Below are 72,089 nucleotides of genomic sequence, written 5' to 3'. Positions count from 1 at the left end.
GTGATGGACGTTTGGTAGACGCCCACGCAGTCCTGGGGAGAGGTCTAATGAGTCAAAGTGAAAACACCTGGATGACTGTACCACACTGTGTCCAGCGTCTACATGTGGGCACAATGATCCAAATATAAAACACATTTAAATGGGATTAATTTATAGCGTGCAAAAGCCTACTGTGCCTCATTCTGCACCGGGCTATTTAGAGACCGCACGTGATGCTGAAGCAAAGTTTTATAAACCATGGCATCATTTAACCAGCACTGACTGTGTCCCACACATGGAAATTAAGACAAAACTATTTTTGTTTTGTTTAGTTTCGCAGCTAAAAAAAAAAAGAGGGCACACTAGCCTCTAAAAGGTAAGATAAACACAAGTGTGATCATTTCTTCTCCTATCTGTAGCTCTTTTTCACAGCTTTTCTCTATTGGTGGATGCAAGTGTTGATTAACTGAAAGCTGAATAGGAAGTTCTCTTTATAAAGTATAAATAGGCTGCAAGTAATGAAATTAACGATGGCTGATGATTCCATTAAGCTGCTCTCAGTGTCAGGATCCCGGTATTAGTTATGTGTTCCCACTATCACGGCCCAGGTGTGTTTCAGCAGATAAGGCTGGGCTACGTAACAGGGCAGCAATGCAGTGAAGAATGCAGAGCTGTGAACTCACTGAACCCCAAAATGTGCCGGCGGGTCTGAAAGCATGTTATGTTTTAAAAAATTGTCAAAATGATGAACCGTTTACTAGAGCTAGAAAAAAGAAAAAGAACTCCTGGATTTCTAACTTTTTTTATTTTCCTTGAACTGTTCATCTGTGATGTGATATTTCATTTGGAAAATTAACCGAATCTAAGCTTAAAATCAAAATATGTCATCACAATTACTGTAACCTATAAGCGTCACTAAAAAAAGAAAAAATATCCAAAAATAAATCATTTGCTCTAACCTGATTCTGTCAAAAACACAAAATTCTGCAGTCCTCAGTGTAACCAGGGAACCATCAGTGACTCAGCTATGACCAACAGTCACATGGCAAAAATTCAGAGATGTTGGCTGAACTGCAGACTGTGTTTACACGGAGCAGATAGGAGACAAATATGGAAACAAATTAAAAATGTACATTTATGAAATATCTCAAGTATGTAGAGACCTTTATCATCCAGCAATGGGACACCTGTGGCCACTTGGAAATATGATGTACATGTAAATTCTAAGCTTTTAAGAAATGCAACTTTATTTCTCATTTCAAGACATTTTTGAGTTCTCTCTCCTTCTAGTCATGTTTTCATAAAGACTTCATGTTGCTGTGACAAATGTGACAGGAGCTAAAAACAGCTAGAAACTGCTTGGGAGTCAGAGGATTAAATGGATTGAAAACAATATAAAGCTAAAGCAGGATGTAAGTAAGACAATTCCTGGGTATTTATTTCATGTTCGACAAGGCAGCAGTTCCTCCTTCTCTCTAGTCTTTGTGCAAAGCAAGTCTTGGACTATATCGTCTCTACAGAGGACAAAAAGTGTCCCGTCAGACTGTGGGTAACACAGCAAACGAGCCTAGTCCTCAAAATGGTGTATTTTCTTCCAAACTCCAGCACTGCAGGTTGAGAGAATCAGACTTTTACTGCAGATTTTTTTTTTCACTAGCTGAACCTGTCAAACAAAAAATGAATTTTTTCCGTCGGATAGAAGAAAGAAAAAAAATACAAAAATTCCCTGACAGACTTGTTTGGAGATCCACAACATGTTAACAACTGTACAGTGTGTTGTAAATCTACCACAGCACATGCCCTCCTTCGAGCAACATCAGGCTACTAAAACAGAGTTAAGTTTTTCACTTCTGTTTCTCTTTTGTGCGCTGCATTCTCGTGATAATCATGTTCATGTGAGGAATCCTATTTCCTATTTCTACTCTAGTCTGTTTTGAGTTAGTTCATTACTACAGTGAGCGCGCTGCGTTTGTGCGTATGTGAACATTTTTCAGAATCGAGAGCATCGTTTGACCTCGCCGTGCTGCGTGTGATATGTCAGCGTGGCCCCTGGCACGCATGTTGTATAGACTTACACACACAGAAAGCACATATCCACACAAAATCCCTGCTGCAGTCTTTTCAATACATCCAGCCTGATTCACGTTAACCCATAAAACATGTCTGACATATTAATCAGGTCTGCATGTGGGGGTAGCTCTACTATTGCTCTGCCGTTCGGGGGAGGGCTCTCATTGGGCCATCTTACGCATCCTAGCGGCCAATAAGAGAAGGCTGAATCGCTCCTCTCCTAGCAACAAGACTCCTTTTCTCTGAGCGGTGCAATCAGCAAACTGACACCCATAATTTTACAATATGAATAATTGCAACTTTACAGCTTTGCAGCCGAAGCAGGGAAACACAAGTTTGTCCTTTTCCACATCTTGGGAACATCTTTGTTTTCTATCCTCCTGTTTTCTCCCTCTCCCTCCTCTTCTCCATCTTGGCTGCAGCTCTGTCTCCGAGTGCATTCAGGCAGCTCCTGTCTTACCATCTTAAAGGAACAGCCCTGCATATTTAAGGGGTTTTTTTTCTCTCTCTCGGTTCAGGGGCATTGTGGGTAATGGTCTGTACTTGTTGACCTCACAGCGCTGAATGGCGGGGCCTCTCTCAGGAGGGAGAAGGAATACCTTGGCACAGAGCTATCATTTCCCCGAGACACTACCAACCTCTCAGCTATGAGCTTCTCTCTCTGTGCAGACGTTGCAGTCGCAGCTCTGCTTGTTTAACAGTTTCAACTAAAAAAAAAAAAAGAAGCTATAATAAAAGAGAAGGCTGAATATTTTGAGATACAGTATTTGTCTAAAATAGAAGCTAAACAAACAAGAGATGAAAGACAGTAATGAGGAAATGTCATGTTAGATGAAATGGAGGCTTGATTAAAGGTTTGCTGTGATCTTTAATGACTTGGCTGTGGCTCTTGCACAGCACCTGTTGCCAGGCTACAACACTGCACGTGTACATGGCTGTCCGACCCCTGACCCTCAGTGCATTCCTGTCCTTGCCCCTCTGGGAGTTGGGGAGAGCGGAGCACATGTTACTCGTCTGCACAGCAGCCTCAGACAGCCAGAAATACGTTGAATTTTTCAGCTATCGTATGGCTCGTAGCGAGCTCAGGTGCGGGTCACAGTTTGCTGTGCTAAGAGGCTGCATATATTCTTTTATGTCTTTGTGAGCTGCAGGCGAGCTAGCTATCGGCCTCAGCCTTTGGACACTAGTGTACTGAAATTAGACGAGGAAGCTGCAGGGTTGGATATCTGAAGAGAGATGCCCGCACTCAAGTACAAAGACTCCGTCTCATGGCTGTGTGAAATTTGACATGAGGCAATTGTAGGGACAGTCCCACACTTGCTAGACTTCTCAAATTTAGCAGAACAATATCTCATGGTTATTATAGGTCAATTGGGGTGGGATACAGAAAGCGTCTGGCAGGTTGAGAAGCAGATAATTAACTAGTCGTATGACCTCCCGTCCGTTTCGGCATCTTCCGTCGAGTCTCTGAATTGTCTAACAGCAGGAACAACATCCCCCACAAAGCTCATTTAGCCCAGTTTCAATGAAGACAGACAAGGAGAAAGCGCTCTCTCTTTGAAGTGTGTTCCCTCCGTCCTGCGTCTGCCCCACCTCCTGTCCGGCGGATCAAACCGTTACAGTAGGAGCAGCTCGAACACACAACCACTGTTCAACCTTAGGTGACCCTTGCTCTCATCAGACCCGCCCTCCTCTGGAGGAATGCTGCTGATGGGAGTTTTTAATATTCGCCGGCACTGTGTGCCCTCAAATTTGGCGGTGCGGCGTTAACACAAGCTGACACCGCAGATTAGCCACAGACATCAGGAATGCCGCGGCCTTTTTGTGCCACGTGGACTTTGGCCAAAAGAGCCTTTGGTTGCAATGGCCACAGAGACCTGTGAAAAAAAACAGTCCACGACAGAAAGACGGAGACTCCTCGGCGTGGTCGTCTTAATGCTAGCTAGCCCGCGAGCTACAGGTGGGTTTAAGCTGAGACACAAAAGATGAAAAATATCTAACGCACACTGCCGATGGTGAAGGCCAATGTGGGTTTTTGTGATTTCTTACTCAAAATAAAAGTCTTAAAACGTGGATGGGCTTTGTTTAACTGGAGAAATGCTTTGTGCTTACATGAGAACAATGAGAAGAAAACCACAGGTGAACATGAACCAGCAAGAACAGGATTAAGGGAGGATTGTTTTGGATGCCTTCTTTCTTATGCAGCAAATCCACTCAATGGGTGTTGCTATAAACTGTGTGTTTATCTTTACAGGAGGATCTCTATGGATCAAGACTGTTGACGTACCAGTACCTTACTGGCTATATGAGTAATTGCAACAAGCACTCAAACAACAAAAAACAAAAAAAAGAACAGATATGATGCCACACGGACACAAAAACAACAGACCTCATTGACAAAGACAACAGTTTTTAAAATGAAGTACACACTTGAAGTTTCAATTGCGATTCAATCCTTTAAGCCCCGTTGAAACTGAGCAGCTTTAGGTATTTATCGGCACAGACGCGCTCTGACAAACTTTCCTCAGCCCACACTGATCTGATTTGATGATAGTCTGAATAGCAAATGCATTCTTGAGCATGACAAGATGACCAGCTGATGTCTGGAGCACGGTATTTACATGCAGCACATTTCAAAGGTTACATGTGCGGCATGTTAAAATGTACTGACCTTACAGGGCGACCCCGTAGTTAAGTGGTTCAGGTGTATAATGACATGGGTGTTAACGCTCCGAGCAGCGAGTCAACAGCTCGAAACCCAGCATTGTCAGCCTCCTGTTCTTCTCCCGCATATTCTCTGTGTCTCACTACTATCTCTTTCAATAAAGGCACAAAGCAAATATATATGTGTGAAAAATGTACAATGCTCTCTCTGCTGTGCTTTTATTACAGCAGCTCGCAAATGGAAACAAATATGTTTGCTGAATGAAAAGACGCGCTGGGGAGCGACTGGATGTTTGCACTGTGGGACCTCCACCGACAGAATTCTTTAGTTTAATTCAATTTCGTTCATCGAAAACGCCCTGATTTTTTCATCTGCTGTGACACATGAGAAATAAAAGCACGAGTTTAAAAAAGGTAACAAATAGTCCAAATAAATGAGCCAGGTTTTTTAATCTGGCAGATATTTCATCCTCGGGTGAGTCTCAGTAAGGTGATTATCATTATTACTCTGTGAGATTCTGCTCAGTAACACTACAGTAAAAGCCGGTTTATAGAGAAAATGAATTTATTGAGGAGCAGTGAGTTGTTTCATTCTCTGAAACCCAAAACCCACCGGTGGATTTGCGAGACACGTTATCACAAGAATGAAACCATTTATCAGGGCCAGAAACTGTAAAAACAGAAAGAACGTTTAACTTCTCGTTTGGTCCTTTAAGTAATCACGTGTGACACGCAGCTCTGTCAGGAAAATGAACCAAAATCTCAGCTTAAAATTGTGACAGTTCATCAAAATCTATTAATTCTTTAACAAACGAACAAACAAAAAAAATCCCCCCAAAAATGACTCAGCTGTGACCAACTGTCACATGACTAAAATCCAGAGATTTTTCAGCTGAATTGCAGGAAGTGTTTACGCAGATCAGAGTGGACACAACAAGGGAGACTGAGAGGGACATAAAACATACTGGATCACTAAAATAAATGCAACACAGATCAAAAACAGTACATGGAGAAGCAAGCTGTCAGCAAATTGCTGGAACATACATTCAGCATGGTGAAACACCTTTGTAGAGTTGTGTGAAGCATTCCTAGTTTGTAGAGGTTGTAAAAACGTACGTAGACAAATATCTACAGCATGCAGAGCCACCGTTTTAACACCTGTGAGCACTTCTTTCAATCTTTTTACTCAAAATATCCACAGAAATTCAACTTTTTTCCCCTTTTTTTATGATTGATGTTTTATACAGCACAAAAAAACCCCACATTTTTGAGTTTTCTCCTCTTCTGGCCATGCTTGTCCTGTTCCCATACAAGTGTTGGACTTTATATTGCAGTGGAAAAATTAGCGCGCAGTGCAAAAACAGAGTACAAATGTGACAGGAGCAAATGACGCCCACTTTTTCAAACACAAATCATTTGAGTGGCAAATTTGCGGTTGTATTCAAGCAAACTGTTGCCGCACACCTTCTGCTTTCTGCTCATTTCTACATGTTTGCCTGCATTCTGCTGCTCTCTGTAATTACTGTACAGTAGGAAAAAGGATGACATTTCGAAATTGTTTTAACAAAATTCTAATTCAGTAAGTGGGAGGCCTCAGCTTCTGCTTCAGTTATTTTCAGATACAGTTTTAGTAGAAGAATGTTTGTCCAAGCTGTCATGTTTTTTTTTGTTTTTTTTTATAGTTTGAAACCCTGTTGGCCAACATGCAACGCTGGCCAAGCAGCGCAGGAGGAGCTTTCAGTCATTGATATTAAAATTAATAGCTAAATTAACACTAATGCACTCCCTCACAGACTGAGCATTTAACCAAGACAATAAACAACAATGATTGACAATTTGTTGAGGCTCTTTTACACAAATTATAGATCTAAATGTATTTTATAGCAGCATCATTAACTAAATAATTGTTTTCTTCTTTAGAAGAGGTGAAACTGAAGCAGACGTCCCAGCCTTGCTTTAATTTTCAGTGTTTCATAAGCAGTTTTCCTGTAAATTCCCACTGAATTTATGAGGAAATAGCCAATTTAAAGCCTGAAATGAACTTCATGTGGCCACTTGGACACTATCGGCCACCAATGAATTTACTGCTAAGTGAAAAGAATTTGTGGCCTCGACTGAGACAACACTGAGGAGCATCATTCAGCACCTTGCTACTGAAACTAAGTGACTCTGCCTATGTTTTCAATATAAACTGGTTAGAAATCAGTGAATAGGATAATTACACTGACACTAAATAGACAAACTTCCAAATAAAAATCAAATTAGAAAAAGAAGACGGAGGTGTCGGCCACACACCAAACTTTAAAACCACCAAGTGCAGGTCAGGAGAAGTGAGGGGGCTTTCTGTAGGCCATCAGACCCCACTTAAGAAATAAACAAGATGAGAAGATTAATACATTGAAAGAAAGGAAATAAGCACAGTTCTGTAGATGTGCCAGGTCTACCAATGACAGATGTTATCCCTGTCATCATTAAATGTCACGATGTGAAAGGAGAATCATCCAGACGACGGGTTTCAGGCACTTTACCAGCGAGAGACACAGGTTGATAAATTAACAACTAACATTTGACTGTTATGCAAATACATGGCATTTTAAAATATTAGAAACAGTGACCATAAGAGCAGAAACAGTCTTCTACTGACTGATTTGTGTATCAGTTTTAGTCCCTTTGGAATATCGGTTGTTGTACCTCAACTTCTGCAACGCAAGCTTATGTGTTATCAAACTGGTAATTGTGCCTTTTAATTAAACTAAACTTTTCCTGTTTTAGATCAGGTAGGGTTACCAAAATTACTTATATTTGCTAAATGTCAGAAAAATGAGAGAGAGAATGTTTTAGAGATTTTTTTTTTAATTACTTTCTTCAAAATCAGAAGTTTACATACACTAAGATTACGATGGCATCAAACTATTTAGGAAAGCCCAGATGATGATGTCATGGCTTTGGAAGCTTCTGATAGGTTAATTGACAACATTTGAGCTAATTGGAGACACATCTGTGGATGTGTTTTAAGGCACACCTCAAACACGCTGCTTCCTTTTGTGACAACATGGAAAATCTGAAGAAATCAGTCAAGATATCAGGAAGACAATTGTGGACCTTCACAAGTCTGGTTTATCCTTGAGTACAATTTCCAGAAGCCTGAAAGTTCCACATTCATCTGTTCAGACAATTATATGCAAGTATAAATACCATGGGAATGTCCAGCCATCATAGTGCTCAGGAAGGAGACGGGTTCTGTGTCCCAGAGATGAAGTGTTTTGGTTAAAATGTGCGTATCGACCCAAGAACAAAAGCAAAAGACCTTGTGAAGATGCTGCTGAAGCTGGTAAGACAGTGTCATTATCCACAGTGAAACCAGTCCTGTACCGACATGGACTGAAAGGATACTCAGAGAGGAAGAAGACATGACTCCAAAAGCAACATAAAAAAGCCAGATTACAGTTTGCAAATGCACACAGGGACAAAGACCTCTTTCTGTAGAGATAACCTGTGGTCTGATGAAACTCAAATTGAACTGTTTGGCCTTAATGACCATCGTTACATTTGGAGGAAAAAGGGGGACGCTTAAAGCCTGAGAACACCAAGCACGGGGGTGGCAGCATCATGTAGTGGGTGTTTTGCTGCAGGAGGGACTGGTGCACTTCACAAGATAGATGTCATCATGAGGAGAGAACATTATGTGGAAATATTGAAGCAACATCTCAAGACATCAGCCAGGAAGTTAAAGCTTGGGCACAAATGGGTCTTCCAAATGGACAATGACCTTCAGCATGCTGCCAAATTAGTTACAGAGTGGCTTCAGAACAATGTTGTGGAGTGGCCATCACAAAGCCCTGATCTCAATCCTGTAGAACAACAAACCTGACTCAGTTCCACCAGTTCTGTCAGGAGGAATGGGCCAGAAATCCAGCAAATTATTGTGAGAAGCTTGTGGAAGGAAACCCAAAACATCTGACCCAAGTCATACAGTTTAAAGGCAACGCTACCAAATACTAATAAATAAACAATAATAAATGTATGTAAACTTCTGACTTTGAAGAAAGTAATAAAAAATTCTCCAAAAACTTATCTCTCTCTCATTATTCTGGCATTTAGCAAATAGAAATAATTTTGGTAATCCTACCTGACCTAAAACAGCAAAAGTTTAGTCACATTTAATGTCAGATAGTGAGAAAAAAAATGGTTATATGTTATATATATTTTATGTTATTATGTTTTTATACAGTGCATGTAAACTTCTGGTTTCAACTGTGTCTGATCTCCTGTGTGTGGACAAAGTAATGAAGATATTTCTTTGTTTCGCTTGTGTCAGGGTAATGTGTTCAAACCACACAGTCTTGATGGAAAGTTCTTCATGATACACATATACTTAAAAAAAAAATGATATAAACAAGAACTAAAAAAAAAAGTTGGACTTTGTCACTGCAAATGAGGCTGTCAGGATGAAAACAAGCTAACATTTATTTCCATATAAGTGCGATGAATGTGGAAAAAAAGGTAAAATATTTCAATTCTGATTTTTAAACCTGTCACAATGAATCACCACAATTGATGATACTGATGCTTAAAATTAGTGAACATCAATATGTCAAACTGACACATGGTTTTTAATGTTTCTAAAATGCTTTAACTCATTATAAAAAATAATAATAATAGTTTCCCTTCATTATCATTATGAAATTACTGCATCATGACGCCATTTAAGGTGATTGGTCGACTGCACTCAGTGACACATTTTAACCATTAGAACCTGATGGAGGCACTTTGTGTCCAAAATCGTATCCTTTCTTCTGAACTGAATTGCTCTGGAAATATATTTTTTTGCAGCGAGGTGTAGCACATATAAAATAAAAACAAATGACAATGGAAGTTGCTTGTCTGTGTGATGAAGTGTCAGCGAGAAAAAAATCTTTTTGAATTTACACCAAACATTTGCCTGCAAGAAGAATACTGTATGTGAACACTGCAGCAAATCATGTCCATTAAGTATGAAGCATAGGTCATATAGTATCCCACCATCACAGCTTTCTCAATCTTCTGATATTGCCTGATTCCAGATAATCTCCCCAACGTAATTATCAAAACATTTCTCTACTGTCTGATACATGTAGAAAACTAGCACAGTTTCATAATGCAAAATATGTTTTCCTTGATATAAAGGCTAATAATCAAAACAAAAATCTGGAAGCAATATCATATCTAAAGATCTGAATGTTTTGAAAAAGGTCCGGCATGTATGGATGCAGAACTTGAAAGTAAAGGCAGTAAAGTTATCCTGGAAATAAAACCAAGAGCTGCAGCAGTCCAATCCAAGACTCTGACAATATGGGATTACTTCATATTATCACAAAATAAATCACTGTGCAAACGACTGATGGTACATCACAGCAGCACGAGTTCAATGTGTGAACACCTGAAGAGACGGAGAAACCACATGGGTGCTATCCTGGAAGATGCATCGACAGAAAAAGACAAACCCACTGCAGCATTTTAGTATCTTTCGTCCTAGTAGCTGCTAAATAAACTCATAAAGCTCAAAACGGAAAAACAATGAAATGAATTCATCGGAATGGGCAATTAGATTTTTTGAGGAAAATTATTTGTTTAGATTAACTGATGGAAGAATTGCCTTTGGTGGCAGAGAGACACAAAGAGACAAATCAGAGTAAAAACCCAACAAAGGACAATTGGAAAATTAATAAACAGCTATTAATTATTTTTGCACAAGTGCATAATTTTGACAAGATATATTAATTCCATCTCCGGCTGAAAACTGTGTTTAACTGGAGGCTGTTATTACTTTACACACAGGTGCAGCACAGATTGTAGGTTATCAATGTTATGTACCTGTAGTCATATCATTATTTGTCACATGCGCTGTATTTTTAGATCAACAGCGTTTATCTCGGCCTCGTCTAATCCATAAAATACATGTACGAGCACAGGAGCGCATAATGTCTGATGGAGGTGTGTGCACCAGTAGTTACAACCCATCACTTTATCACCAAGCCGCTCTTTGACACCACAAACACGACATAAATGCGTCCGGGATCATCCCCGACCTCCACATACAAGGGTGTGAAAATGACAGACTGGATCAATACTTTGTTTAGCCTGAGAGCAGCTGCTGACGGGGAGCCGAGATCACAAGAGCTCAGTTTCAACGACCACACTAGCAGCTGCACCGAGACGCTCAATGCAGGGAAGGGACCTGAGTTTGGGCGGATGCCTCGTGCGGCGAAAAAGCTCCATCTGCTCCCTCGAGTCTTGGATCGTTCCTCAGCATCAGACTAATTTTTGAAAAGTTGCCCGGGTGTTTGTTATCGAAGCGCGCGGCCACGGATCACCTCAGAGCTCAAACTGTCCGGACTGCTCGAGGTGCCAGTCACAAGTGAATAAACACAGTCGCGTGGCGGGAGGAACTGAAATCCTCCTCAAATCACTTGTGGGATTGTTTTAATGCATCAAATCACATGTAACAGCAACAGGCGAGAAGAAAAGATGGAGGCAAACTGCAGGGCTGACTGTGAGGATTGGTGGACGGGGGGGGGGAAGAGTTTGCCTCCGAGTCTTTATGCTTCAAAAAAAAAAAAGATCACATGCAAGGCCCTGGTCTCATTTCTATGGCAACCTGAATGCTATTATCGTACCTTGCCATTCATTATGAAAGGGGCTGGGAAACAGGAGGAAAAGTAATGAATGGGCGTAAAGAAAAAAAAAAAAAAAACTCCACTGTGCAGCGTAGCACTGGAAAGTTCACTGACACTTACTGCATTAAGAGTTTATTAATGCAAAGGATATAGTGTTGTCTGACCGTGACTGAGTGGGTGTCAGGAAAACATGACGCCAGAAACTTAAACATGAGTCAAGAGATAATGAAACAGATCAAACATGACAATAATGTGATGCTAAACATGCACATCAGGACGGCAGCGGTGGTGATAGGTGTTAATAACGTGTGCACTACTTGGCTGCATCATGTGTGTTGGACAGTTATTGGATTTAAAGGGTGTAGAGTTTGATAATTCTTCTGTTTGGCTAAAGTCAGCTGTCTTCTGAATTAGTGACCAAAAAAAAAAACATCTGATAGTTTTCGTTTAAACAACATATTTACAAGAATTTTAAATGAAGCTTTAAGTCATTTAGCATAACAAAACAATTACCCATACTTAAAATGAGATGCATTATGGGTGGAACCAAAAACCTGTCTTTCTAAACTGTATTCCTTTTAGCCTACAATCTTCTTCCTTCATACTCATTTGTTAGAGACATCAGTAGTGTCCAGCACCAAATTAAGTCTGACACAAATGCACCGTACAGACAGGAGAAGCAGTCAAGACCCAAGGAGCAAACGTCGCTTTTTTTCCGAAGCGTTGGCGCATGTTGATGCAGGTTGACATGAGGAAATGAGACAATGGTGGATCCTGACCCACAGCTGCTGAGGAAAGACTGTGTGAAATAGCTCCACAGCACGTGAGTAATGGGACTTTGGTCTGAGTTTTTTTGTTTGTTTTTTTTTTGTTCCTAAGAGTATAATCGCTTTAAAAAATGTTTAAAGGGTCATAAATCATTGTAAATGCAATATAGTCAAGTGGTACTCAAGTAGAAGCACTGTCACATTACTGAAATATTACTCAACTACTAGTAAAACTACTGGTTTTAGAAATACTTGAGTAAAAGTGCAAAGTTTTCTTCTCAAAAATGGCTCACAGTGTTGGTTACACACTGACTGTTGATGGTTAATGCATCAGCAGCAGCAATCGAAATGGGAGATCGAGGTATGAAATTTGTTTTCTCAACAAATATACAGATGAAGTAGGAATTTTGTCTGTTGTAATAAAACTATAAAATGTGTTTTTTAACCTGCAGACAACAGTATAAACTTCCCCCAGTGCACTAAAAGCTAACTGGCAGGCAGCAGGCCTAAAACTCCTGGACACACCAGCATATCTTGCACACTTGACTTTCTTAACCTTTGGTTCAGTTTCATCAGGAGCTGATTTTCAATGCTAACAGTCTTTGATCAGTCAGTGTTCACCTCTCCAAATCTGTCTGTTTCAGCAGTTTTGTTGTTGTTGTTGTTGTTGTTGCTTTAAACATATGTGATGGTTCTTAATTGCAATCAGAAATCCTGACATAAATGCAGGAATGCAGGTTTGGATATTGATTCAAATTGTTGGCCCAAAGAGGGGCAGAGCTGCAACAGTAATTGATGAACTGAATGATTACTATTAAAAGAAACTATGAAATGAATCAGAAACTACTTTGATAATCAGTTTATCCATTTGAGTTATTTTTTTCCCAGAAAAAATATATTTAATTAGAATATTTCCTGGTTTATTTACTCCTCTATGACAGCAAACTGATTATCTTTGAACTGTGGACAAATAGAGGCATATGAGGGCGTCGTCTTGGCTACATTGATCAAACTTTAATTGACTAAACAACTAATAGAATAATCAAGAAAACAACCAATCAATGAATTAATCAACAATTAAAATAATTGTTAGTTATAGCTCTACTCTGTAGCAAACTCTGATTTTAAAATTAGCACATTACATAGTGTAATGCATAATATAAAGTAAGATTAAAGTACTCCAAAAAACGACTAACTCACTGGAACAGGAGGAGCTGTAATTCATTCCTTCCACCTCTGAAAATAGTAAATGTGGAGGATGTGTGCACTTAATCCAGAATGCAAATAATGAAAAACTCACCATGTTTAACAGCTGGGATTGAATGACTGATTCTACTGTGAGAGAGTTGAATGAGCAGGTCTGAATATCTTTTAAGTACTCAGCTTCTAGTTCTGTTCATGGGGTACACAGTGAACACAGCAAAACTGTGCGAAATTTAACCAAAAAAAAAAAAGTCCTATTTTATTTCCCAGTTTTAGATACTCTCAAAAAGAATATAAAGGAAATATTGACCCTTTTAAAAATGTTCTGCTCTGAAAGAAATAAGTGAATGAAGGGATAATATACAAACCACTTTGGCTTTCTAAGTACATTTTCCTTCCACTCTGCTGACCACAGTTAAAGTAGGATAATTTCACTGAACCACAAGCAAAGCATCTCCTATATCCAAATTGAAAAGAGTTTAAGTTACTTAAATCGCACTGTGACTAAACTCTGCAGAGATATTTTGACTTTGCTCAACTGTATACGTAGCTCAGTACTGTATGTTTGTTATGACGCTGTTAATTTAACCCATTAAGCTTATTTCATTGTGGAGGAACAAACTGCTTGAAATGAAACCTCAAAAAGAAAGTGGCAACAGAAGTGAAACAAGTCGAAATACACACGACCTGACATAACTGTTTGCAGACACAGAAACATGTGGGAGCAAGTTAGCCGCATTAGAAAGATGATTTAAATCAACTCTTAATTATTCAGTAAGTTGTGAGTGTAGTAAAATACATGTGAGCGCTGACAGCAGTGCTGCTGCTGCTGCTAACTGTGTGAGAGGAGTTAGTGGGGTTAGTGTGACAGTGCATTAGCAGCCAGAGTCCATTCTCTGCGTCCCCAGAGAGACCAGAGCGGGCATATTAACATTCTCCTCAGAAGGGCCACAGGATCTGCCTTCAATGCCGTCTGACTCCAAACAAAAGACGGTGTGTTTTTGTGCGTGTGAGCGTGCATGTGTGTGCGACACCGACAGGCTGAGAGTGTGTGCGACTGTGCACAAGACGAGGAGGAAAAAGCAGCTAGGAGGAACAAGGGAAACGCTCCACAGCAGGAGGAGGAGGAGGAGGAGGAGGAGAGGAGTTTCAGATATGTGCACTGTTACTAACTGTGTATAGGTTTACATCCCTCCTCAGGCATACAGTAAGCACCAGAATGTAAAACTGATCAACAATTCAGTAGTCGATTCATTTTCTTTTCACAGTTTCAGGGTAAAATATTCAAAACATTCAGCAAATGAGCCTTGTTTTTAAAAAGGGGTTTTAAAATCCATCTACCGCTCATTCATTTCATCTCATGGACGAACATGTACTCAATGGATCCAAAAATCGAAACCTGAAGTGCGACATTCTTACCCCACAGAGGTATTACAGGAGCGTACTTGTACTTCAGTTTATGGCCGATCATTGTCATCAACATGGTTGTCAACCTCTCTGTCTCTGTCAAGGTTTTTTTGCTTTATGAAACTGGATTAGTTGCTATGCAAACTGTAACCAGGTGATTCACGAAAAAACTCCTCTTACTCATATACTGCTTCTATTTTTATTTATGCACTTCTGTTTATTTGATGTTCTTTGATGACTACTCCTCATGCCCGCTACATGTATTGGTTGTATACAAGGCGTAATATGTGAGAGGGCTTTCTTAAATTTGATTATACAGTAGGTACCAGGGCTGGTGCCGGGCTGCATCGTTGTCATACAGTACCCAGTAGCAACTGTAGACAACTGACTTCCTATGCATAACTCCAACATCTGGCCTTCATCACGGAGTGCCTGAAATCTTTCTACATTCCATGTGCAAACTGCACCATGTCATGCAATCTATGTCTACTCTGCTGCTGTGAAGATAATTCACCACAGTCTACCAGGAAAGGCAAGGCTCTTCTCTTCTTCGTGACTACAATATGAAAGCAATGCAGCAAGTCACCAGTTCTGCAGATATTTAGTCATAAGCCAAAGCACTGCACGAATTGAAGTTTTGACCTAGCGTTGGTGTTGTATGGAACAGAGGGATGTCAAAGTCTGCACCAAATTTCGTTGTTTAGACGTTCACCTTAAATTGAGAAGAACCAACCTGATGGTGGATAACTGGAACATTTTATGTTTTATTTTCGTGAGCTAATTTTTGAGGCCCTGAATTGCTGTAACTTAAAGCTCTACTGCATGTTATACACCACTTCTATTACTTTGATAACTCTTTGTTAAAGCACAATATGCTTTATCAAGTGCAGCGTCTTAATAGTTTGTCCTGTTAAGAAAAAAGTAATTAGTCATTGAAGGACCGACAACGTTTCAGTCCCACATCAAATTTACTTACCGGCCACTTGATTAGATACGCCTGCCATGCCATCCAGTACAACAGCTTAACCATAACTTCCATGTTTACACTGCTTCTGTATGATCTGTTTTGTTAAATGTTGTCAGAAAGGTGATAACTCCACTTTATGTTATGTCAAAGTGGATCGTGGTGACTGCATTACATTTACAGGTGTTCTGTTCCACTCCATTAACATGAAGGGGGAACAATATGAAGACAACTTCTAAATGCAGTTCAGCACACCACCACCACCACCCACCACGACATGACAAAATCTATTTTTGACAACGTCTACAAAAACTAAACATGTAGCAGCTTCGTAAAAGCAGAATTTATGACCGAGATGCTGTATTGGATTACACTAGATTTCACAGATGTCTCTAATAATACGGCCTGTGAGTGTAAATTCTAGCCACATATTTGAAACTGATATCAGGAGTGATTGAAATTCTTACCATTTTTTCTGCTTTGCCTTGAACCATCATACATGCACAATAAATATTATTTTTTATGTGCATACTTCTATGCATCTGTCACACTCAGCTGCTGGGAGAGAGGGTCGTCTACACTGATCTGAAAAGGTGAACATCAGATAAAAAGCTGACAACATTTTAACCCCGACGCAAAGCAGCCTTTGACCTTGAAAACACAGTCGCTGCAAACCTACAGCACACGTATATCCAGAGACACGAGTGAAAAAGTAAAAGCAGCAACCTCCGATACATGGATGTGTTCTCGAGGGACAGCTTGTTTTCTTCATGGCGTTTAAGATTTCATTAGTATGGTGTCTTCTTGGCAGAGTGTCTGAGAGGATCGAAGACCTTCTGAACTCACTGCTGTATCAGTCTGGCCTCCACCTACTCACATCCACTTGTTTTTCACAGTTCAATACAGCAATAGCATTACCATAAAGCTGAAATATACTTTCTGAATTTGTATTCTTCCCTTTACCATTTTATGTTCCCGCTGCATGAAAACCCATATCATCACAATCTCCTAATCTGTGCCTCTGTAGTACAACAAAAGCACTTAAAAGTGACAATTACAGACATTTTTAAATGATTTATGACACTGGATCATTATTTATCTATGCAACCTAATTATGTTCAGACATCTTCTGTGAAAACAGTGTGTTTGGAGTCAATGTGAGCATGTGCGAAGCAGTCATTTTATGATGGAAGTCTGCTCTGTGCACATATGGTCAAACAGCGCAGTTTCTGCCAAACAGAATTAGGAGGACTTTCTTACCACTGCTCAATTTCTCTCCCCCGCCCTCCCTCTTTCTCTCCCTCACCGTCTCTTTAAGGCACACACATTCACAAAGATAGCTCATATATGGGCTCATATATATGGGCTCCACGGACGCCTGCACAATCAGGGACAGATTGTGCTTCATATTTTTCTGTGAGAGGTGCATTTTTTTTTTCAACATATCCTGCAAAGAATAGATACCACTTTCTCTTAACATAATTTAAAATAATAAAAAAATCTGAGTTTACTTGTTTTAATAGATTTTGTATGGAGTGTTATGTTATGGTAAGCTACTCAGGTCAAGTAGGATCAAGTCATTCTGGTGACATATGTGGAAATGTTTTGCTCATTCAATCTGGTTGTGACATAGTGTGCATTTGAATTGTATACATTGTATCTGACAATATCAATGATGCCCTTTTTGAACGAATGAAAGTGTCACTAGACGCTGACAGAGTCCACAGCGTCCACACTGTGACAACCAATAACGCCTCCCTAAAAGTTCCAGGTGTGTCTCAGTGCATTGATAAAATGTGTGCATTAGCTGGGGTACAGCAGAGTGTTGTGATAAAGCTACGCAAAGGCAGGACTGGCATCGAACAAAACAACAGTGGCAGGAGAGAGACGCTAGCAAACAGTTGAGACTGGGTTAGACAATTTGGTTTGAGTGCAGCAGAGGCGGGCAGACTGGCAGCACAGGCAGTAACAAGATGGCGGCGGTCTGCAGCAGAGAGTGTAGAAAGCTCTGTCCAGGGAGAGAAGAGACAGAAAGCCATGAGCGTAACCTGCTCAGGGCACCTAAGTGCCAAGTATCACAGTGATTTGGAGCCGGTCCCTTCCACCGGGTGGGGCGGGTAGAGCGGCGCCAGCGCCCACAGGAGCACCGATAGGTGAAGGGGGTGCGAGAACAATGGAATGGCTGCCTCCCAGGCAGAGCTGCCGTACTGCAGTGATAAGGGAACAGGAAGGAGGGGGGGCAGCACAGGAGGTAGACACACCTGCTCCTGCCACTGGAGCAACAGCAGCTACTGTAACAAGCAGCAGGCAGAGACAGAGTGAGCTGGATTCAAACGTGAGTCCAGCCTCTCATCCAGCGACCAGAGGGCATCTCAGGACTCTGTGAGAGCGTGAACGAGGTCACAGCACAGGGGAGGAGCTGGAAATGACAGGCGAAGGAAAGCTGACAAAACCACACTCACTGACATATGCTATACACTCACATAACACACATGTTTATTCATGCATTTAGACATGAAAAATAAAACAGAAGCTGCATCTAAAATGTTGAATTTTTCTCCCAGTGGACGCAATAGATGTTTTCAGGGATTTACAGTTTACCCTCTTCACTTAGTGCCTTCAAATGTATTTTAATTTCAGGATGTGTTACCTGATGATAAACTACAATAAAACCCTATTAATCCTGTTTTTAACTAAATGACAATTATGTACACAAGCCTGCTTAAACCCTGCAGCAGCCTGTCCTCACATTACCTCTTCACTCGGTGAGTGACTGACAGCTATCAAGCTGTGTACATACGCTGCTCAGTTGTGAGATAAATTTATCTACACAGCATAAACCGCTGCCAAAAAATAATAAGAATTGCGTAATGCAGTCTATTTTTTCCTTTATCCCTAAAACTGGAAGCATAAGATCTGCTTGTTTTCTGCCAATCAAAAACCTCATAGTAATATAAGCTTTGTTTCCTTGTCAATCAGCTTCCCTTTCTGCAGATCCAGCTATTTTCATTATACCTGCCTGTGCTTAATACTGTTAAAAATAACATTCACACCAAGTAAGCACTGAAAGACCTACAGTCCTCTCAGTGGTCAGCCATTTTACAAGTTGAAGAGAAGAAAAAAAAAAAAACGTAGCAGAGGCCCGAGGACAAGGCTGTGATGGGAGCTCTTAATGATGTGTCATGTGCATGTGTATATACACACACAGTGATGGGAGCATAATGTGACTGGTCGGACTGAGCATGAGGAAATTAGCTGCTTTCATTTTGGTCAAAGCCATGACTTTTTCAGTCTGACGTCTCATATCATCGATCGGCTTACAAATATTCAGTACGTTTCTCGTTCCTTTCCTCCTTACTGTCTGTCTGGATGTTCTCCTTCTCTGCATGTTTGTGCTGAACCAGGCCAACACTGACACCATGACCTACTGCTGCTCCGTGTCAGAAAGCCCACTGAACTGAGACTCCACTTACATTTTAGCACAAACATTTGAATGTACACTAAATTTTGTAGTTTGTATATCGACATACATTAGATGTGAAACGTTCAGTTGATGTACTTCTACCGGTTTTGATGCAAATCTAGGAGTAACTTAAAAGTGTAGTTACAATAACAGATGTACACTTCCACAGGTAACATTTCTCATATGTTCATACAGAGCTGTCAGCAGCAGTCAAGTATTTCTGGCAAAGTGATGAAAGATCTAAGAGGAATCAGGTTGTTAACAGAGATTAAACATCTTGCAGACATCAGCAGTCACATTCTGCTGTGCACTTATTTCTCTATAAATAGGTTCTATTATCATATATTTGTTTAGCGTTACAGACATTTAGCTAACTTGCATTACATGCTGCTTACATGCTTTCCAACAGCTTCAGTCTCACACAGTAAGCTAAAGCCAGGCTGGGCAGACAAACTCTCAAAAAGATATGAAGTGCATGACAATGTGAATGAGTTGCACATTTACAGAAGCCATTGCTCATTTAGAATGTTTGGCCACAAAGTAAAAATGGCAATTGAATGAATCTCAAAATTTCTCGAAGATGCTGGATTGTACAAAAAAAATGGCAGCTGTTTGACTGTGATATGGATAAAAATGCCTTCAAATCAAAGCTAAAAAAAGAATCAGAGCACAAAGCTACCTGTCCCTCAACCACATAATCACATCCAATCCAAACTAATGAAAGAATGAGGACAAAACATCAAACAGTATCTCTGTTCAAATGCTGCTGAAGCTCCCTGAAAGACTGAGAACAAATTCAGAGCGGCTGAATGCATGCAAAGGGTTACATACAGTAAATGTGGATGAAGGGAGGGGAGAGCTGGAAATGAAGCTGTTACTGTGATCACAGATCACCAACCAATTATAGAAACAGACGATTGCCTCCGTACACATTTCAACACACTGAATGGCAGTTTTGGGAGAACTGTGAGCATCGCAGTCTAAATCCTTAACAGCTGAAGACCTGAAGTGGCCCCACATACAGTACTGCATCACAAACCTGGACCGCATGCTGTCACGCTGATCCTTCCCTCCAAAAACACCCATTAAAACACACTATAGCAGCTTTTTAATCCATAGTTGATGAGGGTGGCACCCTGCTGCACACATGTACAAGTATCTTACAATTCCCACTCAGTCGTGCATTGAGGTTCCCTATTCAGTACCTTTTACTCGCATGCAGCTAACAAATAGCACAGATTAGTACAGATAGAGATGATGATGTATATAAATATATATATAAAAAGAACGATGAGAATTTTCATGAGGTCAAACACAAGTGTACTGAGCTGTCAGTGTCACGCTCTCACCAGTACTTTGTGCTGCTCTCAAGATGAGGCATGAAGAGCCTGTGGACGGAGTAGTGGAACTAGGAAGAGTCGTGATGTTTTGTGTCTTCTTCTCTCTTTTATAAGGGAAATGCAGCCTAGTAAAGCACTGACTGTCCCTCTATTCATAAAGTAATTAGCACTTCACAGCCTAAGTATGCTACAACATTTCTTCTGCTACGTATAGATTAACGTATATTTTGTTGTCAGCATCTATCTGTAAATGAAGGACCACAGTCTACGCAGTACGGCGTATTTGCCTCTCTTGCAGTCTGAGTGAGGTCTTTGTGCGGTTTGTCCATGTTAGCATGTGTAACATTAGTCACTGTGGGTGTAACCTTAGTCACAAATTCCTCATTCATTCATTGTACCTGCCCAAAAATACAGGAATACCGTAAACGTGACAGCGTTTCGCCATGTCACCCCACCTCGTCTGGACATCCCTCCATCCCGGTCACATGTCCTTCATGCCCACATTCCTCTATCCATCTCCCCTTCTCCCCCACCCAACGCCCCACACGCTGTGCCTGCTTCTGGTCCTAAACCCTTTCATATCCTGAAAGGAACCCAACCTTCTTCCTTTTCGTTCCCCTCTATCTCTATTTTTGTTTTGGAGGTGGATCAAATGAACATCCTCTGTCACGTGCCGAGCTAAAAAAGCGACGCTGTCCTTTCTTTCGCTGCACTTGGTGTCTTTCCACCATGATAAGTCTTTTCCTTTTTTTTTTTTTCATTTTAGGCTATAGAGATGTGTGAGTGCCCCTCGCAGCTCCCAAGAACCCAACCCGTGCACATCACAGCAAAACGTCACAAGTTAGGGTCTCAGGGAATGAGAGAGGTACAAATTGCTTTTTGTCTGGCCTTCCCTATGCAACACGCAGTAGATCATCTGCTGCACGAGCACTGTGGCTGACTGGAGCAGACAATGGCAGCTTCCTCAATTCCTGGCTTTGTGCTCTGCTGTACCCTGACTCTCAGTTTTGTCACTAAGTCCAGTCCGGTCTTGGTAAGATTGTCCCTCACAGGTCTCGGTAAGGTGCAAAACCTGACCATGCATTAGCATTGCTTCGTCCATTAACACTTTGGTACTGTATAAGATGATACGTCTCTGGGTATTCTGCGCGTGACTCAAATACCAATGCACATCGTAAATCACAAGCATATCACATCACACATGAGGACGCCAATGTAATGCTGACCATGTATAATCTTATTGTAAGTGAACACACATATGCTGTACACACTGTACTGTAGTCATCACTGAATGGCCATACACACCCAGGCAGACAGCACTTTACTATCACATGATGTTCATAAGAACGGCTCTGCCTCAGCATATTTTGGCCTCCTTATCACTGCTACAGCCTGGCTCGGCCAGACCTGGTATGATAATCAGCAGCAAAACATCTTTAATTTTTCACTTAAAATGCTAAAATCCCACACCGTGCACACACGCAGCAGTACAAATCAGACGACAAGGACAGCAGCAGCAGAGACTGCCGACTAAAATCCATACCTAACGCTAAAAAATGCCAGAGCTCTTTACCACTTACTGCCTCTGTCTCAATAAGATCTCCTTACACACCAGGATAGTCAGTCCTCTGAGACCGCACCTGTCAATCATGCGGCTTTGACTTTATGGAAGGAAAGCTCATTCGTCAGGTGGACAGAATAAAAATCTGACTGCCCGCGAGACGAAGAGGAGGAGGAATAAGGAGGCTGGGAGGAGTGGTGAGATGAGATGCGAGGAAGGAGAAAAGGAAAAGAAGAAAACTCACCCAGCTGACCGAGGTGGCGGAGGCTGCCGCAGTCCTCTCTGTGTGTCTGCGCCGGTCAGCCTAGCACAGAAGAGAGGCTGTGGCCAGACAAAATGGAAAGAGAGAGATCTGCGAGAAAAACAGAACGCTGGAGAGAAAAGCAGAGGAAGATTTTAGTACTGCAAGCTCGGGCTTTGTTGAATGGATCGGTGGGGACCAGCACATGAGGCTGCTCTAGCAGATTGGTGCTGTCTAGCCGTCTGCTGCTCAGACATGCAAGACTGTACCATGTGCAGCCAGAGAGAGAGAGAGGCAGAGACAGAGAGCGAGATGAAAGGGAGGGCAGGTGTGAGGTTAAAGGGTTAAAGTAGGTGAACAAGAAACATAGCAGAGATGGCCTTAAATAGAAAAGTATTAAGAATGACAGTAAATGTAGAGGCTACCCACTTTTTTAAAGACAACAAGCAACAACAGAAAACGCAGCCATTTAAATCTATGTTAAAATAGCTTACGCAAAATAAGAATGCAGGAAGATGCAGTGCAGTGGGATCCAGCAGAAAAAAGGCATGCACAAGGGAAAAAAGAGCAGATCAATGGGCCTGTATCGCAACTGCACATGCATGCTGACGAGTACAAGGGAGCGAGAGCAAAAATACAGAGACAGACAAAAAAGAAAATGAGGAGGGAAAGAGCAGGGGCAAAAAAAAAAGCAATGTTAAAATACACTTAAAACAGGTAACTGTTTCTTTGAGCAAAAAGAAATTAAATGCAAATGCGCCAAAGTAACACACACACACATCCATGCCACATACATCCAATCGCGTACAATCTTAGCACTACCTAAAGTTGTCCGTAGGAATCACAGCTTTACATCAGACCTTAAAAACAAAACAAACAGACGGAAGTTCTTGTTATCATCTGATTTTTGCAGATAAGGTTAAAAGCTATGAAGCAGGCTCAGACACCGAGCGCCAAAACAGCCACAAGAGTGAATAATAGGAAAAAATGTGTAACGCCTGTTGCTGTAGTCCCTCTGCCTGCTGCTACTCACCCCTTCTTTCTCCATGTGACACTACTACCCATCTTTTTCTTCCTCTGTCTATCTGTCTGTCTGTCTGTCTCCTGGCTCCATCTGTCTCACATTTTCTTTCTGCTCTTGCTCGGCGCTTTAGTCTCGCTATATCACACCTCTCAGTCTGTGTCTCTGTATTTTCTTTCCCTCCTCTGCCTTGCATGCTTCATGGATTGCAGGCTCAAGTCCCCAGGGCAGACAAACTGTAGAGCCTCTGCTTGCCCCTCTGCCTGTTACGTACAGCATCAAAACAGCAGTAGCAGAGTGGGGGAATGAGAAATAAATATCATCCATTCATTTCCTCCCACAGCTGAAATCACTTAGACTGTAAAGGCCTGCTATATGCAGAGAAGGACAGATAAGGAAAGGTAGAGGCATACGGGAGAAAGTGCTAAAGAGAGCAAGAGCATTCAGTAGCAGAGGAGAGAAAGAAAAAAGGCAAAGATAGGCAAATAGGCAGTCACGTTTTTATCTTACAATGTTAGTTTTCACGCTCCTTTTCATTTAAGAAAAAAAAAAAATCCTTCTCCAGTCGACAAGTCCGGTATTCTGTTCCTGTCTCTCTCGCCCTCTGTGTCTGAGAGAGTGACTGGGTATTACAGCGTGCATGGAGAAAAGGAGGGTGGGAACAAGAGAAAAGGAGGGAGCAAGGAAGAGAAAATGCACCAGTTCAGAGAGCGGTAAAGGAAATGTAACTGGAAGCCTGGTGGTGCGGTAGCCTTATATTTTATCAGTATTAGTCACTGTAAAGCGCTAGGAAAGGCTTGTGCAAAAGGACGAGAGACAAGATGGTAGGAAAGCGAGACAAATGGGGAGAAGAGGGAATTACCGGAACAGGGTTTCTCTGACGGACAGCACACAATAGGCTGAGATCAATGACAGCAGAAAAATGGCCTGTGTGGTCCCACACTATCAGCCTCTTTCCCTCAGCTAGTGTAAATGGATTGATTTAACAGTGTATTCTCTTTCATTCTAAGGGTTTTCACTTCTTCAGCTCTCACCCACATTGTTCTTTATTTCTGACTTAACTATGATTAGAAACGTGTTCTTTTTTTGACTCTACTTCGGCCCTTTTTTTTTTTTTTTCTGAAGCAAATTAATTTGCCTGGACCACAGAGATCACATATTGTGATATCTAAACACATCACGTGCTCTTCGGTGCACTGTCAGGTCTCTTCATATAATCTCAATTTTACAAAGTGCCTTTCTTTACTCCACTTTCTCGCCACGCACAGAACTAACATTAGAACAGCTAAACGGGACTATTTATAGAAATTTTCAATGAAGGCAAAAACCTACACTTAGCTTCCACGAGGAGGGTGGGCTGTGTGTGCTGGGGGGGTCACTAGGGAGAGCTCCTGTATGCCTCCTGCTGCATACTGTAACACACTACCCCCATGGCCACAACAAAGCACCTCGCACGGAAAAAGGATGCAAATACGAAAACATTTTGCTTGCACTGTGACAAAAACATACGAAGCGGGGTAATTATGCACCGAGAAAATAAATAAACACAGTACATTCATGTCGTATCTACTGTAACCGAACGCTCGCTCTCTCTCTCGCAAAAGCTGCCCCGTACCAAGGGCCCCTTCTTCATTCTGGCCCACAGAGCTCCTTACCCCACCTCTATCGAACCCGGTGGCCTTGGGACAGAGAGCAAAGAGTTTAAGTGGAAACAGTCTTTCATCACCATGACACTCCCTGCTCCACACATCTGCACACAGCAGCATACCGCACTACTCGCACCGTCGCTCTCTAACGCGGCTGCATCCTGTGTCTTGTTGTATTTATTAGACTTGTTCAGAATACAAACTGTGTAAGGAGCATACTTAGATGGAACACAAATAAAGATATATACCAAATATTTTTTTTCAGCTATGCTATTCGTTAGTATATTTTACCAACAAGCCTGTATAAAAAATACAATTTTTTTTTTTTTAAAAGCCAAACTTTCTCAACGCTGATTTCATTTATATCATTTTATATTCAGCAGGAATATCTCCTAATAGGTGGCCATAACTGAAATTCCAACACCTTAAAGTGGGAGTTTAAAAAATGTGGAGTCCAGCAGAGATCAGAACGATGCAGCTAAGTGCTTCTGTAAGGAGCAGCAAACAGTCACATGGCTTGAGACAAAACGCAAGAAATTTATTTGAATACACCCCAGATTGGGCAATAAATCAGTGTATTTTACATTGCTGCTAGGAACCTAGCTGATTTCAGGGTTCTGTGGTTTTCTTGGTTTGAAGCAGTGAAAGTTGTTATTGGCTGTTTTGATCACAGCAGTGTCTTTACCACATAGCTGCACAGAGGAAATTTATCGTTTTGGTTAAGTGAAACTGAACTTTGTACATAATTGGCAACCGGGACCGTGTTCTTCCCCCTGCGGCTGTATGGTGTTTCCCTTCAGTGGCATCTCTTTCATTAGTGTGTCCCACAAACCTCACTGCAGCAGCATGTTGGTGCTTTTCACCCTCATTGTCCTCTGCTTTGTGATTGTTTGAATTTTGTATTCCTGCCACAAATAATGTCAAACGAAAGGCAATGTTTGTCATGCCAGTCCGTGCGGCATAATTTTTTATTCTATATGAGCCCTATAGAAAATGTTGGAAGAATTGAAAGAAATATCGAGAATTCAAAATCAATATTTTAGGGATAGTTACAAAAAAACACCTGACATAAAAGAATTAATTTTACAACCAAGCGATGAACCCGGCGCCCAAACAAACGTTGCACAGAAGTTGGTGTTGAGTTAAATAACCCATCAGTGCACAGAGTGAGTGGTGTTTCCTCAGGGAAAGCTAGGAGGCTGTACAGTTATCTCCTGTGGTGTCACTCTGAACTATACAACCTACTACCTCAGCCTGCGGAACACCGGAGGAAAATGCAGGATTGCTGCTTTGTAGGATGGGAGAGCAGATGGAACCTGCCTCTGCAAATGTGATTTCGCAGCATATTACGATAATGAACTGCATCGTGGCTGACATAATGATATCTATGAAATTCAAAAAGCCCTTAAAAAGAAGTCTATAACATAAATAACCAGAATATCTGTTTGTTGCTGATCCATCAAATCAGAAACCTGACTAATCAATTTTATGCAAACATTCACAAAAATCCAATTTTGCTCTGAAGTGGCCCTGTAGATGAAGTACAACACTGACCCAATGGCCACAGATATTATGTCACGTCACACCGTCATATAGCCCAGCCCTCCTACTTTGGGTGGGGTCACTGCGTGATGGCACACGTGGGATTAGTTTGGTCGAGAATATCCTGTATCCCAGGATTCAGGGTCAGATGGGGTCAGCGTTGTTTAATCGTGGGAACACAGGCAATGAGAGTGTTTATGACTGTCCGGTCAAAACCTGCTTGAAAAATAATTCCACTGATCTAGACATTTTTTTCTTGCAGGCATCAGGCAGGTGCTGTATTTGCCAGGAAGACACATACCTATAGATACGAGCTTGTGCAGCCAGTCACCACAAGTTCGGATCTACGGGTTTGTGGCAGCTGGCATTACCCCTTTAAGAGCAGATAAGAAAGACAAAATCCACAAAACATTCACACAAACGAGTCATTCTACCATCTGAACCTTTTAGCTCCACTCATTCAACATAGCCCTATTCTCATTGGGCGTTCAAGCAAATGTGACAATGGACAACACTGTAATGTTGATAGCTTTTTTTTTTTACACAGCTTTCATTATATCTATACGACTAAAACAACATTGAAGAGTTCCGTTTATTTTAACTTTAACTTTTAGAATATTTAAGCAATAAATCGCTGCTTGACACAAAAACACAATACAGATCCTTTCACGTATTTAATATATTTTATACTTTTTTAATGTAGCTCCTAGATAGGTGTCTTTTTTTATGTATCCAATAGAGGCGGACCTTGAAAATTAAGCCATGGTACACTGAACAGGCCAGAGCACATGAATGTGAGATGGACGTGGTGTTTGTGTAACCTACTGATCACATTCTTTTGAGGTCAACATTTATTTTTGAAATGTCAGACAAAATAGAATAACACAAGTTGTTTGCAGAAAAACGCAAAAAGCCCGCTATTAATGAATGATCTGGAAGCAGAAAATAAATTTGTGCTGCACAAAATACTATTTTAGCAGCATGAGTTTTTATTAAATACTACTATATGAACAAAATGTCCGAAGATCGTTTGTATTCTTAGCAAAAGGAACAAATACAACCCCCAACGGAAATGCAAAAGCTTATTCTACAACAAATCCATCATTATAAGGTAAATATTCTAAACTAAGACTAAATGAAACTATGAAATCACATGAAATCACACCGGTGCAGAATACAAAACACAGTGCCAGTTTAATTCTTAACATAAAATTGATCGTTATAAATACCTTGTGTGCAACATTCTGATAAATTTAGCAATTCCACACTGTGTTTATCTGGACTTTACGTTCGGCTACAAACTCAAGAAAATATTTGTGAGAAAACAAATAGCGAACATCATCAAAAAAAAGCATGCAGTGTGAAAAAAAAACATCATGTACGCTTCAAATGCTGTGAATTAGAAACCAGTCTGAGCCACTCTTACAGAAAGAAAACTGTTAGTATTATAAATCGCCAACATACCAGCAGGGCACAGGCTGTACCTGATGGTCAGACGTCCTCTGGAATCAGATGGAGTCAGGCTTGAGGAGTAGTGTAGGCCAATGCTTCAGCATAAAGCAAGTAACCTACAAAAGAGACATAGAAGTCATCACAAACTGACTCTGAACAGAACAGCAAGTCTAACATTCACAGATAAGACACCCGTATACACACGTTCCCAAAACCACACACTTACAAACACGTGGTGATCCAAGCACACCCGTAAAGCAAATAAACGACTAAAAACTACAAGCAGCAGAACAACAATTCAATAATAGTAACAGTTAAAAAAAAATATTGCTAAATAATAACCAAAAGTAAAAAGATAACATTCCCTCGTTGTCTCCCTGTTACGCCCTCATAACCCGCTGTCCCCATTTTCCGGGGTACAAAAACCTCAAATCGGCTTTAAAAAAAGGTACGGCAAGAGAGAAATGGCAAAAGGTTGAATGCGGTAAGATGTGGATGAGGAGGAGTCGCAGCGCAGGGCTGGCTACTGAGAAAGTGGAATTTGTGACAGAGCAAAGGAAAGGGTGGTGTTTTCTTTTTTTTTGGTGCTTCATTCTGCTTGGCTTTTTTGGATCCCAGCAGGATCCTTGGCTGCAGCTCTGTCTCTTCTTAGTGCTGCCAAAATTTGGACATATCCCTTTGTCTTAAACTCTGTTACATAAAATCAAATTGAGAGATGAGAAAAGATATAGCTTAAAAGAGACAAGAGGCAAAGGACCGGCCAACTAAACTACAGCGCAAGTTATTAAAGAAAAGGAAACAGCATGAGTGAAAGTGCACAGCAAAGAGGAGAGAAGCTTAGCAGCTGAATGCAAGGGAAACAAAAATTCTTTAAAAAAAAAAAAAGAAAAAAAAAAGCGGAAGACGGTTTTTTCGCGTCTGATTTTTTTCTCTGCAAACATATTATCTCCAAGATGCAAAGTGTGTCTTCTCTGCTGCTTCAACACAGCAGGCGAAGCCTTTCCAAAGCTATGCCACGTAGTGAGAGAGGGAGAGAGAAAGTAGCCACTTTTTCCTCTCTCCAAAATGGCTGAGGGCCGGGAGAAAGCAGCTATGAGCAGAGAGGAAGAGAGGTGCTCCCCGTCCTGCTCAGGGGAGGGCTGGGCGATTCAGCGAGCATCTCTCCCTCGTTTCCCTCTCCTCGCTCATGCCCTTTGTCCCATTAGCCGTCTTTCAGACCGGACGAATGGCGTACAGCTGTGTTGTCAGTCCACCAGAAACTCTACTTGGCCCACCATGCAGGCGAAGGCTACAACTGTAAACGAGTAAGGCTCATATGGCTTATTGTGTGTCTCCCACATGCTCACATCCTGATGCTCTGCACTGCTGTTTGTGTTAATGTGCTTTCCTCCTGGTGCTCTACGTTTCGTGTTCTAACTCAACGTCTCCCGAACGTCTCACAGGACAAGTCGCTCCTGTTTGGTCACTGAATATTTTGTATTCATGCGCAGAAGAAAGTAATCATTTATAAATCAAAGGCATTGTATGTAAATTATATGAGAATACAATATTTTATCTTTGTGTGGCTTTAGGACTCAAATATTCTGTTTGTAATTTTTTTAGTTTGTTTTGATTTTTTTTAGTAAATAATGTCTTCACTTTTTGTCTTTTGCATTGCCATATAATCCTCAATTACAAAAGTGCTTATAAAACATTTATAAAGAACACTGATCTACTGGGTCTCCTCTTGTTAGTGTCTTTCTTTCTGCTCTTACCTTCAGCACTACTTTTGACGTCACAATAGTACAGTACGTAGTTCAGTAGCTGGGCTGCTGTCGTCAATTGTACAACAGCCTCACGAGCGTATTTTGGAGCATCTCAGGGCTCTACCCATGGGCTGATTCTGGCTCTTTGCTGCCATGATCCTTAAAAGTCCTACAGATTCAAGCTAGGGCCAAAGACTACCTGCAACTGAAACCAGAGCTCATAAAATAAAGAAAACATTATTGATTATAAAAACACTGGCCATTATATTGTGTTGGGAAATATGCAGCGTTTGAGCTCTAACACTGAATTCATTCATGATAATAGTCATATTCTACTGGCAAGATTCAAACAGGCAAGAGATTGTATTTTCTAAACTCCCTCTTTGATAAAGAAATTAAAATAGCTGTGCCAAGTCTTTTACAAAAACCCATCCAGATTGTTTTAATTTCACAAGAACTCCACCCAAATCCACTATCATACACTTGATCCGGTTGTTCTCTATTTACAGCAATAAGCTTTTTGTTTCATACAGTGCGGCACTTATACCTGGTAGAATATACAGATGTGGATTTCCACTGTTTTCACACAAAACACGACTCATTTACAAAAATATTTCCACCCTGCATCCGAGAAATTAACCTACCAGTGAGGTAACCTGCACCAACATAGGAGGCACTGTTTCAGATTTTGAAATAGGTGCTCTACACTCTTGTGCAAACTGTCTTCGCTGAGGTTCCATACCAGTAAGTAGCCGCCCTACTAAAGTGTCCTTAAGCAAGACATGGAAACTCCCAACAGGACGTTGCTCTGTTTGACCCCGACATCTGACCGCTGACGAACAAGCTGGCTTGAAAACAATATTTGAGCGGCTACAAAAGGCACAAAAAGCGTCAGTACGTGCCATAATTAAGAAAAAATAACAATCACCTTCACACATAGGTTCACCCATGTATAACAGCTTGTTAGCTTTATGAAAAAGGACAAACGCTGGGTTCAGGATATTTAGTGCCCTGGATACTAGTTTTGCCACGGCATGCCAATGGGCTGCTGTCTGCTCCATGGTCACCACTTGAATCTAAATGAACAGATTTGACTTTCAGGATATTGCCAAGAACCCTGTCACAGTGCCGACACAGAGAAGGGCCTCTCCAAAAACAGAAGGTTGAGGAAAACAGAGCGACCGACATGGGCATAACCCCAAACCTCTAACAAGGTAACCCCTTAAAGCCACTCTCAGAGCCTGGGAAAACGGGGAAGAGAAAGAGGGCTGCCAACAATAGGCAAAAATCATTACTGCAGTTTTTCATACGGTAACATTATGTCAGTGAATGCAGTGACAACTGAGCTGAAGAATCCCGGCTAGACGAGCACAGATTAACGCTGATTGTTTTAGTTGGATTTTGAGATTTGTTTACTGTCTTCTTACAGCGTGTGTCCTCATTATTGTCCATCTTGGGCTTAAACTTTAAGCAATGTCCTCACAGCGGAGTTGCACATCTTCAGAGCTTAAAAAAATATATCGTGCTCTTCTCTTGCATGTTAAGAGAATAGTCCTTTATTAGGACAGCATGACCTTTAAAAGTCACATGATGACAGCCTTGTTTTACTTCTTGTTAGTCACTGGTCTTAAAACATTGTTCAGCATTATTAATGGGGTGTCGCTACAGCATGTCCAGGACAACTCAGACAAAATGTCACCTTGGTCGTCTTTCTGTAAAGCAGTCCCTATTTTGTGGTTGTGCTCCGTGCCCTCATGACGGTCTCTGCTATAGAAAGACACTTAACAGGCTGCAGGAATTTAATCTCGTCGCCAGACTATAGGACAGTATAAACCAAATAAACTGAAATTATATTTCTGTACCACAACCTGTATTTATTACTCAAGTCTTCTGTAGCAATCAGGACCAAGATGCATACTTTTATTGTGTGTCTTTTCAATTTTGACACTGTCATCATGAAAAAGTACAATTTTCATTTAAGCTGTAATTTTTATATTAGGAATGAGAGGTACACTTGAACCTGTACAACACTGTACAATAGTGGATGAAATAGTGGATGAAACGTGTATCTATTTAGGATTATGAATTATACTATTTAAAATAATATATTTAGGCAATTTAAATGCCTAAAGGGAGAATTACACACTGTGTAGTATTCTAATTTTGACACACAGAAGATTCCAGCAATGATTACTACAATTTACAGTTGAGTCAGGGTTGCATCTGCATTGCAGGAAGATTCTACAAAAACTTATACATGCCAACATTCACTCGATTCGCTGGAACCAGGGGACTTCTTGACAGCTGGTGCTTCCCAAAACACAAAAACACGCTCCAGTGATGTCAGACATTATTTCTGCCTATTGACATTTTCTAGAAAATCACAATGCTTTTTTTTTTTTTACTAGCTACTGCGAAATCTGGCATCCCAGGGGGCAGGCACTACAAATGGCTGATTTTAATTGTTTGAATAAAGCAGTCAAAACATGCAATAACCACCTACAGTCCAGTCTGTCTGAGGAATTTGCACAAGTAACTTAAACCACAAGCAACATCTGGGAAATCCACCAGAGCTGAGATTTCAGAAGCACAAAAGCTGCATGTAGGTGAAAGCTGTAAAAATAAATAAATAAAATAAACAAATAGTAATTCTATATACATATATATATATATGTTGGGTGGAATTAGTAATTTGGATAGAGAGTGAAGGGCAGGATTACTTGGAACTGTGTGCTATAATATCATTGTACGTAATCTGCTTATTCACAGCTCCTAATTACATAGCGTCATGATCATGAAAGTATTAGGTTCAAAGCCACTGGAACATTTTGTCTGCTGAAATGCTTTTTGTCTACCAAAATACTGCAGCTCACTACAACCAAAGTAGACATAAGGACATTAGATGTACCCATCTGTCTGACGGAGAGTTTGAGTGAATAAAAAAGAAGCTTGTAAAATAACATAATAAAAATAACTCAACGGTTGCAGGTGTGCGGACTGCTTACAATATGTCTAAGACAGACTTAAAGTAGTCCGTTTAATAGAATAATAGTCTGACTGTGTTTAATTTATTAGTTGTAAATGCAATGCATATGTGATGAAACAGCTGATTAACCTCCGTGAATACGATCAAAAACATCTACTTGTTTTATTCGTTCTCTGCCAAATCATTTTCCTTCATGTGCTGCATTCAGTGACATCTATCCATTGAATGTGACTTCAGCTATCTGTGGAGAAGGCCTTCATGTACGTTTCATCCCCATATTCAGCACAGTGCAACAGAGGGAATGTATAAAAGCTATGTGCAATCAGACAAGAGAGCAGGATAAAGCACCAGTGGGAAACACGAGATAGCAGCAGTATTTATCACTGTACATTTTCATTCACACTCATACATCTTTGCTTCTTGATGTTTCAGTCCATTTTTATCTCTTTTCCCTCTTTCATCTCACCCATCTCTTGCAGTTGCTTGTCCCTCACTGTTCCCTCCTCTCGCTTTCCCCATCAAATATTCTGCTCACGCACAACTGCGGCACCCTTTCTCCAGTCCTCCCCATTAATCCACACCACAGACATCTTGGCCCACTGTCTCGTCTCTCTGTCAACGTGCATTCAGAAGTCTCAAAGTCTGGGCCGTTTCAGCAGAGAGTGCCTGAGTGTTTTTCACAGGCCACGAAGCCGAATGCTGAACATGCTTTTTACTGTACAGACAGCCTGTACTGTACAGACAGTAGTGCATCACGCGCTCCCTCCCTCTAAATACCGCTCATTAGAAAACATAAGATGGGATTCCATTCGAAGCAAAGGTCATATCAAGGTAAAAGCAGCGCTGCAACTCGAACACGCACAACACACACGCACACGGTATCTAACCTGTATGTTCAGCCATGCTTAACATTTACTTTCACCTCCGCAGGAAAATCACCACAAAACAAACTAAAAGCTTGCTGCAGCTGGGCCGGGCCAGCCTGGAGAATGTGGCTGGATCTGCCCTGTTTCAACCAGGTTTGGCCAGTTTCTAAAGACACTGAAGACGTTGGCTTACAGTCAGAAGACAATAAAACCTTTGCCATTGGAGTTTATCTTGAGCATACTGTGCTCATTTGGCACGTGTTTGATTACTAAGAAATAGCTTCTGGAAAAAAAACAAAAAAAAAGCAAAATTGTATTTCTTCACAAAAGTTCTCTTTCATTTGTTTGATTTTATTGCTGACGATAATGTAAAATACAGAAGAACCGCAAACCACAATTACCTACAACTGTATTTTCCACATTTATTTATCTTAATTAAGCCAATTAAATAAACATTTCAGTCACTCTTCGCTTTCCTCTTGTCACATTTAATTTAATGTAAATTATAAACTTCAAAGCACTACTACATTTCTCTTTCGACGTTAATCTAAATGTAAGGTTTCTGTAAAACTTTTTAAGTACTAGTAATCATGGTTGGGCTGTGCTACAACATACCACTACCCTGTATTCATCAGACAAAGTACAAATGAAAAACTATCTATTATGGCCCAGTGTTTCTTTGTGGAAGGAATTTTAAAAAAGGAGCAAGCACAATGACATAGCAGGGGTAAGGCTGTACGAAGGAGAAAAAGATCTAATTACTGTATTAATTACTTAATTTCTATTCATCTGCAGGATCCACTGACTTGTACTAATCACTTTAAGAATGCAGCCAAATGCTCAATATTAACACATCTTCCATGACAGGAGGAAGAGTGCGAGGTCTAGGAGGGGGTAAAGAAATGCAGAGATTTACAGGGAAAATAAAGCAAGCAGTGCCATCACACTTGCGAAGGAAACAGCTCAACATGGACATCAAGGAAGAAAACTCAAGGAGTCCAATTTTTTCTTTCTGTGAGAAGAGCACTTGTTCTTTCCTTAAATGCTTACTTTTATCTGGCAGTGCTCAGAACCCAACTGCAGATGGATAGAAACAGTATTTTCAGATATTCCAGAGTATAAAAACCCTGGGTGGATCTTGAGTTTACCCCCTCCATCTTCCTTCACTCAAATAAGGGCTCAAGTTAGATTTTACAGCAGAGCTTAGAAATAGTCCACAGTGCCTCATCAGCCACCCTCCTCTTTTGCCATTTCTTTCTTTCTCTCACCCTCCACTCCTGCCGTTTCAGACCCTTATTCCTCTGCCCTCCTTCCCCTCCCTCCCCTCTCTCTCATTCATTCAGTTTAATTTTGAACTCTGCACTGGTAGACAGGCAAAGAGGGTAGCTCCATGGTTACCTGGCACCAGGCCATCTCATTACACTGCCAATTGATTCTGGCCTGCCGCCATGTCCGCTGCCTACCTCCCCCACACCCCACACCATCTCTGCACCCCAGACTGTCTGCAGCAAAGGAGATTTCAGAACACACAGGACGGAAAGAGGCAAACAGCTTCACTTACATTTATCAAACTTAACTCGCATGCATGCACCGCTGCACACAAGAAGACCATAAACAAATAAATCCAATACTCGCTCACATAAAGAGTACATGGAAAGCTTTGTTCAAGAGTAAAAAATGTGTGTATTTAATTATGTTTATAACCTTTGCTCCCATACTGTGTGCAATAAGTCAGTGTAGCTACAACACCACAATTGTGGTACAAAATGAAAATGAATCATTTGTTCTCTCTAATTCGTTTTTAATCATCAATCAAATCTTCCAAACCAGCACAAAATCATCTAACACTAGTGTTAGCACATGTCTTTAAGGAGGAATATGTGATTTGTAAGCAAGGAGAAGCCAGACAATTAACGGTAAAGGGAAAATCCCCATCAGTGACACCACAAATTCTAATACTACATTATCATAACCTTTAGAAAAAAACATCAAACATTTATAGAACACAAAGTCAAAAAGTCTACACTATATCTACTTGCTGTAGAACAAATAATAAAGGACAAAAACCAGCCTAAAACCTGCTTAACAAAATATTTGAGGGCAAAGTGGTCTGACACACTGAAGTAGACTTTGTAATAATTTGTGTATGTAATGACTGATGTATGTTATGTAGATACAGCACTGTAGCTAAAATAAATTGAAATTTAAGTTTTTGTTATTAATATTAATTCTATTAATTCGAGTTGATGCAAAGCGACCTTCACCAATAAGACAGCCCTCTAGACTGTAAAAACATGGACATGAAGTGCCTAATTTAACACCAGTAGATTTGTGAAGGGCAGCTTTGAAGCCCAGACTTGGATTTACTACTCAGCACAGCCGTTTTGATTTTTTTCAGGACTTTTCACAGTGCAATGTGCAGTTCAAATCTACTGAAGTATGACGCTTATTTGTTCTGCTATTTCCATTTGTGGCACATACGATATGAGTTACACTGAACTGACTCAACTTGCATCAATGTAGAGAATATCTCCCTCAAAATCACATCTGGAATCACAATGACAGGCCTAACAGAGTAAGAGTACAGAGTAAGTGACCATGTTCCTTCGAGACATCTAGAAGCTCTTGTTTAGTCTCAGTAACAAAATTTTGACACCAGTGTAAGTTCTCACACAACAATGTCAAATATTGCTGGCAGCGACTTTTAAATGGCATCCCTTATTAGGCTACACTTAGCAAACACTATGAGACTGAGAAGTTTGACATTAGACTCAAACATTCATATTTTACACTGAGACGCACATTTCATAGTTTCAGACCAAACAGAATCCTTATAGGGTGATCCCAATATGTAAAGTATCTGCTTCAAATAATTTAGTGTAGCCTGGAGCCAGAGAAGTCAGGATCGATGTTTAATGACTCATCTTGCCCTGTGAGACTTTCAGTGGCAGTGAGTGTCGGGGCGGTTTCACTGCTGAGACTTCATCTTACAGAGCATCTGTCTAGGTGTGACTCAGTCGTAGCTTGTGCCACTGCTGGCAGATGCCAGGGTCATGCACTCTAGCTCACCGGGGATTTGTGGGGATCAGGAGTCAAAGGGATCATAAAGCCATATGACAGTGTGTCTACTGTGCCTTCAGTATCACCATATTCAATAGCCATTCATTCATGTTACAGTTAAACATGTAACAGGCAGACTGTGGTAGTTTTGGTATCGTGGAGACATTGTTTTGTTCACCTACAATAATTCATCTACAGTTGACAGAGTCAGTGATGGGTTTGTGATTTGCAATCCGTTTTTCTAGCTTTACTGAATTTCTGCTATATTTACTTGCATCACTTAGTAACAGAGGTGTCAGTTGCAATGTAAGCCAGCTCAGGCAGACAGTTTCCTACACTAGTTGCCCTACACATATATAAGACACCCTTTGCTCATGTGCACCAGCCCCTATACTGCAGAGCCCTTTCTTCACCCCAGCATCCACCTGTAGACTCATTTCCAATTCCTCTTTTTGCCCAGCTTTGTGGCTGCATGCACTCCATGTGAGACGAGTTATGTGAAGAATAAAGACAGAGTCATAGCATGTCAGATCTTAATCTACAGATGTTGTATATCAAGGAAATTACAATATTATTACACAGCTATGCAGAAAAAAATATTTACCCTACTTATGAGAGGTATTCAGCTACAATTACAATATAACACTGTATAAACCAATATACTATATTATTAAGTAATTATGAACAAACTACTCTCTAAAAAACAGGCTAAATCTAATCAGTGCAAGTGCACCCCACAACATCTGCAAATCAAACCCAATCAAAAAGTGCTCTTTTCTCCATTTTAGTAGGTTCAAACACTTAATTTGCAATCCAGCCTTGAGAAGTGCTTCTAACTGTTTTCTTGCAGCAGGAAAACAGAACCGTTCCTGTATATATCTACAGGTAAATTAAAAGCATGTGGGCCACATTTACTGTCATTCACTCTCTCAGGACGAATGTACTAATCTGGTGACAAAGTAACCATGAAATGCACCATTACTTTCCAGAAAATGAATTGTACAAAGCAATCAGACGTCAAATAACACTTGTAACATCTTTCCACGTTCAACCTTCTGCTGTTAATTGAACTTTGTTTTTCTCTCTTGAATGACTGAAGTGACAGGATTCCTCCTCTCAAGTAATGCGAACACTTATCCCCCTGTGCACTTCTTACAAAATCATCCAAATCAGCCCAATATACAGTTTTATTTCCTTTCCCAAAGCCTCTATTGTATCACCTCACACCACTTAACCTGACTTTTTGGGTGTGAACATACTGTTGTATGTGTGTGTTGGTGGAGTCGGTGAGTATGGAAGGAGTAGCTGTAACGGTTAACATGAGATTGTAAGTCTTAATTTTATGCCAGTGCAGTGACCTTGGTGATTTTTTTTCTTATTCCAGCCTCCAACAGTTTGGTAATTTCATGGCTCACAGAGACATTACTTGTGTGGAAATGGATGGAGAACCTCCACTTGCAAGGAATTCTGACAAATCAGGTGCACTGTGCATTTCAGCAGAAAATATGAAGCTCATGCCTTCACTTATTTAGACCAGGTCTTACTGCGAGTATCCACATTACTACCTAGCTTAGGTTGGCAAACACTCACACAGACGACTCTAAACATGAAATCCAATATATGAAATGCTAAATTTTACTTTTCAACTATTCTTTAACTGATGACAAACTGGACACTTTCTGACTATGTAGGCAATAAACTGTTATCATCAAAAATATAAAAATGTCTAATATATATCAGTTTGTAGATCGTTGCCTTCCACCATAAAACCAATGATGCATATCATTGCCTAAATCATTCATTTAACTTCAAACAGAACATCATCAGTCTTCTGTCCACTTCTTGGCTGCTGCACACTCATAACTTGTGACTCTGCACCTTCAGGAGAAGGCTATCAATCCTATCCTAGCAGGTGTCACCCATTTTTCCAGCTCAATACGCTTAAGTGCTCCTTGTTAGGGAGCAGAGTACCTACAGTTCAATACAGATAAGATACCAAAGAAATATATCTGCATGAAAAATGCTCCTGCTGCTGTTAGTAAAGACATTTTTAACATGTAACATCAATATTAATGCATCATTTATTTATTTTTTAATTGTTAAATTTGATTGTGTCTTTGCAAAATTTGATTTCATAATTAATTCATCTTCTCAAGTTTACAAAGTGCAAAATCAATACAAAAACCGTATACACACATACATATTTATTTATCACTAATTTATTCATACCTTTTTTTAAAAAAAAATGTTTCCTGTCTGTTGCTATACACATGCAAAGTAGCCATCGTATACACTGACACACAGACATCTTTAATATTGTTGGTAATGATGACTGCGGCAATTATGACACCTTGTTATCAAAAAATAAAAGACAGTATAGAGACTTTCCAGCGCAAGTCTGTCTCTTCGAAAACTAAGGATTAAAGATGGGCCTCCCCACTTTGGGGCCCCTTTCCTGTACATGCACATGGGTTGTTTAAGGACACAGTGAACCAGGCTACCCGATCTAGAGAAGGGGCCAGGCAGGGGGAACAGTGACGGGACGGCCAAGTGGAATAAACTCTCATGGAATCCTAAGAGCTCAAGCTGCTGGCTTAATGCTAGAGGGAGTAGAGAGGGCTGGAAGAGAGAAAGGATTAGCTGATGTAAAAAGAGAGGGAGGAGCTCGTTCCTCAGGAGGAGAGTATAGGATAGATTTATGGACTCCGCCGGCAGTAAGGAGAAAAAAAAAAAAAAGAACAAAGGTGGCAATGAGTATGGGGTGTGCAAGTGTCTTCCAGTGTGACAGTTTCCTAAAGTAAAGTTACAGTACAGATGACAGGCGCTATAAAACATCTCTGTTACAAGTCCTAACATCTGGAAATTGAGACCTAATATTCAAGCGTAATCTCAGATCGATCCCACTGCCAAAAAACTCCAGATTGTAGCTCAGAGCAGAGCAGGTTTGGGTGGGTCCAGTTATATGACAACCCATCACACCTGCATTCTTGGGAGAGTGGGAGCTGCCACACAGACATTCTCCCTTTGCCCCCTCCTGCCCCTTCTCCATTTTCTCTCCCCTTGTTACCTTGTCTCCCCCTCTCCTGCGTTCCTCTCCTTCTGTTGCTCCCCTTTCTGTGTGAGTGTGTCTGGGTCCTGCTGGAGAGGCTTTGTCTGTGAACACTGGAGCCCGGACCAGCCCACAGGGGCCCGATCCATGAATACCCACACTGTGAGAGCCGCTCTTTCACTTCACACCACTTTCTCTACTGGAATGCCTGAGCAGTGAGGTAAGAAACACACGCACGCGCTGTCATGTACGCACACATACAAGGAAACAGCACAAGCACACACATGTACACATTTTCTCACTTTCGCTGCTTTACACACACACACACACACACACGCACACACGCATCCACGCAGACACCGTACGTTACACACAAACTGAGTGAGTCATGCAGTGATGAAAAGCTAGTGTTTTGTGTGTGAACCCTCTCACCCTGGACTAACATCCTGAGAGCCTTTCTCCTCCATCAGTCCCTGCCAAGCTCTCCCTCTAATTAAAGACCACTGGGTCCAATAGCATTGGCCCAGCTTCCCCCAGACCATGCCCCTTCCCCAGCTCATATAGGTCCTGAGCAGAGTAGAGTCTATGAGGAATGTGAATGACTGTGGTGATTAATAACTTCTCAGGATTTCTAATTCCCCGCTTAATGGTGTGCTTGGCCTCAAGACTCATGCCAGCTTTACAGAGGGGTTGGCCTAATAGATACACTTCAGCTGACAAGGGATAGTCTGCAAAAGCATTTCAAAAGATAGTTAAGTTGTTTGATGTGTTTGTTTGCAAATGAGCAACGCATGGAATGATTAAATCCTAGCCAGGAAGACCAGAGGCCTTTGAAAACAATACAAATTTGGCACTAACTTTGACATAATTTTTCCTATTGATAAGGTCAAATCATGTAATTTGAATTAATATAAATTGACTTCTCCATAAATATAGTGATGCTTTAATCTGCATCTGATGACACTGAAAGAGGTGCTGTGGAGGTCACATGTGATATCCATTTGTGCAGTACCGTCTGCTCTGTCAGTTATAAAAACACACAAAAAAATGTTTTTTAAACGGGTCATTCAAAAGATTGTGCAGTTTGCTCCATTTGGCTGTAATTATTGCTGCAGGACCTCAGCGAGCGAAGCAGCCAACAAGCCAAGCATGCGAGGGAGAGACCATTCCATCTGTGAGCAAATGCTTCAAATGTGATTGAATCTCGATTGGTCTGTTCAAATACTATTTTGGGGTGCATATTTGTGCCACAACTTGATTTGCATTGAATGTTTCAGTGAATCATCCAGAAAGCTTGTGCAACTGAGCAGCAAACAATTTAGGGCGATTTGGAAAACTACTAAACATAATAATAGCACAACATAGCAAAGAGAGAATGTAAAAGATAACAAAATATGCATTTAACTTTAGAATTATCTATCGTAGCCCCTATTAGAAGTATTATTTGACAGCATCAAATCACTCTGCTGAGTGCTGAAGAAAAAAAAACAAAGGAGCTGCAGTTTTTCCAATGTTTCACACAGTGTTGCTCAAAGAAAACTTACATTTTCTCTGGAAATACAGAAAATAAAATATTTTACACAAAATGTTAAATATTGAAAAATGAGAGTGGCTAAACAGGTGACCTTCTGGTAATCGTTTGTTCATGCTGAATAAGAACAGAGATTATATGAATCCAGTCTAAATTACTCCACCAAAACAGAGCCACACTAACTCTCTCCAAAAAAAATTTACAGTAAATTACACAATTAGACATCATTCATTATATCATAGGGAGTCACCAAAGGTTACATTTCCATAATTCAGAGCTGTTAAACAGTAAGCCGTTTAAAAAGCTTTACTCATTTAGATAAAGGTTAGTATTTTAGGCTCCAATACATATATCTCTTATATACAACTGTCTATTCTGAATATTCAGGTAGAGTGGACTGATGTCATCAAATACCCAGAATTAAAAGAGTCAGCAGAAAATTAGTAGAAAAAAAATTGGCCACGGCATCCCTAATTATAGAATGTCTTTGTTGACCAACAGGCTTCACAGTCACAGTCATGATACTCTTGCTTGTCACAGCAGGCCACCTCCCCTTTGCCCAAATTTGGGTTGGCAAAATCAGATCCTGGCTTGAAATCCTCCCTTCAGAAACCTGTGGGTGATGTCACACACACACTGCATCCTTGTAGCGTCCACAGTCTGCGGTCGCGCCTTTCACCTCTAACAACTTTCTCTTTTTCATTTTGGCCATCGCTCGCTGGAAGCTGCGTCACTGAGTCATTTTAATAAACAACTCGCGGAGCGCTATAGTTTGGAAAATGCCAAACATTACACAGACATTACCAGACTGTTACACATGTCTGCTGTGGAGGAGGAATAAGACGGCCAATGATCCGAATCTATGAGATGGCGGTAATTGGTCAGAAAGAATGAGAGCCAGACTAAGTGTCAGACAGAAAACAAGTTGCAATTAACTTTAGTAATGAGCATTTCCCACAGAATAACACTGACTGCAAGCTAAACTTCACAAAGATGTGACTTCAGCTACTGTGCCTGCATCGTGGCAAACTGTCAGGATCAGATTGTAAACTATCCCTCACTCTAATGAATGGGAATTACTTTTTAGTTTTTCATTTAAAAAAATACATAACCACCATCCATCAGCCACAAAATTAAAACCTGCTTATATTGTGCAGGTCCCCCTCATCCCACCAACAGCTCAGCCTCGTCGTGACCTTTGCAGCTCACACCAAATGTCTACTGGTAATAAATTAATACATTATTAATTCATTAGGAAAATTATTTAAATATAGACACCCGTGTGACAGCAGACATAAACAAAGGATGGGGTTTAGGGTTGTGTTGATACCAATCAGGTAAAATGTGTTTTGATCCCTAAGATCAGAATTGGAGCATCCCTGGTTTTGGGCTATTTCTGAATTTCATGCAGCAAAATTGTGAGGTGGAGCCTCGATGAATCAGACGTGTTTTTCCTACACACCCCACAGATTCTTGATTGGATTTAGATCTGGGGAATTTTAAAGCCAAGTCAACACCCGAAATTCTTAAATTGTTAGTCATGTTCTTCCAACCATTCCTGAACACTGTGGCATTGTCCTGCTTAAAGAGGCTGCTGTAGTCAGGGAATACTGCTGCCATGAAGAGCTTTACGTGGTTTGTAACAATGTTTAGGTAGGTGGTAAAAGTAACATCCACATGAATGCCAGGACCAAAGTGTCTCAACAGAACATTGCTCAGAGCATCGCACTGCCTCCATCGGCTTGCTTTCGTCCTACAGGGTAAACTGCTGCTCTCTCTTCCTCAGACAAGCGACACATATGCACCCAGCCATCCACCTGATGTAAAAGAAACCACGAGTCATCAGATTATGCCTCCTTCTTCCATCGCTCCTCGCTCCAGTTGATGCTCACATGCCCTCTGTAGGTGCTTTTAGCGGCGGACAGGGGTCAGCATGGGCACACTGACCAGTCTGCAGCTACACAGCCCCATAATGTCCTGACACCTTTCTATCAGAGGCGGCATTAAGGTTTCCATCTATTTGTGCTACAGTGGCTTCTCTGTGGGATTGAACCACACAGGCCAGCCTTCACTCCTCACCTTCTTTTTTAGCAATGCTCTGACCCAGTCATCTGGCCACCACAATTTGGCCCTTGTCAAAGTCATTCAGATCCTGACATTGCCCATTTTTCCTTTTTCCAGCACATCGGCTTCAAGAACTGATTGTTCACTTGCTGTCTGATGTATCCCACCCCTTGACAGGAATGTCTGCTTATGTCTGAGCGTCTGATCCTTGAGGCACAGTAAAGGCTATTAGCCCTTAAATCTAGTAACTGATGCAGTCAAGAGGCGGATCACGAATCTTGGATATAATTTAGAATGATCAAAGCAGGTGCCACTTGCCAGTAAAATCCCAAGTCCACAAGTTTATTACATTGTTAGGACTGTGGTCATATTTTGTTGTGTCTCCTGTAAGATCTGCTTCATCTGTCAGTGTAAATGAATGCATAGCATGTGGTTGGTGTACTCGTGTGTATGTGTGTGTGTGTGTAACCTTGTATGGAAATAGGCGTGTTAACAGACCACAGAGGCAACTGGTCACAGACGAAAGCCAACTTTATAAAAAGCCTAAATGGCAGCAGTGCTTTCATTCATCCCCTTCACATCGAAGCTTCTGAAAGTCTCCATTTGAGACTTCGTTTTAGGAAATACTTATATCTGTCCTGTTGGGAAACTTTACCTGAAACAACATTAATTCAAGGAGAAGTCAGTCCTCATCACTGAAACCCCTTTTTCTCGCACACGAGAAACGTGATAATAAAAATAATAATAATAATTAAACAATAATACATAAACCTGCATCTGTGTAATTTGCCTATATCAGTCACATACTCACACTCTCTCCTGTCAGACTTTTGGAAATGGTCAAATCATTTTCTGTGAGTATTTTTTGAGCTCATCATCCATGACAGCTGTAATTATTGGCTGTCTGACAGATTTTCCTTCCTGTTTCACTTCTGCAGTGAAGACATCAGAAGAAGCCATAAACTCATTTTCAGTCATCATAAATTTTTTTTCCTCTGGGGAAGCAAAACACATTACATGAGCTTTCAGAAACTCCTGTAGGTCAAACTGGGCTAACGAAACACTTTTTGGGCTGGCTGACTCAGAAAAACTCTGACACTAATGAGAGGCTACAAGTAACGCATAATTCAACACTATCATAATGTATAATGTAAACCCATGGCTGTCTAGTACAAGAATGTAAAACAGCACCACATTTTAAAATTGAATTTACAGTAAAAAAGTATTTTCTTATTTACAGGCGATTTCAGTATTTCAAAGTCACCTTACTCTACCAGAGTGATTTGGTTACATACATTCCTTCACAGTTAACACTACTAAAGGAGCACAGCTAGTGTGACTGTACTCCTCTTCCACTGTAGGTCAGTAGTTCAAATGGGTGACTCAACACTGTCTGTGTCGCTACAGAACAACTGCCTTTGTTTCAAAGGCATTAATCAGACAAGGTTATTGGGTGTGTCTTTCCAATACCATTTGAGACATGATTCAGAACAGCGGGAAACATTATGAGCAAGTAAAAGTCCTTAGTTTCACCAATCAAGTAACTCAAGTGTGTGCGTATGCTTACAGCACAAGGGTGTGTAGACACCACTGTGGTTTCCTGTACTATTGTGTCTATGTTTGTCTGATGACTCAGTTGCACTTTCACTTCTGGTGAGCAAATAAAACACACTGGTCATTTAACCACATTTCCACTACCAAAATTCACCATGAATCATATCCTCGACCACACACGTGCACGCACACAAGTACAGTTCACAACCTGGAACAATCAGCCATATATCCTTTACAGATAGTCTTGAACAGTGGTGAGTGTGAGGGAGAGATCCACCCAAGTCCACACTGTACTGTGTCCTCCTCAGTCTTTCCAGCACACGCACACACACACACACACACACATACGCACAAACACGTAGAAAACACCCGCGTTACCTTGTGAGTCATGAACTATAGCTGTGAGGCTGGGAGGGACGGAGGGAGGGAAACGATACAGACACTGGCTACAGCTACTATGGTCTGCAGTCTTTCTCCTCAATGCAGCTCCAGTGGAATTTCACACACGACCTGCATGGTGACGCAGTCATTGGACTCAGCCACGGAGCAAGCAATGTTGTAGTAAAAGCAAGAATGATTGTAATTTTTAATCAGTACCTCAAGTGATGAATCGGGTTGCTTCGATAAAGGTTGATTAACCTACTGATGCAGCAGCCGACGGGGATTTATCCTGGTATGCCCAATGGCATGTTTAAGTAACATCTCTGGTTAACTTTGTTTAGAGGAACGATGTGGTTGCTTTTCTTATTTGTCTCTTTCAGATGATCCTGAATTGAGGTCGCGAAACAAGAATGCAGAAACATTCCTATTATGCCCAGTAAAGAACAGTAAGAATCTGAGTTACATGCCTGCAGGTGTTTGAAAAACATGTTAAACCCAGACAGAAGGCACAGCATCATGATTCCCATTTCAAAGGCTGAAGGTTATTACAACAGTTAATACATAAAGCAGACAGAATGGCATTGCTGTACTGCAAAAGTAAAGAAGTGTGCTATAGTATTGTTGTTAAATTTTCGTTAATGTCACTAAATATGAACATATTCTGGAGGACTATAAATATGAAGTTAAACATGGATAATTTGGTTTTTAAAATTTAAAGAAATCTGATCTTTGTGAAGGTACATATGAGCCAAAATGACATTATTGAAGATATCAAAATAAATTTTAGAATCTTCCATTTTTAATTAAATACATAAAATCTGTGAAAGAGCAGTGCAAACATACAGACTAGTGCAATGAATTCTTGCTGCTTTGCAACATTAGCAGTGAGATATAAACAATATGAATCACAGGTTTTTAATTTATCATAGTTTCAGTAACAGACTCAGACCTCTGTACAGCCTACATTATATCTTTCACTGTGTGAATTTAAACTGAATCCTTCAAACACGAATGAGTGACTTTTTTTTTGTCAATTCAACATTACATCTAATACTATATAAACCTCTAAGTGCCCTGCCATTGGACATCAGTAAAAATGTTGTGTAGAAGTGAAAGAAATGTATCATTCATTAAAGTAGAAAAGGCCATTCAGCACTTAAACAAACACTCCAATGGAATAGACATATTTTTACCTCTTACGAGTTTAAACATAGTTTTTATATATTCATATATGAAAAAAGTGATATATTGGGATCAAAATAACCCCTGGGAAATGATCAAACAAGGTCCAGACATTTTAATCAAGCCAAGCAGTATATGAGGAAATATCAATTTGTTGGGGTTTTTTTAAATTTCAATTTAAACCCACATCAGAACCTTCAACAAAAGTTTGCTGTATTTGTCAGTAAGTTTTGAAAATACCCAACTAAAAAAATAATCAGACTGAAAATATAACCTCCTTTTCAAAGGTAATGACTAAGTTATGCTGATGAAGTCACTGATTAAACTGCTTACCATGATGATTGTGGTAGTGCATAGTAATGTGACCACTGTAATTTAAAACATTAAGGAGCTTAAGAAATTCTTTATTTTCTCATTAATGTGCATCTTTCTCTAGTAGGCCCTAAAGCTCTAGAATTTGCTGAGAGCATTAACTCATATTACCTTACATATTTCTAAATATTGTATTGTTTATGAGTTATTACATTTTAAAAAAAAGTTATCTCCCTGCAGACTGACAGAACAAAGATGCCAACTAGATCATATCCTACTAACACATATTATGCTGGTGAAAATGAGCCCATATCTATCTGGTTAAAAAACAAAAATGATTTTATCACAATCAACAAAAAGCACTACAAGACAAACACACCCACCTCTCATCAACGCTCACAGGGAACGTCGTCCCATCATTCACTCATTGTAACAATAAGGCCACTAAGGGAAAGGTAACACGTACAGTGAAGCACAAGCTAATAGAGAGGTCGTCTGCTCACCGGCCACTGATATCTGGCATGTGTCTGCAGCCATTAAGACAGCACTGCCACGCTGTGTCAGACAAGGTAATAGGCTTTTTTTTTTTCCTGCTGTGACTGACTTGACAGACACTAAAGCCGCCAAGCCACATCCTAGGTTGATTCTTTAAGAACTGGCTGATGCAGAGTTTTAAGAGCGGCAGTAACAACGAGACACTGTATAGTAATTATATATGTACCTAATGGGATGTAAGGAGGTTTACAGGTGTACAAGCAGGTCTAGTGTATAAGCAGGAAAAGATCTTTCCTTTGTCACAATGCCTGTGACTCTGCTCTTCCTCTTCTCAATAAAATGCACTGATTGCTGTTACAATAACCCTGTATGAATGACTTGCTCTCATCCATATTTATTAAGCTGGACAATTATATGATTTCATTTTAGATCAAGGTGAGTTAAGGGGCAATCCAAGCTGGAATTCAAAGGAAAAGTGAAAGAGTGGATGATAAAAATGACTGTTATTCAGACAGAGATCAAACATTCCCTCTTCTATTTGTCTTTCTTTGTCTATTCTCAACAGTGAAGACAAGAATATGCAATTTCAAGGCAGCGGGGTCAGCCATCCTATTAGCCATTGTTGTCAAGAGGAACGACGTGACTGGGAGGTGGCTGGTGAGATGTTGCTGATTAAATGCCTAGTTGTACTTTCAGTGTGCAGCTTTGAGAGATTTAGTGCCGAACCAATAATGCAGATTTTGAACATTTGCAAGTATCCTGTAAAATATGGTATTAATCAGAAATGATTACATCGAGAAATAGAAATTACACGTGCTAGTTAACGACGTCATCACATGGTTTCATTTGAGTTTGACATTGTCATTGTACCATTTTGCTGTGATTTGCAAAATGCATGAAAGCACAGGACAGCAAAGACATCCCCTTTGAATAAATTCTCACTGTATTTACTCTTCTTCCTTTTTTTTTTTTTTTTTTACTACTGCTGCTTTTTTTGCTGCAGTGTTCTGTGATTGGTTGAATACATGTGTCAAGTCACTTCAATGTTGTCAGGATAAGGAGTGTTATTGGCTGGTGCTCCAACCCCACTCCACCCCCACCATCCACCCACCTCCCCAGGCCAAGGCGTAGATGAGTAGGCAAGCAGATGAGTGCATCAGGTGGGGCTGCACTCCAAAAGAGGAGGAGGCGGCACACCGGGCCACCTGAGGTAACAGAGCATCAGCATGGGGACAGTGGAGCAACTGAGTGCTTTTTACTACCCTTAATATGTCTTCATCCGCAGACGAACAAGTGCAGAGATGCGGTGGAGAACTAATGCACCTGTGCTGGGCTGTATTTATCCAGCGTGGTGAAATTTAACACGAAATTCATCCTAGAAGTAGCATCAAAATGGTGAAACTAGGTCATATGAGGATAAGGTATTATAAGGAAAAAAGTGCTTCTAAAAAGCTTTTCATTTGGACCTACTTACTTGAGGGTTACTTGCTTTATGATGATTACTGACTAGCTGTCGTACTACTCCAAAATAGGACAAGAGACATGTTCATCTTAATCTATAATCCACGTTTTCACATAAGTCAAAGTCATGGCCTCTCTCAAGTCTCATTCAACCTTCTCTGACTGTACAGACTCACTGACAAGCTCCAAGCTCACTTCAGGGCAGCACATCAAAGCTCAACAGTATTAGCAAAGCCGGCTGGCATCGCACATAGACATCACAATGACACTGCGGTAAAAAAAGATTTAGGTCATGTCAGTGCTGTGAGTCACTTCATGTGGTCTTCTGCCATACACCGCTGACATAAATAGCAGCAACACCACACAGACAAAACAAAAGCACACAGACGCGCACGGACTCTCACTCACATAAGGTGATGGTGAAGTGGCCATCAAGGATCTGTCCCTTTGTCACATCACACAAAACCTGACAGCTAGGAATAGTGAAATGGGGGTGGAGATTTTTTCCAACAGTGATGTTGGTGCTAATATTGCACTGTGTGTGGAGCACACAGCAGAGGGTGTGATTCCACCTGCAGGCCAGCCCAAGAAGTGAGGCTCAGTGAGGACTCAACTTACCGGGGTAAACATGGTTGGTGCTCTCCATCCACTACTGAAGTTCTTGCCACCACCTAAAGAAGAGAAAAACAATGATTAATCAGATGTAGAGCAATTAATCGTCCAAAGCATCAAACGATGGTTAATAACCAGGCTGTAATGTACTGACTATTTTCTGTTCTGATGGTCCACAAACATCGGTGCTGATGCGGAGTGTAACATTTTGATCAGAGCAAGAGTGGCTGTTTTGCAGATTGAGGTCAGGAATTGGCTTGGAGTGTTATGTAACCTGGTATATGGGCCAGAATAATAGTATTACATATAAGACTGCAGTTCAAATGAGAGTCACGGTGGTGAAAGGCAGCCTGATGCAGACTGCGGCAGTGTCTGTGTTTTTAGGCAATGGCTGTGTGCTCACAACAGACAGACGTGCCCCAGAGAGTAGTCTAAGCCTTTTTCTTCTTGCCTTGTTTCATTTCTCTCCTTCCACGTCAGTTTGTGTTCTCCCCTTTTCTCACCCGAGCTCTGCCATTCTGTTTCTTACATTTTGTTTTCTCAAATTCCCCCAATGTCGCCGTAGCCACACTTTAATGGTTTCACTTCGTCATTTAGTCTTAAACTGCCAGACCACGATAGATAGATAGATAGATAGATAGATAGATAGATAGATAGATAGATAGACAGATAGACAGATAGACAGATAGATAGATAATCTCTGTAGCAAGGATCTCATTAGGGTCTTGTCAATCTGTGATTGCCACTTCTGGTTTTTTTTTTCTCTCTCTCTTGCTCTAGAAGGGTGGGATATCCGCATTGGTTGCTATGGCACCAGACAGCTCCTCGCTTCCTCAGACAACAGCTAACTGTGATTGTGTGCATGTGTGTTTGTGCGTGTACTTCTGCGTGGATGTGTGTGCGCGCATCCACATGTCCAATTGTGTGCACAAGCAATGCATACATGTGTAGGGCCCCTCGCGTTTAATGTGATGAGTTGCAGCAAAGTGATAATCATCAGTGTCTGGTTCTGCAATCAATGATAAAATCCACTTAAGATTCATAATCCATGACAAGTAAACAGCTGCAACTCAACTTCATGCTAGGTTTTAAATAGGTCTTCAATCTGATGACTAACTTAATTTATTCATGAGACATTAGTGGGGTTACAGCTGGCATAAAAGTGTTTGAGAAGTAGACTAGAATTTCTACCACTTATAGATTTCAGTGTCTCTATCTTGCTTTCAATGTGTTTCTAAGTACTTAGTCACATGTTAGTCTGTGTGACTTCACAAACCCAAATCTTAGGGCACCCATCCTTGTTGACCTGCTCTTTCCCCAGAATTTGCATTCCAGCAGATGGCAGTGTCTGCTTGACACTATGCAGTGCCTGCTGCAAACTGCATCCACTGAATGTTTATTTAAAGCAGTGAAAGTGAAAATACACTCTGACCATCCTTTATGTTTTAACTGAAAAGTGATGAAAAACTTCAGTGCTTTCATTCTCTATCAGCAATCAAACTGTACATTTGCACATCCAGAGGTTAGCGCATGTGAAACACTGAGAAGAGAAAGGAAAGAGTTTGAGTACAAAGGCTCCTTGGTGCCAAACACACATCTTTTTTTTTTTTTTTACAACAAATACAAATTCCGCTTTCACTAAAAGTATGTAAGAGTCACAAAATATTTTCATCTACAAAGTACATCACTTTCTTTACCGAACAAGACAGAATCAGTGAGGGAAGGACAAGTACATAGAACTGATTTGCTAAAGGTCTTTTAAACAAAGATATACTGAAACTGCCGAAACAACAAGAACCTACGGCCCTGACAGCTAACGGTGGTAAAGAAAGAGAGCACTTGTCTGTCTGTCTGTTCATGTATACGTGTATGAGAGGAGGCTGTGGTGTTGGGTGAAAGAGGTGTGTTTTTTTCCACCCTGAGGGGCCTCAGACTGGGGTAGGGCGAGGCGGAGCTCTGGGGAGGCGCAGCATGGGGCGGGCTGTTTTAGCTGAACTCAGTGCACTGTAACAGCACTCGGGGCGGGAGGTCACAGAGTCCAGCATTCCTCTAGAGCGCTGTCTGTTTACACGACTGCTGCTGTGCCTGGGGGAGGTGGCAGCTCTGCATAACTACACCATCAGATAACACTCATTGCTTGCATTTATGTTCATCATCTACCAGAGAGATAAGAAACCTTTATTCATTGTTTCAAATGTTTAAAATCGTTCAGGCTTTATACTTCATTTAACCCCTTCATTTTTACTGTACATAGGCCCACACAGTCACAATGGCTTCAGACTAGACTAAACCCTTTGTTTATCTAGTAATAGAGGCATGGTGATATACTGTATACTTCCTCCTTTTTATTTTGTGTTTTACATGCACACAGATACTGAGGAAACACATGTGATATTACTGTATGAACTCAGTATGACCTGAACATAGCAGAAAGTATCTGTAATGCACACAGAGCAATTTGTATGCTGAACCCTTGTCAACATGTGTACTAGCAGAGAATGAGACAAATGTACTGTTGACTTTACAAACATTCTGGTATGCTACTCATTTTTGTAAAGATGCTATGAAAAGACATTGTTTGTGTACACTCAGCTTAGCCAGCTGTATTATTTCATAATTCAATTGGCATATGTTTTTGTTACCTGACCTATAAATCTGCTCATCTCTAGGTATTTATTAATAAGTTGTTGTTTAAAATAAACAAGAATTTACACGTTAGTCATGGTGAGATTATACATATTGTCTCTACATGAATTTGATATTATACCGCATGTTTGCCAATAACAGCCAAAGTCAATGTCAAAAGCATCCCTGAGCCAGACCAAGGGCCAGACCAAGGCTTGAATTATCTGGGGTGGGTTAGACTAAAAAGGACCAGTTCAACCTGCTCTCAAGTGGCCACGTTTATCAGGTTATTTATGCAGAAACAGCTTGGACTTGGTGAGGCTGAGTTGCTGCTGGCCTCTCTGCTGGGCTAATCTGGGTTGAACTTTGACTGTAGCTCCTCTGTGCTGCTGCTTTGACGTCCCAGAGCCTAGAAGCCAGCTGGTCGGCTCCAGGGGAGCACAACAGAGATGGGGAGTGACACCCAAGCCCTAGAGAGACAGTGCTCTGACTGTACTGTGGACTAGGGAGGGGGGTATGGCTGTCAAAGGCTCCATTGTTTGACAGGCCAGCATGGTTTCACGTGCAGCGCATGATTCTCACTGCGGGTCTGAACTATAGCCCAGTCTGATTTAAACTGTCCGAGAGGATGTAGCTGTGGCCTCCCCGGGCAGGTTAAAGTGTAACTGTGTCCGTGTTTTCTCAGGAAAGTGTGTTTATCTAGAGGACCAACATGGAGGCCCTTTTGTTTAACTAAGTAGCTAGGCTCGCCCTAAAAGTAAAGCTCTCTGGAACACACAGGAACCAGGTGGACCTTCTGTATTCCATTTACTGCTAGTTAGGAACAATCTTCTTGGCCGTGTGTAGTCAAGTGTTTGTTTACATGTGTGAGGAAAAAAGCAGAATGCAGATATACAGACAATTACATGTAAAACAAATCTGTAAGGCGCACGACGAAACATAAGCCGAGATCGTTCATCCAGTCCAATGCAAACAACACACAGTGAAAGTGCACATAATTCAGAGGCACCCATCTCCTAAGGAGAGCAAAACAGCTGCAGCCAATTAAATGCAAATAGAACGGCAGTGTTAAAAGGGAAATTCTGGTATTTTTCAACCTGCGTCTTGTTCTCATAATTGCGGCCATTCTGACTGTGGGTCGTAACAACTTTGCGCTCATAACCAAACTGGCCACACCATGTGGGAGGCTGTGGGTCTGCGCTGATTTAGCATGAATGCTACAGAAATAAGAACAAACAACAGATTTTTTTTACAGTATTCTCCTTTCATGAAATTCAAGAAAACTATGCAGGTAACTATTACGAAAATAATCGTCAGTCACTTAATAACAGCCACCAGGTTGCCAGCGGCTCATTTGGGCTATTTTTAGCCACATGCTAAAGAAGCACTTTTTCAGGAATTACAAGATCTTTCAAGTGAAGTCTCCCACATGCATTTCAGCCCTGCAGTTCTGCTGGATATAAGCTTTTCCATTTTGGCATGCCAATTACTAAAATTCCATGAAAAGGGGTGGATGTTGAAAGAATAACCTTGATGATGATCTACATAGCCGAGGAGCCTAATTATAACGTAAGAGAAAAGACAAAACATGGAGGCAGAGGCAGAAAGGCAGCAAGCAACAGTCCCACCACACCACACATCTGTGTTAAATGCTAATGTCAGCAACAATGTGGATTGTAAACAGGTGCATTTTAACATGATACCATCTTACTTCATGCGAACATTTGCTAATTGGCTCTAAACACAAATTCAACCTGAGGCCGGTGGGACAGTCATCAGTGTGCAGCTGATGATGGCACTAGATGAAAAGTTAAGGGATCACCAAAGTTACTACAGTTCATAATGAACCAATGCCGGAATGTCCATATGATTCATTTCATAACACTCCATCCAGTATTTGTTGAGATATTTCATTCCAAACTAAAAATGTCAACCTAATGGTAGTATTAGAGAGAAGTCTGGGAAAATCCAAAGTTATTATGACTGATACTCTAAATGCACAAACGTCTGAACAGCTTTTCAAGCTAATCCATCCAATAGATGTTGAGGCAGTTGACTAAATCTGTAGACAAACAGAGCTGTCAACAAAAACTACTAATTTCTCTTCTGTTTGCTTGAAGCTGTATGGTCTTTCATCATTAATACAGCTATAAGCAAACCCACTAACTAAACATGGTAATGGATTGTCAGCTACTTCCCAGTACAAGTTTACTCTGGCTATCCCTGCAACTGCTGTCAGTCAAACACATACAACAACAGCAACAATACAATAAAAACACGCTGACACACTGTGACATGATTTTTGACAGCTAAATATGTCTAAATGCAATTTCAGTTGAACTCATAAAAATCTATTTGGCAGCAATTGAAGCAGGTTTAATTTGTGGTTTACAGAATTACAATTCTTGGTACAGACGTGCCAGAGAGTAAATGTGAAAATCTGCTCTTCAGGGTCATACAGAATCTGTTTTTTGGTTTTCAGTAGATATGTGTGAAACACTGCCCTGAGGCAGAAACTGGAGAAAGCATTGGAAAATTTTTGTGGGATTTCACTTAGAAATGCATCTTTTGAAGACTGGCAAAAAGGAGTCTTTAAGCTGGTTGACATAAAAGCTACCAATTTCTAAATTTCTGAATAACAGTATTTGGACTGTCCACATGAAATAGATAAAACAAAATGTGAGTTCATGGCAAACTAGGGGATCCATGCCATCTGAACCCTGAAGAAGAAAAACAAACTTCACATCAAATTCACAGCTAATTCAGATTTGATCCACAGTAGGCAAATTAATAAATTTATTAACTATCCATTCAGATCATCTTTGTACTTCTAAACATCCTTAAAGGATAAAGACAGAACTTATTAGTTAAATTGCATAGAATCTGACTTTTCAATTTTCAGGTTCAGCTTATAAAATAATGTCTTTGCAAATCCTCAGTCACTGAGGTCATGGAAAACCTAACCACTTCAGTATAAGGCCACTGGACTTCTGTTTTTGGTTTTTGAAAAGGTTTCACCTCTCATCTCATTTAGCTCTGAGGAAGCCAACAAAAAGAGAAGTCCATTCGTCATCCAGAAAGGCATTATAGGGTTACAAAACAATCCTCAGCTTCTGGAAAGGTAGCATCATTATGACTTTTTCAAAACCAAAAACAAGCGGTCTCATTTATATTTGACATAAGTGCTCTGTTTAAAACAACACCCAATAACTAATTAAGTCCATTCATGTTTTCCTAGTTAGAAGCCTTTTAAAGCTGTATGAATCACTTTTAGGGTGTGGGCCAAAATGTGATCATCACATTACTAGCCCTCCGGTGACACTGACACGTTCATGATAAAATTTCAGAGTTGGGTGTTGACTGCAAAACGAAATGCTTCATGGCAGCTATACACTCATATGCACCAATACTGCATAAACACCCTGGAGCAATGACAAGGTCTACTTCAACAAGGTGTCACTAATACAGAAGTCTTGAGGTAACTGCAGATGCCACCCAAATACCTCTTTTCAGTTCAAGTGTGCACAATGAAATACCAGTGCTTGCCATAGGTGTAATCAGTTGGGTCAACAATGCTTACTGGTCTCCGTTTGTGACCATGAAGTTGACCTGGGCTTCCTGCACATCTTACATCACACAGCTTTTAATTGCACAAGTGATCACAGGTTATCATAATAACTGTAAGGTTAGAGATTGATTGGCACCGACTTCAAACACGCTGCCCAACTTGAAAATTGTGTTCATTAATGCAATTTCTAAATGGAGACAGGTGAAACTTGTGAGACAGCACGCAGAGAGAAAGACAGATGCCAAGCTGAACTTATTTCAGATGATGGTGATAACATGAAATCAACCTGGAGGAGAAATCAGACGCTGATATTTCCTATCACAACAAATAGGCAGACATGTAATTATCCTCTATTTTTACTCAACTATTGGTATTCTGCTCCATTTTAGCTACAAATATCAAACTGTCAAACTACAACTTTCAGAGCAGCCGATATCCACGGGTGCTCTTAAAGGTTAGGATAAACTTTGAAAATGTACACTTCTGTCTTTTTGCTCCCAAATAAAATGCATCCTCAGCAATGATGTCTCACATACTGCAAGCAGATATAATGTTTTTCTACTGGCCCAAGGGTCTGTATTTCCACTCATGGTGCTGATTCAGCCCACAATCCAGAAGCTTACTATGGGGAATGGATAGTTAGGAGGACGTTGGACACTGTTGGCATTAAATCGAAGAAGGCAAGAGGAAAAATCTTATTTTAGAACTCGAAGCACTGAAATATGAGGCTTATGGCAAAATGGTTGACTCCAAAGGACAGTATGACTTTACAGAGACTGTACAGAGATTTATAGTTGGTTTAGGTCATGATAAATTAACCAGTCCTGCAGCTACATCACAAAAGACTGGGGTGTCTTGAGAAATTCTGAGGCAGTCATTGAGAGAAATGTCCATCTCCAGGGCAATGTTTTGGTTGAAGATATTCTCTGTGTGGTTTTCATGAGAAAAAATGTTGTTTTGTGGTCTTGCACAGTTTAACATATGTTCAAATACATTTTTACAAACCATGTATTTCACAAAGAACCCTATTTAATGAATTGCAAACAAAGTTTATACATTTTTGTCAGAAAAAAATAAATCTGGCCTTCCAAAATGGTGTCAATCTCTTGACAAACACACACACACACACACCTCAAAGTAGCAACTATCAATACTTGATTTGGCCCAAATGTCTTTAATCCATCCTTCATGTGAACACTGCAAACAGCATTTGATCTACGCAGGTACACCTTATTGGCAAATCTGATAATGCACCTAGCTTATAGCTGGGCTTCCGAGCCACTGCTGGATGTGAGGCAAGTTGGTTGTTTGAATGTATTACCTCTGGATACATAAGTGCTTGGACAGTAAGTGAGTTTAGGATGAGAAGCACCAGCCCATTGTCATTCTCAGGGCATCTACTACTTTTTAGAGAGGACATGTGTCATATGTGTGACATATAGGGCATAAAAGACCCTCATTTTGTGCCTGAAGTTAAGTATAGATGCCAAAATGATGTGAAGAAAAATCATGGTTTGGGTTAAATTGCAAGTTTTCACAACATTAATCTCATGTTACATTACAAGTTTCTTTCTACAAGAAAAAAACTGACACCAGCTGAAAACATCTCATGGCATCTCTTTCTGGAATTCACACATTTTAGTAGGTCTATCAAACTAACCTGCTCATTGAAAAATGACCCTAAAGGCTCCCTGGTTTGTTCAAATGTTGCACATAGGGGTCCTGACAAAGCAGCAGCATTAATGAGTTAGGAGTGAGAGGTACATGTATATGCAGGGGATGTATGGTGTGGCTGTTGTGGAAACAGTGGTGGAAACGTCATGGTGCCTACACTGAAAAAAAATAATAAACTGGTTATCTGTCAGGAAACAAGCTGGGCAGTCTTCCTTGGAAATCAATGTGTTATGGGCCTCACTTATGTTTCAGTTTAACTGGAATCATAATTGATTATTACTCATGTAAACGTTGGATTTTCTGTTACTTAAATGTCATATATTCTGTCATCTTTTTTTTCTATCTGTTTCCATATTGCACATAATTTGCAGCTGCATGACTTACAGTTTAAGGCTTAACCAATAAATTTTCTGGGTCAGTATTTGGGCTAATATGAGCTTACCGCTGAAATATTGCAAATGCAGCATATGTTGGATAATAGAAATCCCAACATAAACGCATATGAAATGCATTGTATATGACATACTTAGACCACTAGAATGTCAACTGCAAAATGTCCTGCTCAGCACATATTTTGGTCCATAATATCTTAAATAATACAATATACTGTGGATGTTCCAAGTTGAAATAATGTAAACAGACATTCAGCAAAAATAAAGTCTTTTTTTGTACTTAAGCGTACTATGTTTTGCCCACTGCAGCCTGCTAGCGCTGCACTTTACAACAGTCTGCAATGCAAACTTGCCACCATATATGCAAGTGAAAATAAGGAGTGTGGAAGTGTGAAAAATAATTTAGGCGTATTATGTTACACTCAGGGTATAAACCATAGCATCTTCTCCGGTTTATCCAGTACTCTCCATTCACAGAAAAATAAATACAAATATCAGACTCGATGCAGAAAGATATCCAGTACTAAAGCAGAAAAACTTTACTGGGCTATCACAACAGTATAGACAATCAGAATACAAGACAATCCAAAACAGGCACGTGTAACTCACATGTGAAACTTACACCTGGATTAAATGATGTTTAAACTCTCTATATTAAGCTTAAGCTTCTAGTACTACTGATTCTCCACAATCAAAAGCCAAATTTGAAACTTTATGCTCATTGGTTTCACTTCCTAACCTTCAAAATCGTTGGGAGCGACTCTTATACTCTGTCCAGCTGGGAAAAAACCGGAAAAATTATTGATTTGTTGAAAATTGCTTTAAAAAAATGTCTATGTTGCTGTGTGGGTTATTGGATTTGTAAGAAGGCAATTGATTTCTGATGGTTTAATCCTATTTGGCTCTGTTGCAGTGGTAAAATTTGCATATTGTGTTTGCTCTCTGAGTCATGGTTTACTGGGACAGGTGATCAGAATGGAGACATAATTAAAGAAAAAAACATCTGCTGTAGAAAAAAAAAAAAAAAAGGCCAACAGCCAAAACAACATTCAAGTGATCTATTATGCGAATACTGAAAACAACATGTGTGATATTGATATATAAAAATTAAATTAAAATATAAATATACTTTTGTTTAAAATCCTCATTTCCACCTTTTAGTCATGAAGAGGATTTTGTTGACATGAGTCAGTCCACAAAGGGAGCATATTCTCCAAAACTGTATGAGCCCAGCTCATTCGCCAGTACTAGACATAAACTAACCATCCATAGACCAAAAATAAACATAAACAGCAGATTGGTTGTGGGTGAATGTTTCAGAGTTACTGTATCTCAGGCCCGACCTTCACTGTCTGCCACAGTAAGAGGGAGACTGATGAGCGGACAACTGCTGCATGTATGTATTCTATATCTATGCTTGGGTCCCATTTTGTTCTTCATGTAAATGAGTTCTCTCAGTGACTGGCAATTGTTTCCTTTTTGGACCACATATACAAAACATTCTCACAAGGCCTACTGACCTCAGTCAGACTGGCTCATTATGTGAAAGACTGATGAATAGGGGGTCAATTACACATACAGTTTAAAAAAAAAGGTAACTGAGTGTCTATATATCAACCCTATCAGTTAGATAATGCTACATAAATAATATTCTAGAAACCATAACACTATAATAGTATTATTGCCCTTCCCTTTTATTTTCCATAAGATTTAGGTCTAGGTTTGTTCTTGCTTCAGATTCATGTGCCCAATTCACAACATTCACCAGGACTTTTTTTTCACTCCTTTTCTCTGAAAAATGTGAAAAAGTGAAACTAGAGCTCTCAATGACTTTGAAGATTAAATAATGTCTAAAGATGACATGTTTAATGTTTCTTCACACAAAGGTTCAAACCCCTTCAGTTTTTCTATTGTCTGAATATATGAGCAGCAGCAGACACAGAGGCAACTCCATACTGCAATGCCCTCTGCCTGTCTAGCAGGTTGATCACACCAGCTGGAGTCCAGGACAGCAAAAAAATGTTAAGAGGTTCACCCAGAGGGGTGCTCTCAATGAACCACTCTCGCTACTCTTAGCTCCTTTGCACACTATAGCGCTGTCACGTGTGTTACCTGAGGAGGATCAGGAAGGCAACATCTGGATATGTTCTGAGGGCTGTAATTTTAGAAGCTCTCCAACACCCTTAATCCCCTCACAGTATGTTGTTTATTTTGGTCCTGTTCTCTGGTCAATAGCCAGATTTCTTAGAAGCAGCCATCAGCTTACTGGGACTGACACAGGGAGGCCCTGCATAACAGAAAAGATCTGGCAGGTTTGGAAGCACTCAAGTGCACTGAGCACAACCATCTTTCCAGCTAACGATAACAACTAATCAATAGGTATATTTGTCAAAGCAATTTATGTGCACCTAATGCAACATCATGAGCTGACATTTCTTCTGAGAGTTGCTTTATTTGCATTCCAGGAAAATGAGTTGAGCTCAGTAAAACATCCCACAGTATCTGTTTTTCTACTGATTCAAATATGAAGCTGACAAGAAATGTACTAAAAACAGACACATAACTCAGATATAAAATTCATACTCCCTACCATGAATACACAAGTACTGAAAACATTAAAATACAGCAGTTTTGCTCATAAAAAACTGATTTCTGTAAAATTCATCATACAAACTTTAAAAGAAACATTTAGGATTTTCAACTATGTTACAGAGTGGAGGATTAAAGCATGACAGATGGATAGGAGCAGGGAGGAAGAAAAACAAAAGACTTCTAGAACAAAGGTCACTCACAGATCTATGGGTAATTGGTCATCATGTTCATTGAATAAGCCAAATATATTCAGCACATTATTAGAGACATTACAGCAATTTTGCATGACTGTGTTACTTATTCAATGTGTCAAATAATTAGACTTGATTTTGCTGAGGTTTGAAGAATTCAGCGAAGGTCTTCACTGATCTCTGTTCTCAATTATAACAAACATTTTGCTTTAAAGTTCAAATCTGACCTTACACAGGATGAAGTGTAATTTAGGCTCGTTAACAATAAAAACCACATGCTGAAATCCGACAACGGGTTAGACGGCACAGACAGCCAACATGTTGTTGGCAAAAGCAGAAAGAACCCGAACAGGAACAGACAGAAAAGGAAGAGAAAGGCAGAAGATAAAGGAGACTGAGAAAAAAAGAGATGGGAAGAGGTCAAAAGGGCAAAGTGAGGAGAGAGAAAAAGGGAAGCAATGTGGTCATATTTTACTGCTGACAGCAAGCGTGTGGTCTGGCAGGCGTACCAGGAGTTCGTTTATTAGAGTTGTTCTTTTACAAGGGGCTGTACTGCCTAAAAAAATTAGCAGTTTCATATCAGTTGTCTCTGCCTACTGTCTTTACACAAGCATATGGCTCCACAAACCACTACACAGAATCTCTCCTCATATAACCAACCTATATGTAACCACTGACTCACAGGATCAGTATATGCACAGACGTTTTCATTCTTAAATATAACACACACAGTATTGTTAAAAGGCAGCCTGACACCTGTGAAGTGTCAGGTATCCATCAGGTCCTTAAGTCAAAATCACTACTTAATAAACAAGCAGTTAGCAGGAATGTGTTTTTAATGTGTGCATGAGTATAAACATTTCTCAATCACATTAAACCTAAGAAGTGCTGAAGAGACTATGATTACTCTTCTAAGCTTTTTGCTTCTTACAACAAGGTCACAGTATTTGGTCACATGACCCAACTACAGTATTAAAACCACTGACAGGTGAAGTGAAAAACATTGAATATTTGGTTACAGTGGCATCTGTCAAGGAGTGGTTTATATTACACAGCAATCTGCGATCTGAGGCAATACAACTGAGCATCTCCAAGACAACAGATCTTGTGGGATGTTACTGGTATGCAGTGGTTAGCATCTACTAAAACTAGCAGGACAACAGGTTAACCAACAACAGGCTCGTGGGCATGGAGGGTCATTGTTACATGTGGGGAGTGAAGGCAGGCCTGTGTGGTCCAATCCCACAGAACAGCTACAGCAGCACAAACAGCTAAAAATCCTAATGCTGCCTATGACAACAAGATGCCAGAACACAGTACATCAGAGCTTTCTGCGTATAGGGTTGTGTAGCCTCAGACTGGTCAGAGTGCCCATGCTGACCCTTGTCCAAAAGTAACTGACATCAAGTAAATAGTTGGATGCATGTGCGTTGTCTACTTGGGTAAGAGATGGCAGCAGTATGTACTTTGGGAAGAAAGTAAGCCAGCAGAGGCAGTTTCATGCTCTGGGCAATGTTCTGCTATCACAGAGTTCAAGGTGTTGACATCAAATTCCCCAGATCTCAATCCAATGGAGCATCAATGGGATGTGCTGGAAAAACAAGTCCGACCCATGGAGGCCCCACCTCCTCACACCTTCCAGGATTTAAAGGATCTGCTGCTAACGTCTTGGTGCCTGATACCACAGGACACCTTCAGAGGCCTGTGGGGTCAGACTTGTTTTGGCAGCACAATATTAAGCAGGTGGCTTTAAATCTGTGGCCGATCGCTGTATATAAAATAGGTGGATGAAAGACTTTTCTTATGTATTTTTTTAAAACTTATTCTACCACTCTAAGGCAGTAGCATACACTGATATAAGTTTATCTGTTTTACATGCATGTATACACTTATATAGAGGATTGTGATCTCATATTAATACAATTATGGCAACATCATTTTATGTTTATTTTGTTGAATGATATAAATACACAATTTAAGCAAAAAAAACATAATTTTGATGGGAAACAACACAATCAAAAAATAATAGTTCTTGCAATCTCTCTGTTTAAGAGAAACTCAGACTATTTTTCTTACAAACTAACCCAAAAATGTCAGACATTACATTATTGCAATTCTTCAGGAAATCTGCATGTTACATTAGCAGATATTAGTCTGCTATTGTCAAGCGAAAAATATTGTCTATAAAAGCTCTAAATATGAACATAAATGACAAATATAAATTCAAGATCAAATGTTGACAACAAAAAGCATGAACCTCCACATCTTTCCTCTCCATTAACATATAGTACTATTGTTAAATATACTTCAAATTACACTTTACTTCAGATAATGCTTGAGCAGTCTTTGCTATAAAAGTGTTATTGTTTAAATATAAAGCCAACAAATATTAAAATACGAGTTATGTGTATTTGGGCTAAACCTAATGTGGCTGCCTCACCATGACAGTGGCATCAGTGCAAAGAAATTACGTCCAAGAAGAATAGGTTATTATTATTATTATTATTATTATTATTATTATTATTATTATTCAGAGCGATTTCCTTTTTCTGCAATCAGCCAAGCAGAGGTCTTCACTGTCACTAATGCTTTGGTCTTTGGTTTGTGTAGGGATTACTCTAAACCGTTTAGTGAAATGATGTGTGATCACTGCACTGATACAATCTTTTCAGCCCTAAGCCTCGTGCCAATTACTGCAGGGAAACAGGTTTTCTGTCACATCCTTTCACCTGCTGCCTAGGCTTAACTTTGGCCTGTGACAGTGACCAAGCAAAAGAAATCTGGCTGGATATCCTGCCTGCCCTAAACTGATAGCAACTCATAACCAGAAATATTGTAAGATGTGGTTGTGTTCCTTGAATAGACCCTCTACTACACTGATAAAAGAAGATTCTGTAACAAAAAAATTATTCCACCTATCGCAAAAGCCCTCTTCCCTCACACATAACATAATCACAGAATAGAACAGCACTAAGCCGACAAACATCAAGTTTGGTACCAGTAACGAGGCAGCCTCAGCCACTAGCCACGGCAGTGTGACCTTCAAGCCCGGCTGTTGTTATTTTCCATAGAGGTCAGCAGCTAAGAATGTGAAGCATGCAGAGCCCGAAACATGTCTTTCTCTTCCCAACAACCCCCACCACTTTTTTGTCAAATATTTTTTTGCGGCTTCTCTACATACAGTACCTTCATTTATGTTTGTTTAGAATAGATTTACATTTCAAAGCGTACCGTAGGGTAACTCCATCATCCTCTATGTCTTGTCTTGTCTTTTGCTCTTCTAGTCCCACACAGTTATCTTTCCCAGTTTGTGGCAAACAGAATTCTGGGCACTAAGGAGGATGTCAAAGTGACGTTGGTCAGTATTTCCAAGGGCAATAATCATTGGAGAGACCTGAGAAAAAATAGGAGAGCTATTTTAATCTGTTTCCCCGCAGGATATCCTGGGACAGCATGTAGATTTTCAAATAGAAGAACTCACAACAGATACTAACCGAGTGTGCTCAACCTCATGGGCATTCGCTTTGTTAAACTGTGCACAACATGAAACTACAGGCTGCAGTTAGACATGATCCATAATTCATTATTCTTTTAATTATCATTTTAAAAAATGGGGGGAGGGACAGCTACTTAAAGGTTTGTAGTGATACAAATGTAAAACATATTGGTTTTGGAAAACACTTAAAAGCAATCCCTGCATTTCTCAAGTGTCTAAATGTCATGTAGACACTGTAATGTGTCTATAATCATAGAAAGACAGTATACTTGAAAATGAAATACATCTGGATGTACTAAATATTAATGTGGACTGATCATTATAGAACTACTGGGGAAACATTGCTGAGTGTTAGTTATATACACAATTAGCTGTGCAACAAAATTATTAATGTAATAATTTAATTCAGCACCAGACAGCAGACAGAAAAAGTGACTGAATGGTGCAGAAAAGCATCTCGTTAGCTAAAGACCCAGATTTTTTTTTTTCTTCCAAAAACGAGTTACACTCAGCAAGACACGACTCCAAACGAATGCTAATGATGTTCCATGTCTGCTGGATGTATTTTTAAAAAAGCAAATCCTTGTCAAGGTTGCGTCTCTGTCAGCTTGTTTTGGGTTTTGCTGTCCAGTGAAATTCATCAGTGCAGTTCTGAAGTTATTTAGCTAAAAGGCTATTACGGCTAAAAGTTTAGAATTCTGGGTATTCTGTCCTGTCTTAATATACAGGAAAGGTCTTCACAGATGCACATAGTTCCTAATAACTGAGACCTGACTAATGACCCTAGCTGGGCTAAGTCTAAACACTTTTCAATCCATTTATTTTGCTGTTCTATGGCTGGTTTCAGCTCTGTGTCAGTATTTCTGATGTTGGATTCCAGAGTACCTACTAGATGCTGTGATCTATGCTACTCATTGTAATTCCTGCTTTGTTTTAATCACAAGGACAAAATCTTTTCAAAAAGCAAGAAGAATTGACAAGTCTAGAATGAAATAACAACATATATTATACTCTGTGAGATACTGTGACCTTGTTGAATTGTGGCATATCATGCTGCAGCCAGATCTAGTGTTCTCTCTGTCTCTCTCTCTCTCTTTCTCTCTTTCTTTCAACCCTCATTTTGTTTTGGATGCAATAATCCTCAGGTCATTTTAAGTCTGACTGGTCTGACCGTCCTCAGGTCTTTTTTGGGGAGCTGTTTTTTTGGAACATTCATACAACCAATACATGAAAGCCTCACAACGTTCATTTAACTTTTGATTAATGCCACCATCTTTGTCAATATCGTCAGATTGATTAACGCTGTCATTGTCTGTCAATATACATTTAAGCTGTAAACAATCTTTTATGCTACTAAACAGACTGTTTTAGTAGTCAGCAGGCTATTCACCCCACAAATTCCCTTTATTGCATTTATTATGCATAGTAGAATAAATACAAGTAAGAAAAGTGACTTTTAGGCTCCTGGTCATTGTCATGCATACTTGAATATCACACATTTATTATCATGTATTATTGTTAGAAATATAAGTGTACTATAATTATATGTTTTTACATTGCAAACTCGTCCACAATCTTAAATTCTCCTTCGCCAGATGATCCAGTTGTTTATGTTACTATAATTTGAGTAAGAGTACAACAGATTATTGGTTTTCAAGTCAACTGCTGTCATTTGAAGCAGCAGGGGTAAATTCTGTCTGCTGTGGAGTGAAGACATCACCCTGTCCTGTTGCTTCCTGTGTGTGAAAGTGTCTGTGTGTGTGTGTGTGTGTGTGTGTGTGTGTGTGTGTGTGTGTGTGTGTGTGTTTATTTCTGGACATGTGAGATGTCTGAAGAAATGAACCAGAGAAAACAAGACATACCCTGAGAGAAGGAGAGCAGCTGAGTCTACACCAAAGATGAACCACAGACCAGGCAACACATCATAAAATTCAACAAACACAACACACCCCCACACACGCATGTGCACACACACGTACACACAGAGAAAAATAACAGCTCATGTAAGGAAAACCTGTAACAGTGCTACAGTACCGTACAGTTTAGCGAAGTTTAAATCAGAAAGTAAAACTTTTATATTGATCCTGGCTGAAAAGTTGTTTGTGAGTAACTCACCCTTTTCCACACAAGTCTGCTTGTTGTCAGTCCTTCATTCCAGCTAGGCAAGTTTGTTCCTCAGATTTCTTTCGTCTCAAGATGGAGGCAAAAACTCTCCAAACAACAATTCCTTTGCTCAGAGTTTTTTGTTACTGAGAATCTACCAGGTCCAGTTCTGCTTCTCTCCTGCTGACTGCTGCACGAGCTGTTAACATGACAACATTGATAAACCACCAGTTGGAATGAGACCAGAAGAGCAGTGAGTGCTGAAACACACAGGTGCATGCAGTCTCCCAGCGAATACAAACAGAGAGAGGCAGACAGCTCAGAGGAGCACAGTATGAAACGGCTCCTTTGCCAGTGGTTCCCCTTGTGTGGGACTCCAACCTTACTCCACCTACCTCCTCCTCCCTGCCCTCCCCTCCCTCTCTCCCAAACAGTTTCAAGACATAACAGAAAAGCACTCAGAAGTTGCTGTTTCTTCAGCTTTTTGTCCTCAACTGTTGTACATAGGATACAAAGCTCTTGTCTTTTTGCTTGCATAAGACACAAAACAACTTATGTACAATAAATTGGAACGATAAAGTTTTTCATACAAAAAGCCCACCCCATTCCAGACAAAATGACAGCAAACTTTGGTACAAACTGAAAACCAGACCTTCAAGTATTCCTTAACAATATCTTTGCAGAGACCAGCAGTAGAGAGACTAGGAAGGAGATGGAAGCACTAACGTTTTTAATGTTTGTCTTTAAGTTATGCAGCAGTAAAAAAATACAAAAAATAAAAAATCTGTTTTTATTGTGCAAAACCTTGCTTATCCATTCCCATTTTGAAAAGCATAATTATTTCTCTTTTTGTTTAGGAGTCAAACCTTTACAAAGTTGACTCATCAGAGTGATTCACTTCAATCAAAAATGTAGTCTATGCCTAAAGGTCACCGAGCATGGCAATGTCACATCTTCTGCTTGTGATGTCCTGACAAACAGTATTTTAAAGAATGCATTTCGTTAACAGCCCCTTCTTGAGAATTTCAAAACGACTGAATGCAGTGATCACATGCATTAGTGCTTAGCACTGTGTGAACTCAGCAAAGCAGATGCTTGTCGTGATGATGTGGAAATTTCAGTTTTATAAAAAGAGGTATAAGGAGGGCTTTTGGAAACATCAATCAATGCCTCCCTTGGGCAAATGCTGGCCTCAAACAGCTTCTGCTAGCTCTCACTTGCCTAATTTCTGAAAGATCCAGCAGTGCTTACATGAGTCAAAGCAGCAGAAGTGTTTTACAATAACCAAAAAGTCAGTCTTCTATTTGGTAACACCATTTATTTATTTATTTTGCATGAAAGTTGCTCCAGAAATCCAAATTCAAGTAATATTTGTGCCCTGCTCAGTTTTATTTAGTCTAAACTTTGCTAACTGAGGAGCGCTATACTAGAGGTGGCATCTCTGTTAACGTGGCATCTTATTTGCTGCAGTATGTTCATATTGCCCCGTTCTTGTACTCTGAAGGCGCTACAGCCCATGTTGATAATATGTAGTGGCCTCACTAACTCGTGACAGCTGTGTCCAACCTTATTATTGGTCAGGATGACTAGCTCTGTTGTTCAAAGGCAAAAGGCTACATCTGTAATTACAAAAGCCCTTCAACGTAAAATCATCTTCAGATAAATTTACATTTCACTGATATTAAAAACGAATGTCACTTTGTTAAACTGGCTTGGCTCCATGTATTTGTCGGCCTTGCTTTACTTGAGTGACAAGCAAACGGGTGACTTCAAACTTGTCCTTATGTTGCTGTAAGACAAAGGTGTATCTAAAAATCAACAAATGGCCTCGCTTTTATTCTGTCCTTGATATGTCTGTTAACTGCATTGAATCCAAACTGCTTTTACACAATTAACATGATGTAATGACAGCAACGTGGTTCAGCAACAGAAGTAACTTAAAATGTTAGTTTCATCTGTGACATGTGAACAAAGTGAATGACAAAGGTTTGTTTTAATGACGGTGTAATGGATTAGATCAGTGCTACAGTTCGTGCAGGTCCAGTCCTACACACAGTATTAACTTGACACATAAGTGTAATTTTCTCTCAAACTCAAAAGAAAAACGGACACAAAGTACTACATGGCTGCGTCTTCTTGAACAACAAGCTCCCATCACACAGCCATCTTCTGATACACAGTATATGCAGTTATAGTCCAATATGCTATCTGGGTCATATCTTCTACATTAGGACTCCTTTGTACTTTTGCCATTAACCAGCCTTAGCACTGCAGAGCAAAGTCGGATCTCTGACTCTTTACCTACTGACTTAAAGGAAATAAAGATTTCAGTTCCCCCAGTGTCCCAGCTGATGTTACTGCCCAACAAGAAGCCTGGCACACATATAGGACAGCCCCTTTAGACACCTCTTACTTACAGCAGACTGCCACAGCTGTTCTGCAATGTATCTGAAAACCCTGAATGGGTCCAACAAGGAGACAGGAACCTAATACCATTGTCGGAACTTGCCAAGAGAATTGTTTACATCGGGGACAGAATGGCTAAAGGTCCCACAACCTCATTTCAACACTCCAAGTAAAGTAATACTAGATTTAAATTCATTCCAGAAACATTCACAGAGAACAAACTATGCCGACAATCCGGACTGGTCAAACAAGAATGTTCATGTCACTCAGGAATATTTAACGTGAGCTTTCCTTACAAACAAGCTGCAGCTCCATAACTGTGGTGTGGTAAAACACAGATGGATGCTGTTTTGATTAATAAGCTGTGAGGAAGTAACTAATTATTTAATAAACTCAGCAATGAAATTACAAAAAAAGTACAGATAAGCAATTTTAATAACCATTTATGTAATAGTTACATATTTTCTAATCAACATATTTTTATTAACAAATCAAATTATTTTTACTGCAATGTGAAAGCTATCCCTCATAGGACTAATCCCACATGCAGTAGAATTATCACCCGGCTATGCAGCTGTTCCTGGTTTTTCACTTGCATTTTGGCATCTTTCAGATCATTGTTGGACGGACCATTGTAACTCACTTGTTTTGATTCACTCTCACTGTATGAAAATCACCCTATCAACTTAATGAGGACGTCGGTGTTTAAAGCTTGTTGCACTGCCCCACGCGGCAGAAAAACAAATGAATGTAGGTTCAAAGGAATATCTCCACATGGTTCACTGGCTGTCTCTTCTGTGTGTGCACTGAAAAAACAATGTGGTGTTCGTACAACCCTGGTTCTGAAATGGGAAACAAACAAAGTGTCTCGGAGTGATCCACCGACACTATTCCTGTGAGTCCTGTGCAGGTTCGAGCTTGTGCACAGGACAGGGGGATAGGGAGGGGGAAAGGGAGAGTGACAGTAAACGTGGTACATTCCAACTATCTAAATATGCAAAATAGTGAAATGTCAACAATCTGTCTCACAGACTCCACCTTTAGCTAAATATACCAAACATCCACTTAGTTCCATGTTTAGACCAAGAGATTGTTGTTGGCTAAGACAGTCATGGTCCTACATCAGTTTTCTTCTAAAACTGACAAACAAGCCAGATTTAGGGGGGGGGGGGGGGGGGGCAAACAAGCCAGATTTAGGAAAAAAAAAAACATCCATGTGGGGTATTAAGCAAAGCAATGCTACAGATGCACTTCTTGAGTTTTCAACCATAATAATGATGCTGCAAGTCTCAGGCGATCAAAAACAAGCACATGAGGGAAGGCTAAAAAGATTATTTTTGTCCTAGCTCACTGTTCAACATAGATAATGATGGCCTGCCACTGACAACTCCAATTACTTAGCTGAGGATTGGTTATTTAATTTTAAGTGAGGGGAAAGTGGCTGCATATCCTATAAATAAATTTAATCTAAAAGTATTTACATCTTTTTCTTACATTAAAGTGTTAATGTTTACTTAAATTCTAAATGTCTATTTTTGTTTTTTAAAACCAGAATAATAAAAAAGTAACTAATTAACTGGAATTTGTGATTTTGATGACAAAGATTATCATAACTACACATATAAGAAATAACTGGGTTCTATGTAGACCATGCCCACTTTTCACTAAAAAAAAACATCCTGTAACAAATTTAAAATATCAGCTGTACTTACATAATATATAAAAGGTCAATTTTTAAAACTATTGTCACAGCTTGTACCTGTTTTATGTTTCTTAAATATTGTGGTTTCTGAAAAGCAGAGATAACTGAAACAAAAAACAGTCTCCAACCATTTCAGTATGTAGATGAGAGCTGAACACTCACCTGCTACCTGCAGAGATGTTGGTCAGTCCTGCCACTGCTTTCAAAGCCCTGCAGGGGAAAGTATATATGTAGAATAAACCATCAAAACCAGTCAGCAACAAGGACATTTATTTTCCTCACACTGTTTTGTGTAATGCAAATGTTTTACAAGATATGTTTTGGTATTCACTGTTTTTTCCTAAACCAGTCACTGGGCTTATTGCTGGAGGGCTGATCTCAAAGGAATCCCCCAAACTAACTCTGAATATTTCATTAGCATCAAAAATAATTATTACAATAAATATTTTTGATGATGGCAGCTTTATAAATATGCTACCATGATGTGGTCATTATTTTAAAGCAAGCAAAACAAACTATACTTTCAAACATGCCCCCTAGTGAGGTTGGCTGATTCAACCATCTTTTCAAAAGCTCTTAATACGACACTAGACATCAAGATTTTTTTAAAATACTGAAACCTCAGATTTATCAGTTTAAAGTCAAATCACAACTACAAACTGTATTTCTCATCTTTCCTCCTGAATTTAATGCACAGAAGCAGGAGTGTAAATCAGTGAAAGACGAAGCGTAACAACACAGCTCTTGGCTTTTTGGGACAAACCCACCACACAGAGTTATAATGTTAATCTATATGGGGCACAGAACAAAAAAAAAAGTTTAGAAACTGATGGCCCGTGGTTTACGTGTGTCTATTGGCGGTAATTAATGCCGGACTGCTACTGACATTGGTCAATAGCACCACCTAGTGTTTCTCATTGTGTGTGCATGTATGTACTGCATGTGGAGGTATATGTGAGAGAGACACAATGAGAGAGTGAAGGATCCTGACATATTAGAAGCACTCAGTTTAAAGATAGTGGTCATTAAAATGAGAATGCCTTGTCTTAAATTTCAGTTTTCTATTTTTTAAATGTTACTTCAACATTTTCCAATATAGTTACTATGGATATAACTAACTTTTGTTTTTCGTTGTCAATTAATCTGTCAAGTATTTTCTCTATTAATTGATTTGCTATTGGTCTGTAAAATGACAGAGAATGTTAAAAACATACTGATGTTGGTTTCTCAAAGCCTAAGATGACTTCCTCAAATGTCTTGTTTTGTCCACAACCAAAATATTCTCAGTTTACTGTCACAGAGCATTAAAGGAATGAGAAAATATTCAAGTATAAGAAGCAGGAATCTGAGATTTTTCTCTCTCTTTAGCTTTTTTAATGACTCAAAACGATGAATTGATCATCAAAGTAATTGGCAAATAATTTAATGGTAGACAACTAATGAACTATTGGATTGATCTTTGCAGTCCTGGCTACTAGTTAGGTTTAAAATCATCTTTAGTTGATTGTGACCATGTGCGTAGGATTTTTAGAGACAGAGACAAAACTTTTCCCATTTTCCAGGGTGTTCAGGATGCCACTTGTTGGCATTTCAGTACACAGGTTACCTACCAATATCTTAATCAGTTTATATATTTATATACTAACTCAGAAAGTATCATCAGACTGCAAGATGTGAGAGAGAGATTCTACTGTGTCACATTTCAGTATACGGTCACATTTCAGGCAAGTTATAAATGACATAAATCTATTTGGCTGGATGTTAACTTTCAAGTTCACAGTCATCATTTACTTTGATAAAGTGTGGCGATATGTTCTGCCATTCTCAGACTAGGAACATTATTTTCCCCTTAAAACATTTTTTAAAATTGAAGGAACGTGACTAAATATATGTATTTGTCACGTGTAGCTACCACAAACAGTGACTTGTGGATGTGAATTTAAGGTTTACATCAACATGTTTGAAAAATGTTGCCAGGGGTCAGCAGCTGTATGTTCAGACGGTCATTTACTTACACACAAGCATTAAAATGAGGCCAGCAGAAGTAATGGCGACAAGTAAGACAC

At 40.1% G+C, this 72,089-nt stretch overlaps 1 long non-coding RNA gene across 1 annotated transcript; it reads right to left on the bottom strand.

Moving 5' to 3' along the window:
* Nucleotides 1-27,619: 27,619 nt before the first annotated feature.
* On the bottom strand, nucleotides 27,620-66,036 carry LOC103371699 (uncharacterized). The gene is made up of 3 exons (XR_520954.1): nucleotides 65,928-66,036; nucleotides 49,281-49,333; nucleotides 27,620-28,092 (listed from the first exon to the last, which is right to left on the bottom strand). It is a non-coding gene; the product is annotated as an uncharacterized LOC103371699 (long non-coding RNA).
* Between the last annotated feature and the right edge of the window lie 6,053 nt (nucleotides 66,037-72,089).

The sequence above is a fragment of the Stegastes partitus genome, unplaced genomic scaffold (genome assembly GCF_000690725.1).
Source record: "Stegastes partitus isolate 25-593 unplaced genomic scaffold, Stegastes_partitus-1.0.2 Scaffold1630, whole genome shotgun sequence".
Classification (NCBI taxonomy): Eukaryota; Metazoa; Chordata; class Actinopteri; family Pomacentridae; genus Stegastes; species Stegastes partitus.
This window is presented reverse-complemented; position numbering and strand designations above follow the sequence as displayed.